This window comes from Pleurodeles waltl, chromosome 1_1 (genome assembly GCF_031143425.1).
Source record: "Pleurodeles waltl isolate 20211129_DDA chromosome 1_1, aPleWal1.hap1.20221129, whole genome shotgun sequence".
NCBI lineage: Eukaryota > Metazoa > Chordata > Amphibia > Caudata > Salamandridae > Pleurodeles > Pleurodeles waltl.
In genome coordinates, this window is record NC_090436.1 from 481,674,519 (window position 1) to 481,746,607 (window position 72,089).

Sequence of the window (72,089 nt, forward strand, 5' to 3'; positions counted from 1 at the left end):
TAAATGGTTAGGAGAGGAGGAAATGCAAACTTTTTAAACGCTGCATTTTCAAAAACCTAATTTAAAATTCTACATTTCCATAGGAGTGAATTTTTCATTACAAGTCCAAAGACACCAAACATGAACTGGTTACCTGTTCCTTTTTGGAGGTTATAGCTTATTAAATGTAATAAGGTAACTTCAATGTTATGCTACAGTAGACGTAGGCCTTGCAATCGTGGAAAACAAATTTAAGAACTTTTCACGACCAGGACATGTAAAACTTAAAAGTACATGTCAAACTTTTTAGTTACACTGCATCCTACCCCCTGGGCTTCCTAAGTCGTACCCTAGGGTGATACATGCATTAAAAAGGGTGGTTTGGGCCTAGCAAAAGCTGTTTTTGCCAGGTCAAATTAGCAGTTTAAAACTGCACACACAGGTGGCAGTGGCAGGCCTCAGGCATGCTTAAAGGGCTACTTAATTGGGTGGCACAATCAGTGCTGCAGACGCACTAGTAGCATTTATTTACAAACCTTGGGTACATGTAGTACCACCTTACTAGGGACTTATACATACATTAAAATGCCAATTGGGAATAAGCCAATGTAGCCATGCTTTAAAGGAGTGAGGCCATGCCCTTTAGCACTGGTTAGCAGTGGTAAAGTGCACAGAGTCCTAAAGCCAGCAAAAAAAGAGATCAGCAAAAACAGCACAGGAAGGCAAGAAATGTAGGGGAAGGCCATTCTAAGGCTGACAGGTTGAACAGTCACCCTTATTTTTCAGTAGTACTTTGAATCAAGGAGTCCATTTGGTATGTAACCAAGATCGGATGTTTAAAGGGCACACATATGCAGTAAGAATGGAAGTGCGTGTAATGTGTGATTGTTTGATTGCTTACAGACAAACCTGACATGTTTTAACATTGAACAAACCTGGAGGATATCATGATCTTCTTAGTCCCCTTAAGTGGGAAAACAAACGATGGCAATGGAGTGGAGTACTTTTATCTTATTCCTTGACTGAATAGAATAAAACTATGTACTAGATTCAAGGAACCACCCAGAGACAACATTATGTATTAGACTAAATGTGTTGGCTCCAGAGGTCTGGCCATCCTACCTTGTTTCTGTAGGGCTAGGCTGTTGCAGTCCAAGTGCAGTGTGACACGCTAATTAAAAGATGTGTATTTCGGACCCCAGCTCCTCCTCTCTTAGGAACTGGGTCAAGCACTGTTATTGGCTTTATTGTGTTGGGAGGCCTTTAATCCTTCTAATGGGGATAAGAATAATTAACTTGGACCAGTAGGGGGGGGGGGGGAACAAAGTTCTTTATTCGGATTATGAGTTGAGCCACAGTGATATGGCAATTATTAAAGTGTCATAAGGAGTGTATCTATTATGTTAGGGGATATACATGTAAACTATGCATGTGTGTTTAACCCTCGATTGGTACCTTGCTGAACCCTGTAGTCCTATGGAGCACAAAACTGTACTTGAGTGCAGATTTCTCTTATAACATGTAAAATAATGTAATCACAGAGACTTTCGGTAAGCACTACAGACCTACATCATGAATGTCTACTCACATTATAAGGCTTACCCCGGGTCAATATCAATTCTTAAAGAGTCCCTTTTGTAACAGCTATTTGTGTGGAGATACCGGACTGCTAAAGATGCTAGTCTTACACATGTGCAGCTCACATAAGCATGTGCAAAGGTGTTCATATGTAATCAGTCAAGAAACTTTTACCCTATCTGTGCAGCAGCGGCCTTACCTTAAAACGCTGATACTGGTGGTTAGCATTCGCACTACAATTATTGTGAATTTACTGTGAGTAAGACTAAGGTAGTGAGACCACTCACAGTAAAGTTCCAAAAACAGCTGGTCAAATGCAAAACTTCCTGTAGACTAAATGGGCAGGACCCATTTGCTACAGTTGGCCTTTGCACTTGACTCACTATGACTACGCCCTGATAATCCATACATATGTTTGAAACTATGAAGCATTAGTAATTGATATTTTTTGTTAGCCAATATTTTTGTTACCCTTATGGGTTTAGGGGGTGTTGTCACTCATGCTGTATTGTCACTCATGTTGTACTATTTTTGTATTACTGAAATTAAGTTCTCTTCAACAGCAGTAGTGAAGCTACGGAATATAGTTGCAGCATTAAAATTATCTGTAAGTATACAATGTGACAAATTTAATGAGAAAGAAATTAAGTTGTGGTTTATCGAACAGTTTGCATATGCCTAGTATACAAGCAGAAACATTTACCCGGAATTCAGGATATGTCTGTTTGGCCTGACTCGTACAGCTTATTAAAGCAGCCACCCCCTCTGAGCAGTGACACTAATGGCCCTTAGTGTTGCCAGCCTTACCTTCTGACTGCTAATAGGATAAGGCATTGTGGTGTTGTTTTTACAAATGGGCCAAGAGGTTTTTGGTAACTCCCAGTATCATTCCATTTGCAAAGGTGAACAACTGCCCTTTTTGGGCTTTGGTAGGCTGCCACCTGGAAAAACCTACTAGAGAGAGACAGTTCGGAAACCTAGACATATGAGGAAGTCCAAGGAGGAGTGCTATGCATGCATCTCACACCATTGTCTTACCCACAATGCCATGCAAACCTCAAACTTTGCCTGAAATCAAGCAGTTTCCCTACATTTCTGTGATGGAAACTTTCCAAATGTGCAGAAATCCACACAATTCCTACCACCAGCATTGCCTACTTGTGCCAATAAAAATGCTGCACCACTTGTGTGGTTGGGCCTAGGGCCAGCTACAGGAACGGATCCAACTGAGGTTAATAGGAGTCCCCACGCATGGGCTCCTATTGTGCTTGGTTTGATCAGTTCCTGCAATGGGCACTAGGCTTAGCCACACAAGTGGAGCAGGTTTTTTTGTTGTGGATTTCTGAAGTTTACATCACAGAAATGTAAGGAAAATACATGATTTCAGGCAAAGTTTGAGCTTTGCAAAGCATTGTGAGTAAAAAAGCCTCAAGGGATCCATGTGTTACCCCATTCTGGGTTCCCCTAGGTATCCAGTTTTCAAAAATATACAGGTTTGCTGTTCTCTATGTGCTGGCTATGCCAGGGCCCGAAATCCACAGCTACACACTTAGCAAAAAAACAAGTGATTTTGGAGAGGAAAAATGTGATGTATCAATGTTGTGTTCTGGGCACGTATCTGCTGCTGCACCCGTACGAGTGAGGTACCATTTTTATCAGGAGGCACGTGGGAGCACAGAATAGTAGGACATTTGTTACTACCAATTGGATTTCACTGCATCTGTGCCTTCCAATGGTAAGACAGAGTGTAAGAAAATGAATACTCTCTAAATCATATGCTAGTATGGGTACCCACAACTTCAGTTTTACTGCTCCTACACTCTGTATCCTGTTGGCCATTTCAGAACTACATAGGTTTACTCGATACCCATTTTTGACTCTACATATTTCACCATATGAACTGCTCTATACTCTGTACTCAATGAAAAACCATTTTACAGTGCACCTCAGTTTCTGGCTCTGGCTTTCTTGGGTTTTTGGACAACCTACCAACCCTATATATGAACACAACCAGAACGGCCTAGTAAACGTAATGGTATATTGCTTTTGAAATTGGCTTTTGTGACAAAAGGTTATAGATGAAAAAGTTGTCACAAATGACCTTTTTCCCTACTCGTTTTCAGTATTTCATTTCCAACGTTAGTTTCTTTGAGAAAACTTTGAAGGATCGACAAATATGACCCCTTGCTGAATGTGGATTTGTGTCTACTTTTCAGAAATCTATAGCTTTCCTGGGTCACCCATGGGTTTCACACTGGTTTCCACCACCAACTGAAAGTAGAGTGAGGGAACAAAAAACAAGAAAAACTGGATATCTCTTTGAAAAATGACAAAACTGTGGTAAAATTTAGGTTTTTGATTCAGCTCTGCATGTTCCTGAAAGTTTAGAAGATGGTGACTTTAGCACAACAAATCGTTGGTTGGTGTTATTTTTTTTTTTTTTTAAAGTGAAATTTTATCCAGAGCACTTTTTTTCATATTTTTCCCCCAAAACTCAAAATTTAGCAATATTTTTGCTATTTTCTCTGTCCCCTCAGGGGAATCCGCAGACCCTGGGTACCTTTAGAATCCTCAGGAAGGTAGAAAAAAAGAGGATGTAAATTTGGTGTTTATAGCTTATGTGGACAAAAACGTATGGAGGCTTAATTGCGAATCACTCCCAAAATAGCAGTGGGGAGGAAAAGCCCTAGCAGCGGAAGGTTAATGGGTCATCCTGGGAGGGAGGAGCTTGGCACAGCCTCACTTACACCTGAATAGACTGCGTCCTGTCCACAAGCAAATCTTAACAACCCTGTATTGTCACCCCATCCCTCTTGGAGGCAGAACAGGAGAGAGAGGGGTTCCTTTCACTGCAAAGCCACTATCTAGAAGCTTCTCCCACCTCCAGGAACCAGGGAACCAAATTATAAATACTGTGTTTCAGACGCCACCTCCTTAGTACAATTCTGGACCTGTGGCTACTCTGCCATGAAACTACTGCTGTGCTGCTGAAGGCCTGACACTCTGCTGGACTGCTGTTTTGCTGGACTCCTGATTTAATCTACTCACCTGTACCTGGGGGTGAGAAGGACTGGACCTATATCTCTTTAACCTAGAGTGACTCCAAGGGCTCACTGACTGGCCCCCTGATCTAAAGAGTCAGGGACATACAAGAGTTCCAGCACCTAGACCTGCCATCTGTGATTCTGGCTTGCCAAGTGGTGGCTCCCCTTGTCGTGGACCATTGGAGGTGGGCCTAAGGTACTTGCTCCAATGGAACTGACACATCCTCTACTACGGGTGCAGAACCAAGGCATATCCACTGTTGTTGCCTCACCATTACTGTTTGGGTCGTAACCAATACAACAGACTGTCAACGCTGCATCTTGGGACCAGCACATTGCCTTTGGAACCGCCACTACACAATGCTTTCCCCAGTGAAAGCTCCTCGCATTCCTCATCAATGGCAGCCTCGAGAACAAATTTGAACCTCTGTATCAGTGCTATTGCGTGGATTGGAATCAATGCATCAGCTTGACTGCACCATGAATCCTCGAAACCAGTCTTCACATTGTAAGCCCCGTCAACAGGATCCTCGACAGCAACACATCTGGATCTCACACTGCAGCCCCCCAGATCTCGGATACAATGCATCACCCCCGCTACACAACACATCTTTGTCTCAGACCCACGAAATGCTCCGCAGCCAGAATTTAAGGTACTTTGGTTCAGTGAGCCTACTTGGATCCCTGAAGCCATCCCATGCTCCATCAGCCTAAACATTTGACTTTGTCCTACTGCAATGCGACCAGATATCCCCAGCTGGCACTTCTTGCTTCTAAGCGGTTTTACACTTTATTCTTTAAAAATTAATGTCAAGTTCTACTTAATAGACTTTTGTTGTTTTTGTTGTGTTTTATTTAGCAAATCAAGTTATATTTTTCTAACTTGGTGTGGTGTCCTTTTTGTGAGGTACTTTCACTGTTTTACAAATACTTTGAACACTGCCTCTAGGTTAAGCCTTACTGCTCTGTGCCAAGCTAGAAGGGGACTGAGCACAGGTTAACTGGGAGTTTGCTTGTGCCTTACTCTGACTAGGGTTGTGGTTGCTGCTTGACTAGGGCCTACACTCCAGCCAACTAGTAACCCAGTTTCTAACGCTGACTACCTCTAACAGACTATTAGTGGTCACTGATTTCTAGTACTGGGTCAATGATTTGGCAGCAGACACTAAAGCTTCTGAATTGTGCAAGCTGCTCTTCTCCTTACATTTAGTGCAAAATATTCAGGCTCCAACTCATGTGAAAGGTTACACTTTAGAGCCACTGTGGACATCTTATATTATACTGCAGATCTTCTAACAGAGGTCCCTGTGGCCTTATCATTTTGTACTAAAACAGACTAGCTTTCATTGTTATTTCACCAATGTCAAATAAGAATGATTCAATTCAAGACTATGGAAAGCTGTTAAAACAGAATATCCAGCTGAAGGACTCAATGCATCTCTATTTTTCACCATAATCAAACTGAGGTAGATTGTGCAAATGTGTTTTAGCTCTGCGTGTAATCAGGCAGTAATCATCACACTCTGTTGCTTAGTCAGTCTTCTCCTTCATGTTCCAAATCTGTCCTTTGGTATTCTCTGGAACTAAAAGATGCTATAATTCAATTGTGTTGGGATGAAAACAAATGGCAATCTCATCCTACTAAGGAATTGGAAAGTCACAATTAAACTTACACAAACAATTAAGACTAAGCTAATTTTTTTTGTAATAAAATAGCCTCTTCCATGTATGTCCAGATATCGGTTTTCCAGATTTTGAACAAGCTTGATGCATCCAAAATTCAGCCAGGGTGACACCTTCCAAAGAACTTTATAACTGCCTCAATAACTTTTTTTATTGAGTAAATATTGTCTGAGAAACAAAAGTGAGCAAGGTCCTTTTCCATCAGTTTCAACTGGCATTAAACCTTGACTGCCATAACTTGACCATCTATTTTGACTTCAGAGGCTGAATTAATTCAGGAAGTTTTTGTATATGATATTGGTACCCCTTTGAACTACATGCCCCTTCTATTTTTAATCCATTGCTTCAAATGATTAATTCTCTACTTGGGACTCTATTAAACCCCTCCTTATTGATAGATAAGGAAAATGCCTTTTTTTTTTTTTTTTTTTACAAAATAGCATGTTTACTCCCATCTTGAAGAAATTGGTACATATCCATATAAGCTTAAGAATGTTTTGCCCAATCTGGCTTCTACCTTTTGCAGCCGCAATTCTGAGGAACCATGTCACATAACTACTATGTAGCAAATTACAGGCCAATGATTGATTTGTAACCCAGCAGGCTGGCTATAGGTCAGTCCATTGAACAGAATCTGTTATCTTCGCTATTGTTTATCATCTGGGACATAATGTGGCTACTTCTCAGGAAAATGTCTTAGTCATGTTGGACCTGTTGGCAGTGGTTGATCATTCCATCTTGTTAGTCTGGGTCACTGTGACAGGAATAAGAGGCTCTGCAGTTGAATATTGTCAACCCTTTGGAGGTAAAACTAGATTTCTTTACTCGCCAGCAACAACCAGTTAGCTGAAGGTTTCAGAGGGTTCATCTCTCTCTCCTCATTTATTCAACACATATTCCTCTCTTCTGTGTTGGCAAATAAAGGTATTAAAGCACATATATATATAAGTGGATGATACACAATTGGTAGCACACCTTGGAAATATTCCCTCCTCCTTTTATGAGTGCCAACAGACCTTGAGAACAATTGGATGGGGACCAATGAGCTCAAATTTAATGCAGAGAAACATTTATCATCATTGTCAATGGCCGCATGGATTTCTGGCTGTTTGCCTCTAGGCTGTCTGAAATGGGCACCTTACCAATTCCTAATACTCTAAAGAGTTTATGAGTACATTTTGATTCTTAATTGACGTTGACTGCACAAATAGCTTCTGTTGTGTCGTCTTGCACTTACCATCTTATTATTAATAAGCTATTGGAAACTGTTACCTGCACTTCACAGGTTTCAGTTATGCAGCTCAGAAGATTAAGTACCTGTTGCAGTGATCTGTGCAAACATTTTGAGGTTATAGGTTCTAATGCCAGGAAGATATCTTGGTGGCCAAATTAGGGGAGGCGGGGTGTTTTGAACATTTCTTCTCTTAGTGAGGAAGTGCAGTTTTATACCTTTAAACACTGCTCTACATCAGATCATGTGAGAGGCATCTGGTTGCCGCATAACTAAATAATTACCCTTGTTTATCTTGGACATGTAGTCTGTGCAACGGAGAGGGACTGCTTTAAATTATGGTTCTTAGGTTCATGGGCCTTTGCTGTGGTAAGCCCAAGGGAAACACAACACAAATGCTGCCAACTGGACCCAACTTTTCAACTGAAGATGCATTTATTAGGAGGGAGTGAGACCCCATACATTTCCTCCCCTAAATTGTCTCCCTGCCTCCAGGTCCCACAGCTTCCTTTGTCCACTAGTAGAACGCCTGTGGCAGAGGAAGACAGGGGCCTCTTCCTTCTGGAGATCACACTCCTGCAGGATCAGTCCATAAAATATCTAGGGGAGCACTTGAGAGTCCACTTCAATAGGTCCATCCATCTACTGTTCCCCATAGGGTGTAGGGAGCCAGTGCCACAGATCCCAGAAACACAAACCCTAGTACTAGGTCTCATGGTGGTGAAACTACTGTTTAGTGCAGATTTCGCTCAAGGTGTATAATACAGTGAAGCACACATACTTTTCGGTAATTTTAACAGCTGTACCTACTAACATTATTAATGCACACTCATAAGGCCTGCCCAGGACAGCAGTGCTCCCTGCAGGGTCCCTTCTACAACTGACTAGCTGTTAGCAGATCCTGGGCTGAGCTACTCTATTGTCTCACATGGTCAGACTGCCCACCTGTGCATGTGTGTTTACATGGAACCAGTCCAGAGCCTGTTACCCTAACTGTGCAGCAGCAGATCTTATCTTAAAAGGCAGACACTGATGGTTAGCCCATTTTAGCAGAGCTTATAGCGGGTGATACTCACAGCTCAAGTCTATAGATCAGGTAGTTGAAAAAAAACTAAATATCCAGGGGCATTAATGGGCAGAACCCATTACTCGTGTGTATATCTTGCATGCTAAACAAAAAACAAACAATGTTATCAACTTTTAAATAATGTGTGCAGTAAAATTGAAAAACCAAGTTGGACAGGCACACTTTAATGTGGAAGGAAAAACCCAGTATTGAAAAAAAGAGATGTCACTATCACTGCTGTGACATAGTATAACTTTAGGTGCATGGTGTGTTAGGTTTACAGCAGGAACTGCGTAAACATCGGAAGCCATGAGCAAACAGAAATTTGGAAATTAAATGCCAAACTCCAATTCATATGACAGGGATGCTTTACTCAACAGATCTCCCAGCACAATAGATATCACTGATATAAAGACCAAGCCAAATAGTTAGCTCTGTGCTCCCTGATTTGGCAGATAAAGAAAGGGAGGCACAGAAACAAAGTCATACACTCAGGATCACACAAAGTGGCCAAGACAGGAAGCCAACATTAGAACACCAGCTCCCTGGTTTTGTAGAAACGAAACCAAAACTGTGCACCAGTTTTTAAAAGTGTATTTTATAATTTGTAGTTCTGAACTGTTTATGCTAGCTCCTGCATACCAAGCAACGTGGATTAGGAGTTTGTTGTAGGGATGTGTGTGAGAGACAGAAAGTGACTGTATAAGTGTATTTAGAGACTGCGTCATAAAGAAAAAGAGAGAGTGTGTATGTACTAACAGACATTTCCACAATACGTGTGAGAATAGTGTTCTAAATGCAGATTTTGGTGTATTGTTCTTTTAAACAATGGCTAAGAAAACTAATAGACCAGCAATGGAATATCACTCAACTCATACTTGCTTTGTATATAATTTAGTAAGCAGCATGGAAAACCATCCTCTCACCAAATGTTCACCACCTTTCAAAAAAGTATTTATTTTGCCTCATTTTCGATGGGATCACCTTATAAAAATATCCAACTTCATAAAAAATTTGGATGTCACAAAACAAGTATGATAGAGAATAAGTGTTCCTGCACCAATACGGGTAGATTTTGTGCCATATTTAACATTTCAAAAAGAACCTTCAAAGACCCACTGTGTGCACAACTTAATGTTGCAGAAACAGCCACCATTAGCAACTGTGTAGTCAAATATAGTCACAAAGGGTGTTAACCCATAAGTACACTTTCACTACTGATCCATATTTGCCGAGACAGTGTCTAGAGCAAAGGCCTTATTATTTATATACTAAACAGATATTATGTAAGTAAATTACAACCACCAACTCTTCAACTTGGGATCTGAATGACTAACAAAACTGTAATACAGCTCTTTTTGGTCAGAATATTGCCTCAATACTGTTGTTTGTCACAAAACTACACACTGAATAAGTTACTACATTCATCACATTTGCTTGGTTACTTTTAATCATGGTGTAGTTAATGTAAATAAGCAACTATCATTTTTTTTAGTTTGGTACATTTCTGGGAAATAACATTAATGATTGTAATTCAACATTTACTTTAAGGCTCAACTTATTTAATTCAACTTATTTCATTCACTGGCAATTAATGCAGCACGGAGAGTGATAATACTGTGCCTTTATCTTTCATATTCAAATACCATCCACCGTTAATTAAAGAAAGAAGAATTAGTAACACGTTTTCATTCAACTAACAAAGTGCAACGACAGAAGCTGGGCTGACTTTTCAGTGCCAAATATATTTTCTTAACTATTGGAGAGCACTTGAAGCAAAAGTTACAGAGTTTTTCACATGTACCTGTTTCTAATATACTCGCGATACATCAGGACATCCTCTTTTGCCATTGTCTGCATATGTCCACTGCCAGCCTGGATATGAGCAGTGAAAATCTCAATTGACTTTTTATCAACTTTAGGAGGCTGGACCTCATATATGCTGTCCTGGGAGAATGATGAGATGTGTGTTACATTTATCACATTCTCCAAGTTCACTGATCTTAGTTGCTGAATATTCTTCTCTTGTTTCTGTTGACTATGTCCGAGCTGAACAAACTTAGTATACACTTGAAGGTCATCTTCTGAAGGAGGGTCTGAGAGGTTAATCCCATAAATGTCCTTCATTGGCTGGAATAAGCTGTCATTAGTTTTTGTGCTATCACCAGTCTCAGTAATTTTTACTGGTGTTGAACGCTGTGAAACTGCCCCTTCATCTTCTCTATCTGTTCCAGAATCATCCTCAGAACTGCTGGAAACAGCTTCCTCACTTGGTGGGGGAGGGGCACTTGCAGCTGTTTTACGCTGTAGCACGGTTTCATCCTTGTTAGTTTTGTTTCCCGGCACAGATTTTTCAGTCTCATCTGGCTTACGCACAGTAAAAGGACTTGGATCAATGCCGACATTTTTTGGCGTGAAGTCTCTTGCAGAATTTGTCATTGCCAAGCAAAAAGTGTCATCCAGGCTGCTAAGTTCATAAGGCCGAAAGAACTCATTATGGATATCTGTCTCTTCATCATACTTGTTAAACTTCTTTATTGTCAGCTTTCTTCTGTTTTCAGCACAAGGTACTTCATCGAAAGGCAATGGCAAATGCTCTAGAACCTCTGGTGTCCACCAAAACGTGTAGCTTCTCTTTGTTTGTGAAAGCTTCATAGTATTTGTGTGGTGCAAATAAAAATCAGTAGGAAGTTCCCAGAGGTGAGGCTTTCCTTCAGCTGGCTGAAACACCTTTAGGAACAAATTGATTGAGTCTTGCCTGTCAGCATCTGAGAAGGCATTGCTGTAGTATCTAGAAAGAGTCTGCATAATATCCTTGGAATGCTGGGTCCATGGTGCAATCTTCCTGTAGGTTTTTACTCGATGAACCAGCTGGGAACCGCCATACTGGAGGGAAAGAGTGTCACCGTGGTCTTCATACAGCTCCTCAAAAAGCCTAACAGCATCTGTGTCAAACTGAAGATTTGGCTTATCAATTAGTCCCAATGAATAAAGCTGATAGGCCAGCGCACATTTCCCTACCATAAACTGGGCAGTGTTTGTACGGTCCAGACAGTCAACACAATTAGTTCGAAGAACACCTGTCTGTAAGTGACCTGTTGGAAGAACTACTCCACCAAGTTGATTCCATTTCTCATCTGGTCGCAGTGTGCTACAGTAGAAATCTGGCCGATTGACAAAAAACCCTGTTTTTTTCACAACACTGTCAGCAATTACATTAAGTCGATCAAGAACATTACATAGTTTGCTTTTTGTAAATTTAGCCATGTCCCAAGCAATATACTCAATACAGTGCTCTGGGGGCAAAAATTGATTAAGATAAGTCACAGCAGAAACAAGTTCTTCACTAAGAATTCTTTCATGCTTCCTTTTTTCTCGCTCCTTGACGAGATTCAAAATAATAATAGGTGAGCCAAACCTCTGTAACATTTGATCGAAGTGTAATGCAGCTACATGTGCAAATGGGTCTGCCTGATCCAATGTTATTGGTGGTTTTGGAATCATAGTTGAAATATCCTGAGACCAGTATAATGGCACTGACCCTCGAACTTGCACATAAGACGAGTAGCTTCCAGCAGTGAATGACATGACCGAAGCATCATAGACAATCTGCTCAGTCTCAACTTCATTGGCAACATCGCCCTCACAATTGGCTCCTCTCTTAAGGAAACGTGTTCCAGCAAATTTGCTGGATCGTCTAGCCATCAGAGTGACGTATACCGGATGACCATAGATTAACAGCTTTGACTGCCCGCAGAAGCCGTGAATGATGTACAGTAACCAGTCATAATGCACTGTGTCTTTCACAATCTCCAGCAGCTCACCATTCCATACGTACTTCATATACGGCTCACTACGGATTCCGAACACCCCACTCCCACCCTGGATAAGCCCTTCATCTTCAAATATATCAAAACTTTCCTGCCGACTTTGTGGAGTACTTTCTTTTTTCAGTAGATCAATGGGCATCCTTAAGATGGATAGGTTGTACTGAAGGGAGTGGGTCAAATCATAGCTGTAGCTAAAATAAAAATTACTTGAGAGATCCACATTTTGAAATATTCTAACGTACCTAGCTTCATCGGGGTGAGTAACTCTAACAGAATCGTTTGGAATGTAGATCATGGTAGTATCTTCAATTTTGTATACTGCATGCCCCCCAATATCAGCCATCTTTCGCCTTTTCGTTATTAGGACTATATAATAACCTTCTAAAAAGCGAACAAATCCCACGACTCCAAAAGCGGAGACAGCTCGTGACAATCCGGAGGCCCCCTTCTGGCCCATTTTTGTTCTGTTGCCAAGGTCCAAGCGTCCAAGAAGCTCCCTAACTTCTTGCTGTGTATACACATGCTTATCATCAATGACCACCAAATCCTTGGGCTCAGTGCGATCAATTTTCAAAACTCGGTACTTGGTCTCTGCATGATTGCTGCCAACCAAGAAATAGCGAGCTCTGGTCTCATACAGTACAAGTTTCTGTACTGAGCTGATTATGGGGGCAGCTGTCGGCATGATGCTCCTGTTTCTCGGAATGCAGTCCTCATCTGTAGGTCAGACACCTACACAGTTCCCGTCCTGCACGGTACAGATCAACTAATACCACGGAAAGCCTTGCTTCAGTGCTAGTCAGGTGCTTGCCATGATGGACACCAAAAACGGACTAGCTAGTTGAGCCTAAGGTCACACGTCGTAACATAATAGCCATCATTCGGTAGTATCGCGGCGGTTGTAGACAACAGTGGCTAGCTTAATCAGTGCAGGTTTCCGTATTTAATTCGTTAGTGAACACAATTTTTTCACATTTCACGAAAGAATATGTAGGATAGTTACCTTAAAAAAGTTAAAATTATGTTACTTCGAGTTAGTAATCCGTTTCATATTATTGAACTGAAGAGAAAATAACAGTGATATTTAAAAAAAATTAACATTAGGATTTGATTTTTAAAGGTCTCCATGTAATGAAAACTAAAACGACAAATAGCCGAAGCCTGTCTTCGACAAGCTGCACAGCTCACAGCCGTTGTTCCCGAAAGAAAGACGAATCCTAGCCCAAGCTAATATGACGTACCGAATGGCACGTCGTAAAAAAATACACTTTACGTTATAAAGCTTTATCTTTTCTGGGTGCTGTAGTTCTTTAGTGTTACCATGGCCGTGCACTTATCATAGCCATGTAATTCCCTGGACTATATTTCCCAATGTCCCTTGCGCTTCAAACATTACCGCCCCGCCCCTAGCGTCCCATAGTCCTGTCCTTCAGCGTTCATGCTTCCGCTAGCTCTCTGGGAAGGTCGAGTCTTAGCGAGGCGAAGGTATTTTCGTCGCGAGCAACGAAGCTGCATTTGGTAGAATATCTCTGCTGGTTCCCGCCGCTATAATGTTGGGACAGAGCGTCCGAAGGTTCGCCACCTCCGTCATCCGCAGGTCCCATTATGAAGAGGGGCCTGGGAAGGTAACCTAATAGTGTGCGGGTATAGGGTGATTAAGAGAAGGCCTGTTTCTTCCTTTCACGGGTCGAGACTTAAGTCCCACTCGCGCCTAAATGGCCGTATTGCTATTTTACAAGGAGTTGTGGTAGCCGGGTCTATCTTTGTGGCAATGGTCGACCAATTTGCCATTTTTTGGGTCTAGAATTTTATCTTTGTTTTGTTCTGAAGAAAAGCGCAACGCCGGCTTGTTGCTTCGGCCCAGCGAATGCTGCCGAGCAAGTGCACTTGATGAGAGCATATATCAATATGAGGACATCTATGATCCTGTAAACGCTTTCTGATGCACCAGCTTCGCTGCTCTTGACCTTCAGCTGCAACCATTCTCTTAATCTAGATAGGAATGTAAAGCTTTAGGTTCATCTTGTATGTGCTTCACCCCATTTTTAGTTAGTTTCACGCATTAGATTTGTGTGTTCTTGGTAGTCCTCAATTGTTATCGCAGCGGGTTTTTGGTGCTTTGGTGCGTGGAGCACTGCTTGCAGTTTTTTTGGGGGTAAGGTTTTTTGGTGTCTTTGGTTTGAGATTAGTAGGCAAGCAAACAGCAGGTCGTAGTGCCTGTGGGCTCCGTGTGGGTAGTAGTGTTTTGAATTTAGGCCCATGTTTCATGAACATTTGCAATGTCCTTGCGTCGCGAGAGGACAACTTAAAGGCTTCGGTAATATTCACAAATTGTGCCGCCTTGAGTGGCTTCGTAAAGAAATGTAACAGCCTGTGCTGCAGTGTTATATGTTCAGCTTGGAGGCGTCTTATGAATGGAGCATGGGCGTTTCGGTGCTTCCACTCACAGATTTAACGCAATTCTAGGTTTACAAAAGTTAGTAAACCTGAGATTGTATCAAGTCGTTATGCCTCACAAACAATGGCATAACGAGGACAAAAAAATAGTTTTTTTTTAACCCTTCCCTATATTCTCTTTCAATACGTGACGCATTCTGCATCATGCATAATAAGAACAAAATGCCTCATTGTTTTTTTTTTGTTTTTTTTTTGCAGAAGTATGTTCCTTCCTGCACAAAAACAACTATGCCCCTAACTCAGGCACCCTTAAACAAGGGTGCCTGCATTAGTGCTAGGCAACACTTAGTGCGGCAGTGTAAGGAGATAGCAAAATGGCCTGTATCTTTGTACATGTGGAGCGCTTGTGCTCTCACATTTTCACAGAACACAGCAAGTCTCTTGTGCTGCATTGCGTGAAATAATAGTAAATGTTCCCCTCATCCAAATCTCCTTTATACTTTACCCACTTATGAGTGAAGGCCCAGAGGTGTATTCCCACTTGTGTTGCGGTAAATCGTATGTTGGAATGACACTATTTTGAAAAGCAGAATCCTGGACAAGCCATACAGAAGTAGGACTAAAGGATAAAAATTGAATGGGCATATAAGGTATGCATTATGCACATACAGTGTGTAGTGAACTTCAAACGTTGAAAGGTGTTCTGCAGTAGACAATCATTTTAGAGGCTGAATCGCTGCTACTTTTACATGTGTACCTGGACCAAAAGAGTTTAGCTATTTTTACCTAGATAGTACACTTGCTACATTGATAGGTAGTAGTACATTGTCAATCTGTTTATTATTCATAATGGTGCCCAGCACCATTAACACTCTTGTTCATTTAAACTCTTCATTTGCAATGCTTAATTTACAAAACATTAGTTAGAGTTGAATAGTACCCCATCTCCCCCCAAATCACTTCACCCCGTCCTTTGGTGGCTTGAACTGAGGCCTAAACCTACCTCCTGCACGGCGCCCGTAGTAGTGAAAGCATATTCAGCATTTCACTTCTGCTATACTGAAACACTTTGTTCTCATAGCCGTAGACCTTCATCTCTGTAGGAAGTGATTGAGAGGTTGGTGAATGTTTTCTAGATAACAAACACACCCCAGAATTAATGTATTTTGTAATTGTGCATTTATCTTCTGCATGCTATAAATGTACTCCATAAGCTTGCACCCTACATATCGTTAAACCCCCACATCTGCAAACGACTTGGCGCCATTATGTGGCAGAAGTATTGGACACAAAGTAAAATAACAGAGTAACTTGGTTAATTTTCAGCAAAAAATAAAATAATGCATGTTGATGTCTTATAGGTTGCATCTTGGTGCTCCAAATGATTTTCAATTTAAAATCGTTATTGCTATTGGCTTAAATTAAGTTGAACATTATTATCTAACGCATTAGAAGAGGTGTGGTTAAACTGTTGCCTAGTATTTATTTAATACCAACGTTTCAGTGTGCCTAATGTGATGGGCACGATAGTTGAGGATTACTTTGAGATCTTGCCCAATTGTCCATAGGCCTTTTATATTTCCATATCTCCTAAGAACGTTGTGCTTAGCTGATTCATTTTAGAAATGTTTAAAGGTTGCTCAAATTAATTTTGAGCGTGAGAAATAGTTCAGACACCCTCCTACCCCCCACCCACACCCCGAAAATAAAAGACGACGTATTGATGCCTTTAACAGCATTCACTAATAATGAAATATCATTTTTGTTTTATGAACAGAACATTCCGTTTTCTGTGGAAAACAAATGGAGACTTCTAGCGATGATGACTGCGTTCTTTGGAAGTGGCTTTGCCTTTCCTTTTATAATTGTCAGACACCAACTGCTGAAGAAGTGAAGAGGCAAGTAAACTACTTTTTTCTGCCCTGCAGACTTGTGATTTTTTTAAAACGTTTTCTTGAAAGTAAAACACAAACGCCTTTTACCCAAGCTACACTATTGGAATTAACCTTTAACACAACATTTATTTCAGATTTTAGGAGGAGTGCAAATTTATTAATTTGGCTGGCGTTTTTCATGTAAGCCACTAAGAGGTTTCATGTACAGTGAAGTGTGGGCGGAGTACCGTAATATCACTGCTTCGTGACGTTCTGTGCTAAGCATTCCTCTGGGTAATTGACTGAGGCCCAATTTGCTGTTGTGGAAAAAAATAATTTTACACACTGTTAGGGACTTTATGGGTTAGTCAGCTGTTATACCGGAAACCACTCACAGTCGAGAAAGAAGTAAATCATAAAACCATATACTTGCATTTTCTTTTTCCTGTATTTGATGCGCAGGCATGTTCTGATAGATAAAGGGCTGGTGCAAATGATGTGAACATAACAGTATGAAAAACCGTGATACTGTAAACGCTTTCTGATGCACCATGTCCAGTTACAGTGCTAATGCATATAATTGTGTACACAAATCCTTCCCATCTCAAATGTACCTTCCACGGGGAGGCCTATATAGAAAAAGCCATTTACCTTGTGTAACTATTTTTATAGTGATTAAAATGCTCATTTGATGTTACACCGCCCCCCCTCCCCATTTGAAAAAAACTGCCTTCCTGACCCGCGTTAACATGTAACTTTATCAGGTCAAGTTCTTTAAAAAATTCATGCACGTTGGCCAAAGTGGCACGATTTCTTTCTACATAATGCTCCTTTTCTATGAAAACTTAATGACCACAATTATCCTGCTTTGCAACTGCAGGTCCCTTCCCAGCAAAGGCCGTTGTTCCTTGGCGCTCTTGCCCCATGCAAATATATAAAGTATGTGTACATTTCTATGCCCTGCCCCCTTCCAGTTAAACATTCATTTTAAGTCGCATGTCTTTTTTTTTCCCTTCAGATTTCTGGCGTGGAGTATTACAGAGAAGCCTGATGTAACGCTGAATGGACTTTATTGAAACTATTTCCATTGTTATTGTAAATAAACTTAATAATATATAACTCTGTCGTCAAGTGTTTTACTTTGTGTTTTAAATTACTCGCAAGCTTTTCAACACTATCAATCGTCAAAATGTGTTCAGTGCTCCGACTAGGAAGATTCACTAGTTCTTATGCTTGTAGTTCACTATGCTACATTTTTTTGCTCACAAAGTTAAAAGGAAAAACAATTAGGGGGATTTGGCATGCAGTCGAATACATATCGGTTGCCCTAGAAGTTAGACTGACCTTGTCTTGGGACACTGTAATCTATATAAATGCACCCAAGACTGAATGTCTGCTCTTAAACACATCAAGGGGATTTGGTGCACAATTTGTGTGACCTGGTGAACGCTGCATTTGGAGTCCTTCTGTCAACCATACCTTGGCAAGTACACCTTGCTTCTCAAAGCCACAACAGGCACATTCTTTTTCTGGGCGTTCCTGTTCATCGGAACAACCTAGCCTTTCTTGGTAATGTAATATTGAAGTGGTGGCCGTGACAAGTAAACATTCTCATTTTACGTGGCATAAGACCCTGATTTAAGACTTAATTTCAAGATGTGACCTATCCAGCCCAAGGCTTTTATCCCACTTAAAGCAGTTTTATAGGGTTCTCTATTAGACTTCCTTACAAAGTTGGTAACTCTTAATACGCATTATCAGAATAAGGATTGTATTTTAAATGTTAATGTATGAATCCTGATTCCTAAGTAATTTGTTTTTAAGTTCCCAACAGAAAAGTAAACAGTCGGCCACATCAAAGATTCCACAGCCCATTTCAGCGGGGTCAAATATATCATTTATATGTGGCAATAATCAGGCACCGTTTGTGAATTCATAGTTCGTATCGGGGTACCTATTGTCGTATATACACACACACATGCGGGATATAAGAAGTTGTGGGCTAGTGCTGTAGATCATTTGACTAAAGAGAGATGTGCGGGTTCAGCGGTAAAGTCTGGAAGTTTTGCTTCCATAGCGCCACAGATTCTGGAATATGGAAACCTGCTTAATCCTGTTGGGTGTTAATTGCGGATCCTGGTTTGATCAACTGGGAAGAGTTCATTGATATGAAACATCTCTCTTAACGTTGCTGTTTGCCTTTATGGTTGAGCGCATACTTCCTTCTCATGTCAGGCAGGTAACTATGGGCACCACTCCACCTTTCCTCCTGGAGAGTAAATCCTGTTGTATCCACTTTTATGCAACAACCGATGCCATGTGTATATTGTACTACCAACTAAATGTATACAATTGTGTTTTCCAAGGAGGTTTTCAAATAGTTTTTCTGCAAGTTAAGTGGGGTCAGCTTTGGCAGGGAGACATTTATCCAGTTATGCACATATTGATTCTGGGCCACATAATAATATTACCCAAAGTCTAGGGCTGCTATGCCACCATGTGTGTACGGGAATTTAAAAGGTTACCAGACTATACAAGGTTGCACACCTGTCCAGGCTAGTCGGTTCATTAGTTTGAACGCTTTGACAATGACCGTAGGCGTGTTCAAAGATGTGTTCACTGTGGCAGGACTATCCCCTTCATTATGGGAATTCTACCTGTCCGTGGTAGTGGGAGCCAAACACCTGGTTATGTTGTCTTCGAGTCTTCTGAGTAGTCTCATAATTGTTATAACCCAATTGGGTCTTTGTGCACTTCGATGGCTGAGCCTGTCGGCTGTTTAGATATCAATTACAGTGGAAACTCTAGGGGAATTCCCTAGTAACCATCGTCAAAGGGGAGATTATGGGTTTACCCTAATTTATTTTCAACTCTTGATAGGTTACCAAATTGAATGATTTCTTGTAAAAAAGATGAGTTTTGTGGCATGGTCTCTGATATAAAGTTATAGATCATCTTCATAGGCTCATACCACCAGTTGGGATCCCAGGAATTTTAATATTCTGTGCCTCTGCCTCTTTGTAAACACACACCAGCGGCCCTGGCACCAGAGCATACAATAGGTAAGGCACGTTCCTACCTGGAGTGTAATCTTATACTGATGCATGTAGAAGGCAAAGTGTAAATGAGCCATACTAAATTTAATAATATATCTCCCATGCCTAATTTTCAAAATGGTATACTTTTAAGGGAACAGAGGTCCCTAACTGATAATTGAATGGAATATAAATGAATTGCAGTTGGTACCTACTTATCCTTGGGCTCCTAATGTTTTGTAATAATTTTCTCAAGACAGCAAACCTAAACTACAATTTGGTGGCATCCAAAAATGCAGCTGCAGCCTGGGTATTGGGGTCTACTTGCGCAACAGCATGAAAGCATGTCCTTAAACTGTTCGCAGTTTTACACCCAATACGAACCCAGATTGTTCAGACAAAAACAGCCCTGGCATAAAAGCACTAAAGTGATTGGCCAAAATGTTTCCCATTATTTTAGTGTCCCTATTTAAAAGTGAAAATGAATGGATCCCAAAGACTGTCCAGACTGCAAGCTTCCCCTTCGTGTGATAGCCTTTTTAGGGTCGAACCTGCGTCGCTTGCACAAGCGTATCGCTTGCGAGACGCTTTAGTAGTTAAAAAAGGGCTCAGAGCCCCGACCATGTCACGTCAGTGTCTCATTGGTTCGTGGGCTTGCCTTTTAAAATCTGCTTGCTTTCATTAGTGGAAGGCATGCATATGTCATGCCTTTTCCGGTGGTGAGCCCCCCTGGAGTTCAGCAACAAATTACTGAAAACATGAGGCTACGTTTTACAACAGGAAACTCTCAGGTGTGGGAAACCACACACAACTGTGACATGATGAAAATGGACAACAATGGTTAGCCACCAGGGGAGCCAGAAGGAACAGTTTGTGAACCACTCCTGCTCAGGGGCACCTCCCTCTTCATACAGTCTGTGCAATGCATGAATGGCAAGTGCTAACGTCCCATTGGCCATATTATGGATGGATGGGTGTAAAGGTACAGAATGATATGACGATCTTGGCACACACACTACCCTCCATTGCACTCATTGGGTCCTAAGCATACAGATGCATCACCATGAGGCAAATCGCTCTTAGTTCTTTAATGGCATTAAGGCTGAGCACAGTACTGTTCATTATTTTGAGCATTTCCCACCATGTTATTTGCAACGCACAGGAATGTGCTTTGGCTTGCAAGGTGAAGAAGGGTATAGACTCTCGCACCAATACTTGAACAGTCTAAAATCTTCACAAAGTCCTTGAACTGAGCCCAACCAAAATAATCAGCAGCTCTTCTCCTTCGTGCCAGGTGCAACAGTGTTGTGTTAAACAGGTGCTGGTACAGTTCACACCGATCTTCTCCGGGGATGAGCAGAGTTTGTGTGTGTATGGTGATAATGGTGCACAGGCCACGCCACCCAGAGACAAGCTGGGTAAAAGTGAACTCGCCACACTGCCAGTAGATGTCCATCAGTGTGGAGTTGCCCCATTGCAGATCCAGAATGTGCAATATTGTGCCACAATTCTTGTTCATGCCCAGTGGAATGGTTCTTTAGCTTCTGAAATACAACGTGAGCTTCCGTCCAATTAGTGGTTGCCCTTTCCCTTCTATCCACTTGTACCTTGCACTGACATGGTGTGTCTTCGCTGTCATTCAACCCTCCCCTGGGACCACAGACGGAACCTGGCGGGGACAAGTTTGTGCACTGGTTCAGTAGTTTAGCTACATCCAATAATCTTTTCTTGTGAAAATCCCGGGGCCACACGGTGTCCCCTGCCCCCCGTAGCTCCCTTTCTGTGCATTCTGTCCAGTTCAGTTCAGTTTGCTAGGCTCAGTGAGAAGGTACAGTTCTGTAGGATTGGTCTTATTTACTATAATCCTATGGGACTCCACTCTAGTAGGTTGCATTGTAGCCCTAATTCTACACCGGTAGAGATGGAGAAGGCATTTCGCTTTTTCAGGGCTATCTCTTCGGGTAAGTATAATCTGTCTGTGCCTACTGCATGTAGTATCAGCAAGCAGACAACATCTTAGTTCCCACGGCGGTTGTGCACTGATACTACATGTTGTGTAAAAGGGTGCAGTATGTTACATGTGGGATGCTAGTGTTGGGTGCAGTGTAATTAAAGGTAATGTGAGTGAAGTCCCTGCGGAGGAGCGACCACTCCCGAATAAACTCCATTAGAGCAGACTGTTCTTTAGAAATGTATGGATGCAGTAGCATCGCTAGCAACCATAGAATGTATAAACACAATATTACACCTAACTTAGAGATCATTGCTGTTTTTGAGGTGTTTCTGGCTGAGATGTCTTATGGTTTTCTCAATGATGGGGGCAAACTGTTGAGAAACCAGTTTGAAAAGGGTCCTTGAGGCAAGGTGTGGTACAGGATCCCATTGGGGAGTATGGTGTGAAAAAAGTCCTTGAAGTGTGTTGTGGCTCTTGATCCTGCTGGGTGTTTTGTTGTGGCCGCTGAGAAGGTGATGGTCCACTGTAGCGGTGGTGCACTTAATGGCTCAACTGCAGACCTTTTGGACGAGAGCTATGTTTGGTTGTTATAAGAAAAATTGCATACCAGTATGTTGCCAATTACTCCTTAAGAATTTCCGGCTCTCAATGTTTTTTGGTGTGGTATTGGGGGTAGCCTTGATAAAGATACCTGGTTCTGGACGAAATAGGTTATTTGTAAACATTAAATTTTTACAGTGTCAGGCCTCCCACCCTCCCTGCTTAACTAAGTATGCGTTTGGATGGTGTGTTTTGTGGGGTTATTCTCATGTAATAGGTGTTTTTTTAACCTTCTAACTGGTGCTATATTGATGTGGCCAGCCCTGCGGTGCCCGGGTGTGTGCACAGGGCAGTGTCAGCGGCACGAGGCGGTGTTTCTGTTCTACATGTGTGTGGAGGTGGGGGGGGGGGGGTGCAAAAGGGGAGGCGTCCCTGCATACTGAACATTGTTTGATGAACACAACATGCTCTGAGGTCACGTGTCCACCCTTCAGGTCTCAGCACATGGCGCGCCTAGTAATCCTACCAAGTGGTGGCAGGTGTCCTAACTACGCCCCTTTTCTCAAGGCTTCCTTTGGGCTAGTTTTGGGCTTCTTTGTTTTGTTCTTGGACATTTCCCTAGACCTCTGAACTTTGTCGTGTACTGGTGGGGGTCGGAGTGTGGCTCTATGGCCCCCATTTCTCTGATTTGCAGATCGTGATATTGGAATCATTGCACCCTTCAAGCAGTATGTGGCCTTGCCTGTCACCCTATTGCGAAACCCGTTGTGGGGATGAGCTTACTCCTGCGTTCTGCTTTGCTCGGGGGTGGGATGATGCTTATACTCCCTCCCTAGCACCCCCTCTCCCTCAGTGTAGGAAGTTGGCTCTGTATATACTATTTCAAAGTAAGAAATAGCATTCACAGAGTCCAAGGGTTCCCCTTAGAGGTAAAATAGTGCCAAAATTAGATCATTCTAATGCTCTATTTTTTGGTAGTGTGGTCGAACATTAGGCTTATCAGAGGGTTGTGTTAAGCATGTGTTGTGTACACACAGGCAATAAATGAGGAAAAAACACTCAAAGACTTAACTCCAGGCCAGTAGTTTTTATATAGAAAAATATATTTTCTTTATTTTTTAGAAACACAAGTTCAAGATTTGAAGTAAATACATAAAATGCAAGATACTCCACACAGGTAAGTTAGGAACTTTGAATTAGAGCAATAACCTATACAGTTTTTGTTAAAATGGCAAACTATTTTAAAAGTAGACACTGCAAAAATAAACAGTTCCTGGGGGAGGTAAGTATTGGTTAGGTTGTGAGGTAAGTAAGACACTTGCAAGACTCAGTTCCTGGGCATAGGCAACCCCAAAGTTAACACACCAGCAGCTCAGGGTCAGTCAGGTGCAGGGGTCAAAGGAGGGCCCAAAACACATAGGCACTTTTGAAGAACACTGGTGCTCCGGTTTCAGTCTGCCTACAGGTAAGTACCTGCATCTTCGGAGGGCAGACCAGGGGGGTTTAGCAGAGCACTGGAGGGGACACATGTATGCACACAAAACACACCCTCAGCAGCACAGGTGCAGCCGTGTGCAGTGTGCAAAGCAGGCGTCTGGTTTTGTATTGGAATCAATGGGAGGACCCGGGGGGTCACTCTAGCGGTGCAGGCAGGGCACAGGGGGTCTTCTCGGGCCAGCCTCCGACTGGGCTAGGTGGAGGGTCACTCCTGCACTGCAGTTCGGTTCCTTCTGGTCCTGGGGGTTGCGGGTGCAGTTCTTGGTCCAGGCATCGGGTTACTTGTTACAGGCAGTCGGAGTCAGGGGGAGCCTCTGGATTCTTTCTGCATGCCTCGCTGTGAGGGTCCAGGGGGGATGTTTCGGACTACTCACGAGGTCTCAGTCTCATGGGAGTCCTCCCTGTAGTGTTGGTTCTCTTGAGCTTGAGCCGGGGGCGTCGCGTGCAGAGGGTGAAGTCTCATGCTTCCGGCGGGAAGAGTGAAGTCTTTAAAAGTTGCAAGAAAGTTGGAAAGTTGTTGCTGTTGTTGAACAGTGCGGCTGCTCACAGGAGTTTCTTTGTCCTTTGGTTCAGGACAGTCCTCTGAGGTTTCAGAGGTCACTTGTCCCTGTCGAATGTGTCACTGTTGCAGTTTTCTTCGAGGCAGGAGACAAGCCGGTAGGGCTGGGGCCAAAGCAGTTGTCGTCTCAGTCGTCTCTGCAGGGCTTTCAGGTCAGCAGTCCTTCTTGTTTCAGGTTGCAGGAATCTGATTTCCTGGGTATTAGGGTGCCCCTAAATACTAAATGTAGGGGTGTGTTTAGGTCTGGGAGGGCAGTAGCCAATGGCTACTGTCCTGGAGGGTGGGTACACCCTCTTTGTGCCTCCTCCCTGTGGGGAGGGGGGCACAACCCTAATCCTATTGGGGGTAATCCTCCAAAACTAAGATGGAGGATTTCTAAAGGCAGGGGTCATCTCAGCTCAGGGCACCTTAGGGGCTGTCCTGACTGGTGGGTGACGACTCCTTGTTTTCCTAATTATCTCCTCCAGCCTTGCCCCCAAAAGAGGGGGCAGTGGCCAGAGGGGAAGGCATCTCCACTAGCTGGGATGCCCTGGGGCGCTGTAACAAAGGGGGTGAGCCTTTGAGACTCACCGCCAGGTGTTACAGTTCCTGCAGGGGGAGGTGTGAAGCACCTCCACCCAGTGCAGGCTTTGTCCCTAGCCACAGAGTGACAAAGGCACTCTCCCCATGTGGCCAGCAACTCGTCTGGTTGTGGCAGGCTGGCAGAAACTTCGTGTTTGACAAACTCCCAGACCATATACTCTTATGGCTACCCTGCACTTACAATTTCTAAGGTTTTGCTTAGACACTGCAGGGGCATAGCGCTCATGCACATATGCCCTCACCTGTGGTATAGTGCACCCTGCCTTAGGGCTGTAAGGCCTGCTAAAGGGGTGACTTACCCATGCCACAGGCAGTGTGAGGTTGGCATGGTACTCTGAGGGAGTGCCATGTCGACTTAGTCTTTTTCTCCCCAGCAGCACACACAAGCTGTGAGGCAGTGTGCATGTGCTGAGTGAGGGGTCCCCAGGGTGGCATAAGAAATGCTGCATCCCTTAGGGACCTTCCCTGGCATCATTGCCCTTCGTACGAGGGGTACCAGTTACAAGGGACTTATCTGAGTGCCAGGGCTGTGCCAATTGTGGAAGCAAAGGTACAGTTTAGGGAAAGAACACTGGTGCTGGGGCCTGGTTAGTAGGGTCCCAGCACAGTTTCAATAAAAACTTAGAATCAGCAAAGGCAAAAAAAGTCAGGGGATAACCATGCCTAGGAGGCAGTTCCTTACACTCAGACTATATCCTTTCGGTTCTGCTGCTATTAGGAAGCCCTGGGGGTAAGGTGTAGGCAGAAGACATCGCAGTCTGAGGAGTCTGGAGCAAGGGCGGAACTGGTCGGCGTTCTACCCACATTTTGGGGATGTACTGGGGAGACTGGATGTCCTATTGAGGCCCCTTCCTACATACTCAATGACTTGTGGTGCTTTGTTTAAACTCATGCATGTGCTGTGAGCGTTATGTGGTCATGCTACGGTGAGTGCACGGAAGATCTGGTTCCGGACACTGGAGGGCAGCTTCGTTTTGGGACAAAAATGTCTATTTGGCTAGGGGCCATTGGAGGCGCTATTGCTGTTGGGACCACGCAGCAAAGTCTATTCTGGGGGCCCAAAAATGTGAACCATCAGACTTGGCAATAGGAACACATCCCACTTAGCCTATGGGTTTGAGGATCTGGAGTGCCCGCCTTTTCAGTGGCAGTTGGAGAGCTGCCATGCCCCTCTCAGACAGCCCTTCCCCTGGGGTGTGGCCTGCTTACCCCCTCCCATCCCCTGGGGGACCAGCAGCAGAGGGGGGCCCAGGCTGTGCCGGTCACCCTAAATAATAAACTCCAGTGAGGATTCCTTTTCAACAGCCACAAGGCAGCATGGGATGGTGGACTCCAGCGAGGACACCCAGTCAAAAGTCACACAACAACCCTGAATGTCCCAAGTACAAGCAAAAGGTTGAAATCCCTAATGTTATTCTAATTTTTTTTTTTTTTTTTTTTTTAATCCTACTGCATTGAATTTTAAGGTGTGCTCAAAGTGTATACTTATACCAAGGCTACTAAGGTTTACTGCACATTTGGATTCTGTATCTGCGCAAAAGCATTGCTTCCCCAAATGGCTATCCCTCCTTGTTGTGGCCCGATCCATGATGGGCCTGGTTCTTCAGTTGCAGCTGCTGATGACATGTGCTGGTCCAATTACCTGATCCCTGCTGCAGTGGTGTGGTAGTGGACTCATTTTCATGCAGCTGAGTATAAGGTGCTGCTACATTTCCCTGAGTCTGATTTTGTGAGTGGGAGTTCTGCAGGGCCTCGGCTCATTGACTTCTGCAAATGGTGTGGCCTTAACCGGCATCTGTCGGCCATGTGGCCCATTCTATGGCAATCGTAGCAGTGTATGGGGTTTGGCTGCTGCCAGCCACGCTGGTTTCCAGCGTTGTAGCCATTTAGGAACCCTCAGAGATCCCGCAGTTGAGTTCCCTTTATAGCTGGTGCCATTTCCATGCTTGCGGCCAATGTGGCCCCCTTGAGGATGGTTTTTCTTAGCTTGTGTTGGATCAACTTAGTGTTGTCCCTCTGGGCCTGTTCCTGCTTCTCTTTACCTTTCTCTTGTTTCCTCTTATGGAAGTATTGTATGTGTGCTTGCATTTCTCACCAGGGTTTAGTTTCTAGCCCTACTATGCTGTCGAAACAACTTTGTATTTCAGAGGGCAGCCCCTTCTTGAGAATGTTATAGAAAAAAATGCCTTGAGGACCCATATCTGTCCACAGCTGTCCTGTCTCCTGTCCCCACCGTTCTCTCATCCGACCTAGGAAGTCCATTATGTTCTCCCCAGGTTTCATGGTTCAGCCATCAACCAACCTCAGAGAATACTTCCCTCATGACCATCCATCTGCTTGACAGACTCCTAACATCGCCTATCGCTAGAGTGATCCCTGCTGTGTTTTTCTCAAAGCATGAGATCCATTTCCAAGCCCCATCCAACAACGGTGGCAGCTTTGCTCTTAATCCCTCCTTATCCATCTGGGATCATGGCACATAGATGGTCCATGCGGTGCCCCTCTCTAGTAGCGGGCATAGTCTCACTTCGGACATCTCTACTTGTTTTCCTTCTACATAGCGTTACCATCTCCTCGGACCCTTCTGCATGTTAGGTAAGTTCTACTTGGGATCTCCCCCTCTATGACAGTTGCAGTCTTTGGCATTCGCTATGTCCTCTGGTTTGAAGGATCCCTCCTCCGGCCAGGGCCTATCATACTGATCACTTCTCTTGGTCCAGGGGGCTATCAGGTGGCAAAAGGGTTGGTTTAATGTATCTAAGCTGAGTCCACACCAGGCTGCCTTGGTCCCTAATCTCCTGTTCAACCCCCCCCCCCCTTCGCTGGCATTCTGGTGAGGTAAGGACCCCCATCAAAAGCTTTCCTTGTGACTCTATCACGGATTCTTCCATGACCGGTGCTCTATACCTACTCCTGCTCTCCTCAGGTGGAGGATGCGCTACGCTGCACTCATGCTGGGCTTCCAGGGTGCTCTCTCTCTCTCCTCTATTCACGCCATTTCTCTAACTCCCATCTAGATTGTTTCCTTTGCTCTGAGCTACATGCTGCCCTTCTAAGTCTGGATCTGCCCTCATGGTCACTCTCCCTCGTTTTTTTGGCTACCTGAGAGTACCCTGTGGTTCCCTCATCTCTGCTAGATCTTGGAGGGCTGGGTACTTTTCCCTTGCTAGCTAGCTCACTGTTCAAGATGGCTATAAATCTTCCCTTCACTTGCATTTGTTCCCCAGAATAAGCTGGGGTGCATGCTCCCTGTGTCACTGAGGCTCGGTCTGTGGACCACGACGGACAGTGGGCCAAGCTTCGGGGTGCTCTAACACTGGACTGGGGTGTCGCAGGGAGTGTAGGGGCCTGTGGGCCTGATGATTCACCATGCCTAGATCTAACATCCTGTTGTTCTGTAGGTCCCCCTTGAGCTCTCTCAACTGGTAGGTTAGTGTATCCCAACACAGGGATAGAATGCATCAGGAAGAGCACCGCCATACCTACATATATTGGGGGCGGTGTGGGCATCTTGCTTACTGGTGATGGATGGGTCAAGGTTATCAGCTTAGACTTACTCAAAAAATGGCCCAGAGCTCTATCAGGGTGTCCTTTTTCTCCTTGTTTTGCCCTGAATACTTTGTTTTTACGTATAACCTTGTGTGTGCGATTATATTAGTGTGGAAGGTTCCCCCTTTTGGCCAGGGGAACGTGTGAGTCTTGGTATGTGCATGTAATTCATGGCAGAGTTTACTAAGCTTTTTGGCCTGAGTAGGAAACTTACTCTGCATGTGTTCTAAAGGTGATCCCATGGTGGGATTTGGGTAGGCTTTTCAGGGGGCAGTTACTCTACTAAGTGTACGGTCGTTAGTGGCTTTTTAAGTTACACAAGTTCTAGCTTTCTCTATATTTATATGGTTTTCTCTCTTAAGTTGCTAACTTTTCAGTTTTTATAGATTTTTCTAATTTTTACTGTGGTAAGAGGAAGTATGTACAAAGGAACTGCTGGATCACTCCAGTAATGGGAACTGTATACACAAGGGTTTTGCCAAACCTAATCTTATTGGGGAGGATACACACACGGGGATTCCTCGATCTAATGAGCTCAACGTTATTCACAAATGCATCAGAAATACACATTTATTGATTGATCCGATATTACCATTCTCACTGCTGTTTAAGAATAAATGACCCTCAAGTCTCTTTTTCCGAGATCTTCAAAAATACGGTACTATACTCTGTCTTCTACACCAACTTTCTGCCTAGATCTTTCTACACTTCCACAGCAACACTATTGGATACTAAATATGAGAAAAATATGCCTATGTTCCTGTTCCACACTGCTAAGGCACTAATTAGTTCACTAGTACTAATAAATAGATTCCTGCCATAGCCTGCTCAGACGCCTCCCCCAGTACTCTTCCGGCTAGACAAGTTTCTCATTTTTGCCTCCAGAGCTTTATTTAACATCCATAGGTGCACACCACCGTTCCCTTTTGCAAAAATCCGGTGGCTGACAGCTAAAAGCAGGTACCTCTAAAAATTGATAACAATATGTAAAGTGGTTAACAGTTCATTCCCAGATCACATCAACAACATACTGACCAGCGGCACACTCTCCAGGACTTATATAATCTGTGAATCAGAACTTGCAGAGCACACCCAAGCCACCTTGTGCATCATCTAGATTATGATCTTGCTACCTCATATGTCCCTTTCTCTTGAAATCACTACTCTAAACATCAGAGTTTGCCCCACACTCAATGTAGTTAAACCACTCTGAAATCCCATTGCCTCATTCTACTTTTTTGAGTACGGGAACCAAAAAGCAGAATTAGGCGCATGGTACTGCAATTGTAAATCTACCACATTACCGTGATATACATAATTGTACTATCTGTGGTGGTATGCTGCTGTCTCGCCATCACAAAATTGCCACTTTGTTCAAAACCTAAATCAGCTCCCCAGTTTATGTGTGCCATTATATCTGTCTTACCATGTGCTGCAGTTTAATCTCATGTAAGACATTTATGGTTCAAACTTGTTTTTGATTAATTTTGGTGACAGCACTCATTAATCCGTAAATCCGCTAGTGCCAAACTGAAAGTCTCAGTCTTCCACTGCAGGCACTTCACAGATTTGGTTAATATTGCGGATACTGGAAGTTTCAAAATGGGATCTTTTTACTGCTGGAAAAATTTGTTACCTTTTTAAAAGAGTAAAGTGCAAATGTTATTTTTTTGTGATTTCAGAATTGGAGTCCACATGTTCATTCACCATAGGGTCCCTGTAAAAAAATGCCTCTTTTTGCGTGATCAACCCTATTTGTCTTCACTGAAGCTCTTGGTTTTTAAACTCTCTACACTGGGACCCTGCTAACCAGGCCCTGGTGATGTGCTCTGACCTCTGTTGAATAAGTTAAAATCCATAATTGGCACCTTTCATTTAACTATAAATCCTTAGTATATTGCTCCCTGTATGCCTGGGGTCTATAGGTTAAATAGCACTAATGGACGAGAGCTTGTATTGTGCCACCACTAAAGTGACAACGAAAGCGTGACTAGTCCTGCCGCAGCAGCATAGCTGAGCAGTTTTAAAACTGCCACTTCGGCCTGTCAAAATCACTCTTTTGTCAGGCTTAAACCTTCCTTTTAAATGTCAGTAAGTCACCCCTAAAGTAGGCCATACCAGCCGTAAGGCAGAGTGCACAGTATTTAAAAGTAGGACATATGTATTTAATGTTTCGATACATCATCTTTGAAGTGAAAAAAGCTGCAACCCTCTTTTTCACTGTAGCAATGCTGTGCCATAAAAGATACCTGATTACTTTATTACATTTAATAAAGCTAACTTCAAATTGGCATTAATTAGAAAAATACATTAAGCACTCATTTTCATAGTTAAGCGAATTCCAGCACAAATGTTGTTTAACAGTTGCAGAAATAATGGCTTTAGAAAGCGACTGCTTTTCTGCCTAGAGCCTCAAGTAGCCTTTTTAGAGTTAATCCCCAACTGTCAAAGAGGCGTATCCTATTCCTGACAGAATGGCCTGCACATATGTTTCCACCAACTGTAAGCTTCAATGGGGTATCCCCTATCACAGGCAGATGTAACTCACAAAGAGGCCTGCCATTTCCTTTGTCATGGTAATCCAAATGGTACCAATCTCAGTCAGGGGAATGGGGAAACCTGTTTCAGAACTGTTTCTAATTTCCCTAGACACACTAAATGGTCTGCCATGTTGGATATTCGCAGACCAGTGCACTGTGGGATTGTTTGACACATAACCAGGAAATTATGTCAAAGTGTGTAAGGTTTCCCCTGTGAACTTTTTCCCTATTGGTCAGGGAGTCTCTCCCACCCAGTCACAAGTGGCAGGCATAAATGTGGCACTCCTGGGTACCTTCTTCAGAACACAATTTGACTTGTGGAAGACAAAACATAGACTGCACCTGCTGCTGAACCTGTGGAGAAAGACTGCAAGGGCTGGAACTGCCCGATGCTGACCCCATAGCTGCCAACGTTGAATCATCAGTCAGACTCAGCTTGCGTGTTTCCCCCACTGAAAAGATGTTAACTTCCAGAAAAGATTCTAAGTCCAAACGTACAGGGACTCACTGAGCCCAGTATCGAACAGAATCTGGCTCCCATCAATACCTTCATGAGCACAAATTCTTGACTTCCTCCCCTCAGAGCTTTCTGCCATTAATAGCAAATGCTCCAAGTTTCTCGCCCAGGCTCAAATGAGGCTACCAACATAGAGCCCTTCATGGGATCCAGCCTACCATGACCTGCTGACGATCAATCAATGAGGACTTTTCTCCAGAAACTCTTCTAAGTCAGAAAATAAACTTTCCACTGGGACAACATCTGGTCCCTGTATCTGACCAGCAGTGGATCGCAGCTGGCCTTAACATTTGATTTGAGTATAGTTTACCACGAATCTGATAACTATCACCGGTGCTTTGCACTTTTAGGTTCTAAGTTGGCTTAAAACCTTTAAGAATCATATCTTCAGTTGCCTATTGTTGAGGTTTGTTGTTTTGCTGTCTATTTGTTCATTACATTTGACTCCATTTTTATGAATTGGAATAGGATTTTTATTATGTTGCCAACAACTGCCATTGGTGAGTTCAGCTTTAAATTGCTGAGACTTAACTGGACACTGTACAGAATTGTGACATTATTACTTGGTGAATACTCACATCCCCTCCAACTAATAATCCTCATTCTGACACTCCCATAATGTTAGAGCTAAATGTGAAGAAGCAAGATGTATACATGTTTTTTTGTAGGGGAGGTATTGCATGATCCTGCTCCACCAGAGTATGTTCTCTGGAAATGTACACAAATACCCCCGAAACAAAAACAATAAGTAAATTCTAATGAAATCAGTTGAAATATATTAGAGGAGACTATAAGCCAGGGGACAGGTGATATTTTCAGTGGTAGGAAACATAATGAATTCATGTAAGAACTGAAAAAACCCACATGTCTCTGAAGCTGAAGTGGGCATGGCGGTGTAGCTAGACGTTTTGCAAGATGAATCCATTCTACACTAACCTGCAGTGCATTTCCCACCATAACATTACTTTGGGTGTTGCCTATAGGTAGAGTTTCTTTGCCTTTGACTCGTGATATGACTGTATGACGCATAATGACATTGACAGTAAGCCCGTAATTCCCCACTGCACGATTACAAACTTCAGATTTGTATTTCGTTATTGAGTTTGGAAGTATGCTTAAGATCGGACATTAGAAGTGCAATTGTTTTACAATTTTCAGATGGAAACAGGAGTGTCGAAAGGTCACTGAGAGGAAGGCTATCATCACAGAACACTACCGGGGATGGCATTACATTGGATGTGTGAACGTCTGCACTAGAAAACTTTTTTTTCCCTGAGAATCTATATTGACTTCAGCCAGGAGTGAGACCAGGTAGTTTGGAAGGGATTGTTTCATCTGTGTTTTCCACACGTTCTATTGTTCAGGTTCTGCCTTCAGTGCCAATGTCAACACCCATGTGTATCATGACAGTACTCGGTGAAGGAATTATGCTATTTCCAATAGACCAAACACTTTACTTTGAAAACAGGTGTCTTTGCTGACCTAATAGAAATGTACCTTCATTTCTGACGATGATGTCTCTGAAGTAGAATTAATGGACAGGCACAGGTAGAACCATTTCTTAATTCCGGTCAAGACTAGAAGAAGGAGCCAGAGATTAATGATCTTCCACTTTCAGTTCCAATAGTATTTTTTTTTTTATAATGGACTTGTTAAACAACAACTTGTTGTAAAAACAACAAAAAATATTTATATATATTTATATATATATGCACTGCTGCAGATGGTCAGTCAATTTCCCCCTACAAAAAAAATGCTGCAAAATGCAGAAAAAACACATTTAGGCTCTATTACATTTACAAATACATACATAAATATATTACATACAACAGCAAACCAAAAAGAAACATTCATCTTTAGAAAGGGGTTTTGACGCAACGGGATCAGTGTTAAAACACCATTTCACTGCAAACATGGTCTATGTCAAAAACATGCATCCTCATTTAGATTTTAACGGAACAGGAACACTGCTGTAAATTGGCTGTACCTTCTTTGTGGTAAGAAAAGCACTCTGTTTAAACGTGTTGTTCCTCCACCTGCTCGGCAACCAGCACTGGTTTTCCGTACCCGGGACCGCTATGCGCGGCACAGGTGATACCAGCTAGGGTAAATGCGTAATGGCCCCATACCTTACACAGGGAAAAGTTTCCTGCGCCCAAGGGCCTTTGTGTTTTTTCAAGAATAAAAGTCCACCTTGGCAATGGAGTTTGTTTCCTTGGTGGAAAACAAATAAATCTGGCTCCCACTTGGAAAAATGTATTGCCTGTGCTGCACAAGTGGCTCCACTGAAGACACGGAGATCCCCACCAGCCTGCTGGGGTCTCTAAATTTGGCAGTCGATACTCAACCATTAAGTGGGAAGCCATAGCCTCCACTGACCTAATGGGAAATTGAGCCGTCCACCAGTCTGTAAATGATCCTATCAGCTTGCAAAATATTTCGAAAACGATACAAGAAAAACACTGCCTTTGGGATAAAATGTAACAAATGATTCAGTACTCAAAACACACAAGAGGAATGCCCAGTTTGACTTTTAGAAATACATTTCCAAAACACGCATACAGGACATCATCTAGGTTCATTATCATTATCTCAATCAAGATTTTCCATGTCTATCTTAATTTCAAGCTGCTAGACGTGTAAAAATGATTTTGATGCAAAAGAAAAACTTTTTGATGAGGCTTTTAAGTCAAATGTAATATCCCAAAAAACAAGTCAGCAGTGATCAAAGGAAACAAAGCAAGTCAACTCAGCACACATTCTGTAAATTAATTCTTCATACTATGCACAGTAATACGGAACTCCTGAAAGTGTCTAACAACATGAGGACATAGAGAGAGGAATTAGGTGAAGTGGATATGGGAGGAGTTACCCACTAAATCTCCAGCGCATTACCAGAACACACATCCTATCAGTGCAACTCCCTGTACGTCATTTCAGTGCATCATGGTGTGTTGAAAAGGACAACTAATACATACCTGGTGAAGATGGAAGATGAGTTGTGTTTCTTTCTTGAGGCATAGAGTTCACTTAGGGAGAAGAATCCATTTCTTACAGTGTAATACACAATGGGAAAGAGAACTTCAAGACCCTTTTGGTTCTTTGAGCACTTGCTTATCTCTAATACAACATGATGATATATTCAATAAAATAATGAAACAATGTAATTTGAATGAATTTGCATACTCTAGTGTGCATTGACAGGTGAGTCCCACCGATCACTAGGCTTCTTTAATTCCAACACGAACATTTTCCCATGTCATGCTGATGTAATCCCTTCAATTCCACTTCTTTGGATGTGCCAGTTGACTTCATATGTTTATCACTTATACGTTTAATCACACTGAATCATCTATCACTAATCCAAACATTATGATTTTTTTTTGTTGATATTCTTTGTCAGTCTTTACAAAACCGTCTTTTGAAATGTTGATGGAATTCCAAAAACGAGAGTTATTTCATTTTGCCAATCCCCATTAAGGAAGGCAAAATAGGAGATCCAAGGGACATTTAAACTTTAGAGTTACCTCCAGGCACCAGTGAAACCTTAAACATGATTGACATGTTCCTACAAACACAATGCAAACCATGTACATATACAGTGTTATCATGGGACGTTTCTACTACAGTTACTTTGACTGGAATGAGAATTTTTTCCTCCAACTAAATGAGACATCAATGGGAAACTGTGCAGTTTCGAAGCTATATGCATTTTTTCATGATAAGATTTGCAGAAGATTATATACTCAACAATAATACTTGGACAAAAACATTGATGGGATGTCTTAGGTTTGTAGATTATATATTGTTAATCTGACAAAGAGACATTTGGTGTGTGAGTTCAAAGCACTGAGCACAATAAATGAAATCTCTATTGTCAACTATGAAATCAACCAAGAGAGAATAATCTGTTTGAATGTCACTGTTAACAATAAAGTAAGGCACCATACACACAGACATTTACAGTAAGCCAACACATTACATTTTTGAACTTCATTACAAGGGTATCCTTCAGAATGTGCTTAAACTGCCAAACTTTAAAAGGCAAAGCATATTGAGTCCCACCCTGAGAGGTAAAAAAAAAAGATGATGTGCCAGAAATGCAGCAGGAGGGCATGTTCCTCAGAGGCTGTGGAAGGGCCAAGACAAGAGCAGAGATGCAAACAAGTTCGGATTTACTAATTGTTAGACCTGACAGACTTAGGGTGGTCATCCCCCATCTTGTTGCCTGTCTCCCTTTACTTTTCTGACACTGTTTTCGCTGGTTTTAGGACTCTGCACACTTCAGCACTGCTGACCAGTGCTAAAGTGAATGTGCTGTCTTCCCTAAACGTGGTACATTGGTTCCTCCCCAATTGGCATATTTAATCTACTTGTAAGTTCGTAGTAAAGTGCACTGTGTGCACCCATGGCCTGTAAATCAAATGCTACTAGTGGGCCTGCAGCACTGATTGTGCCACCCACATAAGTAGCCCTGTAAACATGTCTAAGTCCTGCCACTGCAGTGTCTGTGTGTGCAGTCTTGCGTTGCCATTTGACCTTGCAAGTGTACCCACTTGCAAGGCCCAAACCTTCCCTTTTTGACCATGTAAGGCACCCCTGAGGTAGGCCCTGGGTAGCCCCATGGGCAGAGTGCAAGGTGCAGTGTATGTTAAAAGTAGGACATGTACTAGTGTGTTTTACTAGTGAAATACTGCCAAATTGCAGTCCCTCTAGACAGTGACACAAAGAAAGCTAGGGTGTAGCCTACATATCTTGATGGGCCAACTGTGCTAGAGTGGAGGGAGGAGTGGTCACTTACAACTGAGTAGGCTGTGCCTGCCCTCACACAATGCAGTCTCTGACCCCCTGGTGTGTGTCTTGGCCTGCCCTGGGCAAGGCAATATCTTGTCAACAACAGAGACTTTCCTTTGAAGTATTCCTACTTCAAAGACAGAACTGGGTATAAGTAGTGGACCCAAAACCCCAGATTTTCAGAAAACTTCTGGATCAAGAGAAACCTCTGCCAAGGAGAAGAGCTTAAGAGCTGGAGGAGGAGTACTGCCCCTTTGCTGTGTGTGCTTTGCTGGGTTGGCCTGCAGTTGCTGATTCTGCCTTAAAGAAGGCAAAAACTAGACTTTGCTGTGTATCCTGCTTGTGAGGCTTCTCCAAGGGCTTTGAGTAGAGCTTGCCTCCTGTTTGAAGTCTCAGGTATATCAAAGACTTCAGCTCCATCTACCTACAGCACTGGGAACTGTGTGTTTTGTGCTGCAACAGAAGAAAAACCACTGTGACGCTGTCAACAACGCTGCTGACTGCACCGTGACCTGACAGCACCACATGGAGCCGTGCCCCACATTACACCGGAACCCTGGTCTCACTGACTACGCCACCTGATGCCGTTACCGAGCCCCTGCTTGCACCGTGACCTGTGGGCCCCGCACTTCACATCACCTTGCTTACACCGCAGCCTTTGCATCCCCGACGCTTCACGCTGACACCAACAGTGCTGTCTGCACTGTGGCCTGAGGACACCGCTAGTGAGGTATACAAAGAACAGTGGGGTACACCGCAGCCCCGGTCCACCATCATCAGCGTCATTGACTCCAGTGTCATCAACAGACACCCCTGTCTGCACCGTGACCCGTGAGCGCCACACGGAACCCAACCCACACTGCTGCCTTGGACCTACCGATGACAACGCTTCAGCAATGACAATGCCTCTGCCTGCACCATGACCGGGAGGCACTGCAAGTCGCACCGCCGCTTCACGCTGCAGCCCTGGTCCCACCGATGCTGCAATTTGCCATCACTGAGCAGCTGCCTGCACTGTGACATGGGGCACAGCAGGTCGCATCGTCCCGCTTCGCACCGCAGCCCGACACCATCACTCCAGCGCTCCGGGCTTTGTCATCATCCCGGAGTGTGATCTGCCATGTGTGTGACTTCAAGGACCTGATGACCCCCCCCCTGCACCGACCTCCAGAACTGACGCCTGTGACACCAGCAATGGCACACTCTGGATCTCATCACGAGGATCACGACACCCTGCATTTCAAAGATACTATTTGCGGGCCTTCCCGACACTGTAGTTGGCCTGTGATGCCGCGTCTGGCCTGAACTGTTGGATTTGTTGTATACAACACCGTGATAGCTCCAGATGGAGCTATAAACTTCAAGGAACAATATTTCTAAGTTAATTCTTTCAAATTTCATATCTTTATTACGGTATATTGGATTTTTCTCATTTTGGTCTACGTAGATAAATCTTGGCAATTTTTTCTAAAACTGGCGTGGTCTCCTTTTGTAGTGTTTTCACTGTATTACTGTGTGTTTTGTGCAAATGCTTTACACATTGCTTCTGAGATAAGCTTGACTATTCTTGCCAAGCTACCAAGGGGTTATCTGAGCTGGGTATCTCCCTTATTCTGACTAGAGTGAGGGTCTCTTCTTGGACAGTGTGCAAACTGACTGCCAACTAGAGACCCCATTTCTAACACCTGGTACCAGCCTTTGAACTGGTGGACTCTCTATAGTATTTCACACATTCACCTAAGCCCAGACAATGCAGGACCTCCAATCCCAGCTGGGACTGCTTAGTGAAACACATAACAACTGTCTGGTTCCAAAAATTGCCCCCGGAGGTGAAAGGGGAATGGGATAAAATAAGAAAAGATGAACTTGTATCCTTGAAGAAACTGCTCTATTGTCTTGTGCACTGCCTAGTAGGATCAGGACTCCCTTGACCTTATATACTCAATGCAGATGGCATACACAAAAAGCAGCAATAGGCACTGTTACCCATAGGTTCCTAACTTAAAATGATCTATCAATTATTTACACTATATGTACACTTATAGACATCATTATAATTATTGCATGAAAGACAGCAGAAACTATTTCAAGAATAGACTGGAGATTTTCTGGGACTCCGGAACATACAGGGTTCAGTTTCAGACTGGAATAAAACTTGTAGCTCTAGAAGTTTCTCCCAAAAATACCAGCTACAACTTGTCAAGAAACAAAGTGGCAAACTTGAAATTCGGGTACAATAGAGTTCAGGGCGCTGCAATGAAAAAATCCATAGCTCTGGTCTTAATACTCAAACAATGTCCAGTGTCCAAAAACGTACTCATGCCTTCATAGGAATCTGCCTTGGAATTAGACAAATTTACTAACCTGTGCATTAGTGCATACTAACCTGAGGGGAAAGTACTCAGCCAGGTCTAGTACTTTAACAGGAGTCTGAAGATGATAGGAGACTCAGTGTAAGAAAATTAAGAGTAGGCAGAATCGTAGCTCAGGAATGAAGACACTGGAAGCGTTGAAGATGCCAGGATCACAGGCTCATCAGGAAGGGTTGGAAGATCAGAGTGCTGGAAGTTCTGGAGGATTCAAAAAGTGAGTGCAGGGACGATGCTTATTCAGGACTGGAAATGAGGCCAAGCCCTGACGCAGGTTTAGAGGAGGTAGCAAGGAGTAATCTAGAAGGTATGTGTCCCATGTGGAAGCATGAAATATTCCAAAGAACTTTGGGAAAATCACGTGTTACATACAACAGATATAAGGCTTTGGAAATGGCAGGTACAAAAGGTAATTCATAATATTAATAAACAATTACACGCGGACACCGAGTTCATGATGGTACAATTCAGTGGATCACAGTGAAAGGGTAACTATCCTCACTAGACATGTGACATCTGCAGGTGCAAAACAGACTAAACTTGCATAGCAACAGAACAAGAGGATCAATGGTTCAGGCTTCCTGGGAGGGAAATCATGGCGTGCTTGAGACTGGAAGGCACTACAAGGGAAGCATGACTGGGAGTACTCGGGCAAGAAGACACCACAAGGGAAGGGTGTCATGAGCCCGGCAAGTAAAACTCAATGCACGTAGGGCAGAAGATGGAGTTATGATGTAGAACCTCCACATCTGGTTCTAGAAAGTTCTTCCCTTCCTCTGTAAAGGCTCCAAGACGTCTGGGGTGACAAAGGACCAGTGCTAGGGACATTTGTGTGTGCTGGAGTTAAACCTTATGAAGTGTAAGTGGGCCAAGGAACTGCTCTGCCTCTTCCTAGCTGGATGGCCAATCCTGCCCACACTTAGGTGGTCATTATGAACATGGCAGTAAACATCGCCCCGCTGGCAGTGGCGGTAACTACCGCCAACATGCTGATGGTCCGGATCGCCAAATAATGAAGCCAGTGAGAAACACTAGTGGTCCATCCACACACCACCATCTTTGTAAGTCCCGACGAGGACGGAGGAGGCCGCCCACAGGCCGGCGGAAAGTCCTTCCCGCCCACCAAACAATGAAACACAAGACCGCCATCAGTTCTGGTGCGGGACCCACCGCCAGGCAAAGCGTGGCAGAAACGAACTATATAAAAGGAGGCATGAAGAGAGAGTTGGAAATAATGGCAGTGCTGCTCCTTGCCATATACCTCCAGGACCGTGACCGCCGTCGAAGACGGCAAAGGTAAGTACCGCAACCTAGTACACATGTGAAGAAAGGGCACAGTTACACACCCACCCCACCCACCCTGCAACGCAACCCCAACCCCTCCGACATCCCAAGCCAAACATAACATTACAAAATGTACTTACCAGACACAAGCCAACAAAGACCTGCACCAAAGTACACAGATGTGCACGTCACCCCTCCATAGTGAAACGCTGTATAAAGTCACCAGATTGTGCCACCAGCACTACTGGGCACTGAAACTTTATTTACGAAGACATTACGTCATGTCCAAATAAGGCCATTGGCCAGTCCATTACAACTAACCTGAAGGGTCACTACAGGCCAAACTTGACTCCCACATGTGCAAAGGGTACTCCACTTGAAAGGGGCATCAATGGGGCAGCCAGGCACCTCAGGGAATAGGGGAAGGGGATGGGGACTTACGTCTGGATGGGGGGGGGGGTTGAGCTTAGGTTTGGGAGGTGGAGGGAGTTTGGGCTTGCCCTTGGAAGTATGGGGAGTGGGCTTGGACCGGGGGTGAGAGAGGGACCTGGGGCAACAAAGGGCTTCTTCCACCCTGGGGTAGGGGTAGGGGAATGGGAAGGGCGGACTGGGGCGATCTTGGACGTGGAAGGAGTGGACTGGGCAAGGAGATGGGCACATTTATGGATGAGACGAGGTGGGCCACCGGGTTCGAACAGGTCAATACAGGAGAGGAAAAGCTCTTTAGGGGCAGTTGGAGGGGATTTGGAGGTAGGTCTGGAGTGGAGGTTGAGGAAGTGCTTGTTTCAGGTGTAGATGTGCCGGGCATGGATGCAGGTACCTGTAAGGTATGCTGATGTGTGGTGGATGTGTGTGGTATGGATGTCTGTGAATGTTTGAGTGTTTTGGGAGGGTGGCTGGACACTGTGGGAGAAGACAGGCTGCCAGTGTACATGGATGCTGTCTGGGTGTCTGCAGGTCTGGTGAGTGTGCTGCAAGTGTCTGTCAATGTAGTTGTGGTAAGTGCAGGTGTGGTGTCCGGGGTGCATGTCTGGATGTCAGATGTTGTGGTGACTGCATGAAAGGGGGTAGCAGCAGTGACTAAGGGTGCAATGCGTGTGGGTGTGCATGGTGAGGTGACAGACCAGGTGGCGGGGGAGGTTCACACACTGGGGGAAGTGTATGTTGTTGTGTGTGCTTTGGTATGTTGGGTGTGTGCCTGCCTGTGGTGGGAAGTGTGGTGCTTGTGTTTGTCTGTGTGCTTCTTGTGTGTTGATCTGTGTGCATGGCTGTCTGTATGTGTGCTTGGGATGGGTGAAGGGAATGGGGTGCTGGAAGGGGTGGAGGTGGTGGGAGGGGGGACGGAAAGACCAGGGAAACTGGCTGCCGTCAAAGAGAGGGCCAGAGCCTGAAAAGATCACTGTAGGCAAAGACATGGCACCGTGAATGCCTTCTAGGTATGCATTGCATTGCTGCATCTGGGATGCTAGCCCCTGGATGGCATTCACGATGGTTGACCGCCCTACAGAGATGGTTCTCAGAAGGTCAATAACCTCCTCCGTGAGGGTAGCAGGGCTGACTGGGGCAGGGGATGAGATGCCTGGAGCGAAGGAGATGCCCACCCTCCTGGGTGAGCAGGCACAAGCAACTGGGTGGGGAGCAACTGGGAGGGCGGTGATGGCATGGGGGTGGCGGAAGATGGCATAGAATGGGTGTGCCCATTATGGTTCACCACCATCAGGGAGCTCCCATTGGAGGAGGTATCAGTCACTACCTCCAGTGGTAGTTGCCTCCCCAGTGGTACTCCCCTCGCCCTCCAACCCACTGGACCCCTGGGCGTTGCTCGACTCTGTCTCCTTGGAACTATGGACTGCTGCATCCCCAGTCGCCGGTGCCACTGCTCCCTTGCCAGATGATGCTGATGTACACAAAGGACACAAGAGCACAGGGGTAGAGTGACAAAACAAGGGAGAACTTTGTCAAAAACTGAATATATATACATCTCCCGCCCACACACACTCCCATCCAGGTCACACACCTACACGCAGCACCTACAACATACGTCGTGACGGTGCCCTTGACTAGTGCCCATTACCCCAGAATACACCACATAACCCACATAAAACACAGACCTGATTCACTGTGTGGACTACACCCATGAGAGACCATGCCCAGCCAATGCACTTACAAGTCCATGAGGCCACAAAGCATACCAGATTACAGAGAGGGGACCTCTCCCCATGTGCCTTTTGAGACTGCCCAAACTAGCCCTCATACCATTCCAGGGACTTTGACGGGGCAAGACTGCAGGAACACACCTGTCCAAGTGCCTGGCGCTAGAATGTATACATACCACAGCACCAACATACATCCATCTCAGCAGTATTCGAACAGAGTAGGTACTCACCCCCTTGTGACTGCTGTGCTGCCTTCAAGCGCCTATCCAAATCCAGAATGCAGGCCATTAGGGGGGGTCAGGGTCCGATGGGCACCCCTTCCTCGTTGGGAGGCCTTCCTCAGCTGGGCCTTTCTAGTCTTCCTGGCTCATCGCCTCAGGTCCTCCCACCGCTTCCTGCAGTGGGTGTTGGCTTGCCACAGGCCTTTCTCTTGATGGGCGCTGACCCGCATGGGACACACAGAGCAAACAAAACAGACGTCAGTATGTGTGCACCGAATACAGATAACATGTTGTTCCCTATGGAACGGCCATTGTTGAAAGGCAAGTTATGAACTCACATACAGTACATGCCAGACAGTCTACGGATGGGCAGTCACACATGAACCTACATGCAAACAGGCATTTGCCACAATCACACACATCTAAGGATAACAGATGCCAACTCACCTGCTCCTCTGGTCGCCCATACAGCTTGGCATACAGGGATAGGGCCCCGTCCACCACCTTCTCCAGCTCCTCTCTGTTGAAGGCTGGGGCCCGTTCCCCTGTGACCCGCGCCATCTCAGTAACCAGAGTCAGGACACAGCAGCACACGCAGTGGAGTACTAGCCTGCACAGGAATCAGGAGCCAAGTGTCAAGGGTCTGACGAAATGGCGTAGGTACCACTGCGGTGTGCTCCGTCACCACCGGCGGTGATCATGATTGGCCCAGGTTCCCCATTGACAACAGTGTAACCAATGATCGGGTGCACAGCGGTGAACACCGCCTTCTGCCATAACGACTAACGCCAGCGGAAAGAAGTCACTTCCACTCTCTCATACCTGGATGGCAGGAGGCTGCCATTTTGCTACAACCACATCAACATAGCCTGGCCAGGGGCCTCATCCTGGGCTTCAAAATCTCTGACCTTAGTCGCTCGCTGATATGAGTCTAGGATCCTCACATGTACCCATCTTTGGAATTGTGTCCAGACTGGGATGCCATTACGACAGAGTTAACTCAGCACACATCGCACTTACAAAGATACAGTGACATCATGTGATGCAAGTGTATGTTTGCACTCAATATGTGTTCTTTCCTCCCCCATAGGTACAGACCTATGTGGCGAGGGAGGGCCCCATCTGTTTACAGACCTCTGGTTGATTTGGAAACTATTGAGGAACGTCACATCATTGTCACCTACAGACTCAATAGAGCTACTGTCCATGACCTCTGTACATTAATGGATCCTGTACTGAAACCAGCTAATCGAAATCAGCATGCCATCCCTACAACTGTGCAAGTGCTATCTGTACTCCATTTTTTGGCTACAGGCTCATGTCAGGTGGCAGTGGGCATGGATGCAGGGGTCTCACAGCCAATGTTCAGTTCAGCCTCATCCTGTCAAAATGCCTGGATGCATTCGTCCAACATGTGCAAACAAACGTCCAGTTTCCCCAAAGGGCTGAACCTCCTGCCATCAAATCTGGATTTTATGCCTTTGCTAACATCCCTCATGTAATAGGTGCAATTGATGGAACCCACATAGCTCTCATACTCCCAAGAGTGAATTAACAGGTGCACATAAGTCGGAAGAACTATCACTCCATGAATGTACAATTGGTGTGTACTGCTGACCAGTACACATCACATGTCAATGCCAGGTTCTCAGGCTCAGTTCATGATTCCTTTGTCCTGAGAAACAGCAGTGTACCACACTTGATGGAACAACTACACGGGGAAAGAGGATGGCTCATAAGTGAGTGTGTATTGCACTGGATCTGTACATAGCTGATAGCCAGGATATGTGCAAGTAAAGTCAGTTTCTTAAGGTCCTGTTTCGCCCACTTTTGCAGGTGATTCTGGCTACCCCAACTTGCAATGGCTCCTGACACCTGTGAGGAAAGCCAGAACAGATGCAAAGAGGAATTATAATGAGTCCCAGGGACGCACTAGGAGGGTGATTGAGCGCACTATAGGTTTCCTGAAGGCTAGATTTAATTGCCTCCATCTCTCTGGGGGATCCATGTGCTATGTCCCTGACGAGGTTTGTAAGATAGTGGTGGCCTGCTGCATGCTGCACAACTTGGCTGTGAGGAAAGCTATCCCCTTCTGGAAGAGGAGGGTGCTGTCCAACCAGCCCAGCAGCCTCAGAGAGGGGATGAGAGTGATGGTGAGGAAGAAGAGGGGAAAGATATCAACTTCACGAACCAGCTGATCCGCCTATACTTCCAGTGACTATAAGGCACTGTTCAATGATGCTGATGTCTTCACTGCATAGATGCAGTCTGACTCATGTAATTGGTAATGTGGTGTCTATAGTCAGTGAAACTGTTAACTGATGACAGGCATGTTCCAGGTAACCCAATATTATGTACAGTGTGACATACTACATATATTACAGTGTGCTGGATCCCCTCCTGCAATAAAAGTATAATTATGAAATTGACTGGCTAATGCATACACACTCACAATTGATATCTCATATTGACAAGGGACATACGATTTGTGCATAGGTTTATTTATTAAATGACAAAATATACATATTTCGTGGGACAGTGATACGCAGGGGGCACATAGTGCGTACCCATACTCAGGTACATATGCTCAGCTGTTGGTAGCACTGGGCTTTGGTCCATGTGGCAATTGGTAGATGGTGTGATGGCAGTGGCATGTCAACAAGGGAGCACAGTGGCACACAACGGAGACAGTTCAGGACAGAGTCACTTCCGAGGTGTGGGCTTGGTCTTGACTGGTGTTTCAGTGGCATGTCTGGGTCTGAGGGTGTGTTTGCGTGCCTAGAGCTGGGCTGCAGGGGTAGGGCTGCTGGTTTCCTGTGTGTCCTCAGGCAGTGCCACCAGTCCAGTAGCTGCTGCAGATGTAGAGGGCAGGGCATTGTCCAGGCTAGTGGTAAGGGCTTACAGGTGGGTGGAGGACTCAGGCTAGCTGCGGTACTGCTGCTGAAGCACCCCTGTAATGGAGGACATGGTGGCATTAAGCTGTTTCCATTGCTCCATGGCCTCCTGGTGGTGTGCTACCTGCAGCCTCTGATTGTGCTCCAACATGGCAAGGATCTGGCCCATCCCGTCCTGGGTATGGTGGTATGCTCCTACGACCTCAGATATCACCACCTGGGCTGCTGCATCCATCCTTTGGCCACCTCCATGGGCCACTGATGCCCTCCCACTGGCCCTAGCCCCCTGTGCCCAGGTCTGGCAGTCCCCTTGCACTGGCCCCTTCATCATCCTGCCTGTTGGTGGGTGGAGACTCTGGCCTCTGTGCATGTGGGCCACCAGTCTGTGGCCGGGAGACATTGATGCGGGGTTGTTTGGCCAGAGCTGATGATGGTGGCTGGGTGGTAGGGCTGTCAGTGGTGTCCTGGGTGGGGCTGCTGGGGTCCAGTACTCTGTGATGGGCCAGAGTATTCCTTAATTTCCATATATCCCTCTGCACTCTCCTGAGTGGGGCCTCTGTCTTCATGTGGGGCGCTGGCACTCCTTGGCATTTCCGTCCGGGTGGCATGGGTGGTGGTGCCGGTGGGGGGGGGGGGATGTTTAATTGATGCGTTGCTCTGCCCTATTTTGGGCTTATATTCCCCTGTTGTGGCGTGCAAGGCCCCTTTGTGCATATTTCTTTGCATTTTATGTGGGGGTGGAGGTGCATTGTGGGTGCTGTAGTGCCACTGGGAATCCATGCATGGGTGGGTGACTGTGCACAGGGGGCAGGATGGAGGTCTGTTTCTGGGATAGTGGACATGCAGGCTAGTTGGATGTGGGTGTTGTGGACTGGCTGGGGATGGGTCCTGGTGGGAGTGAGAGGGATGGGGTGATACATGCATTATAGGTGGGGTGAATGTTAGGTATAGTGGTTGACTTACCCGAGTCCAGTCCTCCAGTGAGTCCAGTGACGCCCTCTGGGTGCAGGATAGCCAGAACCTTCTCCTCCTAGTCGGTGTATTAGGGGGGTGTAGGTGGGGGACCACCACCAGTCTTTTGTACGGTGATGTTGTGCCTGGATGCCAGTGACCAAACCTTCCAGCGCAGGTCGTTCCATCTCTTCCGGATGCCATCCCTTGTGCATGGATGGTTTCCCACTGCGTTGACCTTGACTATTGTCTGCCATAGCTCCATCTTCCTGGCCACAGGTGTCTGCTGCACCTGTGCCCCGAATAGCTGTGGCTCGACCCTGAGTTTTTCGTCCACCATGGTCCTTAGCTCCCTATCCGTGAAGCAGGGGTGCATAGGGGGTGCCATGGTGTGTGTTGTGGGTGGTGTGTTGTGGGTCTGTTGGTGAGGGTGTTGTGTGGTTGTGTGTGTGGCTTATAAAGGTGTTTGGGTGTTGTATGTGTTTTGGTGGTGTATTTGTGCGTGTGACTTGTGTTATGTTGTGTTCAGTGTATGTGTGTTTTGTTGTCAATCTCAGTCGTGCTATTGGTGATGCAAAGGATTGTGGGTTATGTGTGTGGGAGTTTTATAGTGTTGTGGATGTGTGTCAGGTGTGTGGGTTTCAAAGTTGCCAATGTGTGTATTTGATGTCAGTGCATCCCACTGCTGGCCGTGGCGGTCCGTACTGCGAATGGTCGTTCAGCATCCATTATCCACCACGCTGATTTGTGCTTCATTATTTGGTGGGCGGACGATTTGTCTGTATGGTGGTGGCGGTGTGGGGTGTACTGCCTTTCCGCCATTGTAGGTCCTGGCAGTGGGTGGAGGTTGCAGGATTTTTCGAGGTATGGCATCATTATTCGGTGGTGTCCAGTCTACCACCACTGGCGGTCTTCTGTTCACCGTCGCCACAGTGGTAGGCAGTGATTACCGCCAAGTTTATAATGATTGCCTTAGTCTCCTTTGTCTCACTGTCTGGGGAGAATACACAACGCCCAGCAGCAGAGTCATTCACAGTCTGGTGACCCAGGACACTGGCAGAAGGCACAAATGCATAGGACAGGAAAATGCCAACATTCTAAAAGTGCCATTTCCAGCATTGTGAATTAAACTCCGTCTTCATCATTAAAGAGAATGTAAAATTACAATTCATTTAAGTGTAAACTCCATATCTCTATCTGCTCCCAATCAAAAGTTATTACACTTTAAATGTAATAAGGTAAGCCTGTATTAGTCAGTGGGGGAGATAGGCCTTAAAACACCAAAAGCTACTTTAGAAGTTTTTCACTGCTAGGACATGTAAAACATAAATCCAGGTGTCCTATGTTTTAAATACAATGCATCCTGCCCTATGAGCCTTTAGGGTCTACTGTAGGGTTGACTTGCATGTATTAAAAATGAAGGTTTAGACCTAACCAAAGATTATTCTGCCAGGTCAAAATGGCAGTTTAAAACTGCACAGTCTGTAGGGGCAGGTCTGATATAAGTTTTAAAATGCTACTTTACTGAGCGGCATAATACTGCCACAGGCCCAGTGGTAATTTGCACATAGTCCTAAAACCAACTAAAACTAATTCTGCAGTGAAGACAAAAATCTGGGGGAGACTCTGATAAAAACAATTAGTTTAACCATAGAGGTCTTAACAAACGTTTAGAATTATCATGCTTTTGTTAATGGTTTAAATGTAAATATGTTGTTAAAACTTGGTAGTCTGGTGGTGACAATCACAATTCCCATTTACAAATAGTGGTGCTTTTTGTGTTCCAAGCAGTTCATTATGATAGAGCAATGTACTAAGTTCTAATTTTATGGTGCTCATGTGTTGACATCTATACTGAGTATATATATATTCACAATATTTCATATAGATCCACATACACATTGGAAAACAAGCAGCAGAAATCAATACCCCCAATTACATTTGATAGGTGAGATAGTTATAGCAAAATTATTTGAACAAGAATTTGCATTTTTTCTATTGTTAATAGTTCTTTTTAGGTCAAGAGTAAGCGTGCAACCTCTTCTATACTTTTAGTATAATTCTGTTGGCTTGAAGCCATTTCATTTGTTCGTTTCAGTGTCAATTAAAAATCCTTGTTTGCTAGTGGTCAGTCATGCCTCTTTGTCCCTCCTTTTTTCTCTGTGGTAGCAGGAACTAACTCCTGTGTAATTACACTTTGTCGTGTTTAACTGTTCTTTGGGTCACTTTTTTTTTCTTGCTTTCCTGTTCATGTTCGGTGAAGCTTCCCTTTTCATTTGGAGAGCATTTTTGCTTTCAGTGAACATAACTTTGGCCCTCATTACGACCTCTGCGGTCTTATTCAAAGACCGCTGAGGAACCGCCGTGCTGAAGACCGCCAGTGCAGGCGGTTTTCCACGTGGCGTATTATGACTGCTGGCAGCCCTCCGTCCTTTTTCGGACGGAGAGCCGCCAGCAGCCATACTGGCGGTCGGTGGGGAAGTGGAGGTTGCTCCACCTCCACCGCCCCGTCATCAGAACACCGCCCACCGAATCACGTCCCATGATTCGGTGTGGCGGTGTTCTGGTGACAGGGTTCTGGCGGTGGAGCAGCCCCCACGGATCCCATCCCCTCCCGGAGGATCAACGGACAATGTAAGTTGATCGTCCGTTAGGGGAGGGGAGTGTTGTGTGTTGTGTGTGTGCATGGGGGTGTGCGTGTAAGTATGTAGAGGGGGTGTGTGATTGCGTGTCTGCATGCGGGGGTGTTTGGTGTTTATGGGAAATGTGTGCGTATATGTCTGAGTGCATGTGTGCGTGTATGTGTGCTGGTATGTCTTGTAGTGTATGTGTGCGTGTAGGGGTGTGTGTATGTGCATGTTGGGGGTCCTGCCAACTTTAGGGGGTGGCAGGGATGTGGGGGAGGACTCGGGGGTGGGGGAGACCCCTACCAGTGCCAGGGAAGGACTGATAGTTCCAAACCACCCGAGATCCATGGCAGTATGCAGGGTCGTGATGCCGCCGGTGTTCTGGTGACGGCCGCCAGGCAGGAGACCGAAGTCTCCAGCCCAGCGGTCGGAGTGGAGAAGTGGCGGATGACCATGGCGGTAACCCCATGATCATAATTCAATTTTTTTCCGCAGGCCTGTTGGCGGTATTACTGCCACTTCTCCCCCGTCCACCGGGGTTGTAATGAGGGCCTATATGTCATACTCAATAAATGCCCCTAGCTCATCTAGATAACAAATATCTATATTCGCAAAAACACAACGCATCACCTAACACATTAATTTTCTCCATTTCAGTTCAACAAAACGTCCTGTTTTACGACATTGTGCCTTCCTAAACTACATTTAAACAATCAGCACTTTTCTGAATTGACGAGCATCCATTTATTTGTACATTTTACACAACGTAGAGAAATTGACTCTCTTGAGCCCAAGCAAATCGAAAACCTCCTGGAATAAAAGTACAAATAAAGTCCGTGCACTCGAGCAAAAGCTTGACTGAAACAGTAAAACAGCCCCTTCATAGTTGGCCACCAGTATTGGGAGGTTTGAAAGCCTATGCCACAGTACTCTATTTTCAGTGTCTATGCCATAAAATGAAACCCTATAGTTATACACTATTTAATTATACGACTGATAAAACATCGTCCTTCTTGTGGCCATGCTTTGGTCAGGCATGACATAATTGCAGCACTTAATTCAGTGTGCCATATTTTGCCAAGAGAGGATTGTGGAAATGGTAGGTTTTTTCAAGTTTTCAAATGAGATCTTGTGTTTAGAGCTTTGCCCGCAGGTATAGCATGTTTCTACCCACCGTAACTGGAAAGATAGGCTGGAGATACTTCAGTACGCCTGCTGACTCCCCTCCCTTAATACCTATTTCCCATTTTCTGGTTCTCCAGCGCCACAAGGTCATACGAATGGCAATAGCGCTATGCAAATATCATCACTCCACTGCATACAAACAAAAAGTTAAAACAATGCAATTTTCAACGCCAAGACCTCTAACTTTACATTACAGGCTTGTTTTGCATTGTCAGCAGGGTTACCATACCATTCCAGCATAGCGTCTTTTACATTCAAAGCAACTTCCATTTCAATAGTTTCAGTCACATAGACGACAGTACCAAAATACACTGTAACATATATTGGCTACAACACTACAGTACAGCATGGTGCTCCATTTAGAGGAGTGCTTTCTAAAAATAAGAAGACAGGATAGCTGTACATAGTCTGCTTATGTAAGCCACCCATACGTTCCTGCATTCGGGTGATGTCCAGCACCAGAGAGGGAGATATAAATGACAACAAATTAAAAAAGTATGGTATTTGCACCACGCTAACATTTTGCAAACTCAGAACTCCATTATCTCCACAAGGATGTAGCTTTTTCTTGAACTGAAACTGAATTAATATATTCATTAACACTTCATTGACAGTGAACATCAATGACAGAGAGGAGTAAGTTGCATACCATAAAGGTTTATTAGTAAATTTGTAAGGTTACACTCTCCAATCAAATCTAGTAGACATAAGTCAAAATTCCACCTAAATACAGCTAACATAAAGATAATCCGAATGATTCAATTAGTAATGTGATCATTGCATTATTAAAAGCACCATATGTAAATCAAAGCAAACACTTGTTTCCGTGAATTAAGCTCTCTAATGCTGAACTAAGGTTACCGGCAGGTTAGGGAAGTTCAGACGCAGCGAGTGTTAGCAAATATAACATTGAAAGAAGTCCAAATAAATGTTCCAATTAGAATGAGAAGAAATGTACGTGTTCTTGAGCGGATCTGCATGAGCAGAAAAATAAGGAGCATTGGTCTCAAGAGAAGGAAGAAGACGTCCACCTGCAAAGGTGGACATGAGTAAGTGATCTAACTAACAAGCTTCAAACAGTTAAAACTTAAGCTCAAACCCAATGTTCTCTCCATAGTTAGTGTCAGCCTCTTTTTCACAGATAATAAAATGACCACTTCTTCGTTCATTGCGACCTTCATGATATCTCACAAAGGAGTATTCACCCCCTCAGTTTCCCAACCTGTGCAGGTACCAAGGTCATTGTCCACATGTAAACTAACGAAGATTAACATTTCTAAATGAGCACGCGGTGAGTGCGGTGTCTGAAATAGGAAAAGTATTATGCAAAACAAGCGAAAATGCAACCTTTATTTTAGACACAAAGTAAGACACTTAGGGCCTGATGACAGCTTTGGCGGAAGGGGTTAATCTGTCCCAAATGTGACGGATATCCTACCCGCCGTATTACGAGTCCATTATATCCTATGGAACTCGTAATACGGTGGGCGGGATATCCGTCACATTTGGGACGGATTAACCCCCTCCGCCAAAATTGTAATCAGGCACTTAGGCCTACTCATGACACTCTTAAACTCCACATATGCTAACTAAAGTTAATCAAAATATAGATCCATTCAGTTTACTGAACCTCAATATAAAACAACATGCAAAATATTTTGTTCAGTATTATGGGAAAGTTAGGAATATATAATGTGTGAATCATGTGTGGTAATGCTACTACAGGATAGCATATTAATAAGCACAAAAAAGTGATGATGGCACTGCATCATCATTTATGCCCATTTACAGGATAGGCATGTTTTGATATAATGTTAGAGTAAATAAACAGTATCCAAACATGGTATGATCATAGCGATCCATGTAGGAGGCTGGCCTGGCTTATAGTGGGTACCTGATGGTACTTACACCTTGTGCCATGTCCAGTTATCCCTTATTAGTAGATTAGTAGTGTTCTAGCAGCTTAGGCTGATAGAGGTAGCTATAGCAGAGTATCTTAGGCTAATCTAGGAGACATGCAAAGCTCCTACTATACCACTTATATCATATAGCACTATATCATAAGAATCATAATACTCAGTTACTAAAAATAAAGGTACTTTATTTAGTGACAATGTGCCAAGAAAATATCTCAGAGGATATACTCCCTTAGGAGGTAACTAAAATACACAAAATATACACACAAACCAAAATCAGGTAAGTAAACAGTTAGAAAAGTAGTACAAACACTGTAGAATACAATAGGATGCAATAGGCCTAGGGGGCAACACAAACCATATACTAAAAAAGTGGAATGCAAACCACTTAGGGACCCCAGGCCTAGTGTAGTGTGTAGAGGGTCGCTGGGAGTGTTAGAAAACATGAAAGGTGTCCAAGATACACCACCCCAAGACCCTGAAAAGTAGGAGTAAAGTTACCCTACTTCCCCAGAAACACATTAAAGTTGTGATAGGAGATTCTGCAAAGACCACAACAGAGTGAAAAACACTGAAGATGGATTCCTGGACCTGAGGACCTGCAAAGGACGGGGACCAAGTCCAAGAGTCACAAAAGTGTCAGGGGGGGCAGGAGCCCACTATACCCCTGATGAAAGTACAAAATGGCTGCCTCCCGGTGGAAAAAACTTAACATTCGGCAACAACGGAAGATGCCAGGAACTTCTCCTTTGCACAGAAGATGTCCCACGGCGTGGTGGAGGATGCACAGTTGTTTCCACACAGAAAGACCTTAAACAAGCCTTGCTAACTGCAAAGGTCATGGTTGAAGAAAAAGGGTGCTGCCCGGGCCCAGGCAGGACCAGGAGGTCGCCACTTGGAAGAGGAGACAGAGGGGGCACCCAGCAACACAGAGAGCCCACGCAGAAGCAGGCAGCACCCGTAGAAGTACTTGAACACAGGTTCAAGAAAACTGAGCATGGCAGTCATTTCAACACTACAAAGGAGGGTCCCACGAAGCCGGTGGCCAACTCAGCAAGTTGAGCAATGCAGGACGGAGTACTAGGGACCTGGGCTGTACTGTGCACAAAGGATTCCTTACAAAAGTGCACAGAAGTTCTAGCAGCTGCAGTTCACGCAATACACAGGATTACTGTCTGGCGTGGGGAGGCAAGGACTTACCTCCACCAAATTTGGACAGATGGACCACTGGACTGTCGGGGTCACTTGGATCCAGATCCTGTGTTCCAGGGACCATGCTCGTCACGATGAGAGGGAACCCAGAGGCCCGGTGACGCAGAAGTTTGGTGCCTGCGTTAGCAGGGGGAAGATTCAGTCGACCCATAGGAGATTTCTTCTTGGCTTCCAGTACAGGGTGAAGGCAGACAGCCCCCAGAGCATGCACCACCAGGAAACAGTCGAGAAAGCCGTCAGGATGAGGCACTACAATTTCGCTGGTAGTCTTCTTGCTACTTTGTTGCAGTTTTGCAAGCGACCTGGAGCAGTCAGCGGTCGATCCTTGGCAGAAGTCGAAGAGGGAGATGCAGAGGAACTCTGGTGAGCCCTTGCATTCGTTATCTGAAGAGAAGCCCACAAGAGAGACCCTAAATAGCCCTCAGAGGAGGACTGACCACCTAGTCAGGAAAGCACCTATTAGGAGGGGTCTCTGACTTCACCTGCTGGCACTGGCCACTCAGAGGCCTCCATTGTGCCCTCACACCTCTGCATTCAAGATGGCAGAGTTCTGGGACACACTGGAGGAGCTCTGGGCATCACCCCTGGGGTGGTGATGGACAGGGGAGTGGTCACTCCCCTTTCCTTTGTCCAGTTACGCGCCAGAGCAGGGGCTGGGGAATCCCTGAACCGGTGTAGACTGGTTTATGCAAGGAGGGCACCATCTGTGCCCTTCAAAGCATTCCCAGAGGCCAGGAGAGGCTACTCCTCTCAGGCCCTTAACACCTATTTCCAAAGGGAGAGCGTGTAACACCCTCTCTCAGAGGAAATCCTTTGTTCTGCCTTCCTGGGACTGGGCTGACCAGACCCCAGGAGGGCAGAAGCCTGTCTGTGGGTTGGCAGCAGCGGTAGCTGCAGTGAAAACCCCAGAGAGCTGGTTTGGCAGTACCCGGGTTCCATGCTGGAGTCCCGGTGATGCATGGGATTGGCACCCTAATACCACATTTGGCATGGGGGGAGAATTCCATGATCTTAGACATGTTACATGGCCATATTCGGAGTTACCATTGTGAAGCTACATATAGGTGTTTACCTATATGTAGTGCATGCGAGTAATGGTGTCCCCGCCCTCACAAAGTCCAGGGAAATTGCCCTGAACTACATGGGGGCACCTTGACCAGTGCCAGGGTGCCCTCACACTTAGTAACTTTGCACCTAACCTTCACTAAGGGAGGGTTAGATATATAGGTGACTTATGAGTTACTTAAGTGCAGATTAAAATAGCTGTGAAATAACGTGGACGTTATTTCACTCAGGCTTCAGTGGCAGTCCTGTGTAAGAATTGTCTAGGTTCCCTATGGGTGGCAAAAGAAATGCTGCAGCCCATAGGGATCTCCTGGAACCCCAATACCCTGGGTACCTAGGTACCATATACTAGGGAATTATAAGGGTGTTCCAGTGTGCCAATTAGAATTTGTAAAAATGGTCACTAGCCTGCAGTGACACTTTTAAAGGCAGAGAGAGCATAAGCACTGAGGTTCTGATTAGCAGAGCCTCAGTGACACAGTTAGGCACCACACAGGAAACACACATTCAGGCCACACTACGAGCACTGGGGTCCTGGCTAGCAGTATCCCAGTGAGACAGGCAAAAACAAACTGACACACAATAAAAAATGGGGGTGACATGCAAGGCAAGATGGTACATTTCTACACAACCCCCCCAAACGAGGGACAATAAGGCTAACCTTGCCCAGATGAGTCTTCATTGTCTAAGTGGAAATATCTGGAGAGTCCATCTGCATTGGAGTGGGTACTCCCAGGTCTATGTTCCACTGTATAGCCCATTACCTGTAGGGAGATGGACCACCTCAACAAATTAGGGTTTTACCCTTTCATTTGTTTAAGCCATAATAGAGGTTTGTGGTCTGTCTGAACAATAAAGTGAGTACCAAACAGGTATGGTCTCAACTTTTTCAGTGCCCAGACCACAGCAAAGGCCTCCCTCTCTATGGCAGACCAACGCTTTTCTCTAGGGGTCAACCTCCTGCTGATAAAGGCAACAGGTTGATCCTGGCCCTCAGTGGTAAGCTGTGATAGTACTGCCCCTCCCCCTAATTCGGAAGCATCAGTCTGGACTATGAATTTCTTGGAGTAACAAGGGGTTTTTAGGACAGGTGCAGAGCACATGACCTGTTTTAGCTCATCAAAAGCCTTTTGACAGCTAGCTGTCTACAATACCTGTTTCGGCATCTTCTTACTAGTGAGATCATTAAGAGTAGCTCCAATGGAGCCATAGTTCTTAATGAACCTCTTATAGTACCCTGTGAGGCCTAAGAAGGCTCTCACATGGGCTTGAGTTGTAGGGGGAGCCCATTCCATAATGGTCTGGATCTTCCCCTGCAGTGGTGCAATTTGTTCCCCACCTACCAGGTGGCCCAGATAAACCACTTTCCCCTGCCCTATCTGGCACTTTGAAGCCTTGATAGTGAGGCCTGCTTTTTGCAGGGTCTCCAAAACATTCCATAGGTGGACCAGGTGCTCATCCCAGGTGGATCTAAAGACAGCTATATCATCTAGATATGCTGCACTAAAAGCTTCCAAACCTTGCAAGACTATGTTCACTAACCTCTGAAAAGTGGCAGGTGCATTCTTCAAACCAAAGGGCATATCAGTGAACTGATAGCGCCCTCCAATGGTCGAAAATGCAGTTTTAGGTTTGGCATATTCTGATAATTTAATCTGCCAATACCCTGCGGTTAAATCAAAGGTGCTTAGATACTTGGGAGAAGCCAGTATATCTATTAGCTCATCTGCCCTGGGTATAGGGTGAGCATCAGTTTTGGTTACTTGATTGAGACCTCTGTAGTCAACACAAAACCTAATTTCTCTTTTACCTTCCTTACTGTGAGGTTTTGGGACAAGCACCACTGGACTAGACCACAGCCTTTCTGAAGGCTCAATCAATCCTAAGTCCAATATTCTCTGTACCTCTTGTTTTATGCAGTCCCTGACATGGTCCTGTCAGGGTCCAGACATTGGTCCAGGGGACTGCCAAGAAGAGGAAGGGCAGGGGGCACGGGAAACTGGCCCCAGAAGTTCCCACAGTCCGGGAGGAGGCAGAGCCTGAGGGTGATGCCCCGGAGCCTACAGGAGAACCGGTGGCTGAACTGGGGGACGTCCCTGAGCTGTCGCAGTGGCAACAGGAAGGGGGGGCCCACCAGGGAAGCATTCTTTGCAGCACTGAAGACATGCCCTACTTTGGAGGGTTTGCGGCAGCAGGCTGCAGACCAGGCAGCTGGCAAGGTGCCAGGATCACACTTGATATATTGGGAGGATGACCTCCTGTATAACGAGCCTAAAGTTCCTGACTCTGGATCATCCCGTGTGCTGGTGGTACCCCAGTGCTTCAGGACCTTCCTTCTGGGGTTGGCTCATGATGTGCCTTCAGATGGATATTTGGGGCAGGACAAGACCTTTGAGAGGCTTATCACCCACTTTTATTGGCCTCTAATGTGCAAGCACTCAGATGCACATTGCAGGTCTTGTCAGACTTGTCAGGCAAGTGGCAAGAGTGGTAGTAAATGTAAGGCTCCCCTCCAGCCTTTGCCTGTTGTCAGTAGTCCCTTTGAGAGGGTAGGCATTGACATCGTGGGGCCTCTGGATCCTAAGACAGCCATGGGCAACAGGTTTATCCTGGTCTTGGTGGACCATGCCAACAGGTAACCAGAATTCATTCCTTTGAGATCAATCACTTCCCCTGCGGTGGGTTGTGCTTTGATGGCGGTTTTTACCCACATGGGGTTCCCCAAGGAAATGGTATCTGATAGGGGTACCAACTTCATATCCATGTGGAAGGAGTGTGGGGTAACCCACAAGTTCACCACCCCTTACCACCCCCAAAGTAATGGTCTGGTTGAGAGATTCAACTGCACCTTGAAAGGCATGATCATGGGCCTGTCAGAGCCCTTGAGGCGGAAGTGGGACGTCCTCTTGCCATGCCTTTTGTTCGCCTACAGGGAGGTGCCTCAAAAGGGACTTGGGTTTAGTCCCTTTGAGCTGATTTATGGCCACCCTGTGAGGGGACCTTTGAGTCTGGTCAAGGAAGCTTTGGAGAAAGCTCCTAGTAACCCCCCCAGGATGTATTCAGTTACATGCTAGCTCTGAGAACCCATGCTGCCCGTTTCAGGCGTCTCGCTCAGGAGAACCTGGAAGCAAGCCAGGAGGACATGAAACACTGGTATGACCAGAATGCCACTCTGGTCGAGTTTCAACCTTGACAAAAAGTGTGGGTGATGACACCAGTGGAGCCTAGGGCGCTCTAAGATAAGTGGACTGGGCCATTTGAGGTGGTGGATCGCAAGAGTGAAGTCACCTACCTGGTAGACTTGCGGTCTCCAAGGAACCCTTTAAGGGTCCTGCATGTCAACCGCCTCAAACCTCACTTTGAGTGGACTGAACTGTCCATGCTCCTTGCGACAGATGATGGGGTAGAGGAGGAGAGTGAGCCTCTTACTGACCTCCTGTCTGCAGGAGAAAAAGATGGGTCAGTGGACGGAGTGATCCTCTCCCTCTCCCTGACTGAGGATCAGCAAGGTGACTGTTGCCACGTGTTGGGACAACTTTCCTCACTGTTTTCCCTGATCCCAGGAGTCACACACTTGTGCACACATGATGGTGACACAGGGGACAGTACACCCATTAAACAGAAGGTTTACAGGCTGACTGACAGGGTCAGGGCATGCATTAAGGATGAGGTATCCAAATTGCTTGCCCTAGGGGTTATTGAGCACTCCTTGGGCAAGCCCAGTGGTATTGGTACCAAAGGCTGCTGCACCTGGTGCCACTCCAGAACTCAGGTTCTGTGTGGACTACCGGAGACTCAATGCGGTCAGCAAGACTGATGCACACCCCATCTCCCGAGCTGATGAGCTCATTGAGCAGTTGGGAGCTGCCAAGTACCTCAGTACGTTTGATTTAACATCTGGGTACTGACAGTTTGCCTTAACTGAGGGGGCCAAGGAGAGGTCAGCATTCTCTACCCCAAATGGACACTTTCAATTTAAAGTGATGCCATTTGAGATGAAGAATGCCCCTGCCACCTTTCAGAGGTTGGTCAACCAGGTGTTGGCTGTACTGGATGAGTTCAGTGCCGCCTACCTGGATGACATCGCTGTGTTTAGTTCCACATGGGAGGAAACACCTGCAGCACCTCTGGAGATTGTTAGAGGCCCTGCAGAAGGCAGGCCTCACTATTAAGGTGAGCAAGTGCCAAATAGGGCATGGTTCTGTGGTGTACTTAGGACACTAGGTGGGCCGTGGCCAGGTGGCACCTCTACAGACTAAGATTGATACAATTCTGGCTTGGGAGCCTCCCAAGACCCAGACTGAAGTGAGAGCCTTTTTAGGTCTCACAGGATACTACAGGACGTTTGTGAAGGGATATGGTACCATTGTTACCCCCTTAACTGAGTTGACTTCTAAGAAGCAACCCAGGAAAGTGATCTGGACAGAGGCTTGCCAGAACGCTTTTGATGCCCTGAAGGCTGCCATGTGCACAGCACCTGTGCTGAAGGCACCTGACTACTCTAAGGAGTGTGTTGTGCAAACAGACGCCTCAGAGCATGGTATTGGAGCAGTACTCTCACAGCTTAATGAAGTGGGCCTAGATCAACCCGTAGCCTTCATTAGCAGGAGGTTGCTACCCAGGGAACGTAGGTGAAGTGCCATAGAACATGAAGCATTTGCTGTGGTCTGGGCACTGAAGAAGCTAAGACCCTACTTGTTTGGGACTCACTTCTAAGTTCAGACCGACCACAGGCCCCTCAGATGGTTAATGCAGATGAGGGGTGAGAATCCAAAACTGTTGAAGTGGTCCATTTCCCTACAGGGGATGGACTTTACGGTGGAACATCGTCCTGGTACAGAGCACGCCAATGCTGATGGTCTGTCCAGGTTCTTCTGCCTTAGTGACGAGAACTCCCATGAGGTTGGGTAGTTGCTCCCAACTTTTAGCTGGGGGGGACACGTGTTAGACTTTTCATTCTTGGCGTGGTCTCCCTTAACTTTTTGCCTCTGTTCCCCAGGTTGTTGATGTGTGCTGGACTCTGATATTGCTGTTTTTGTTACTCTGGGCACTTTACCACTGCTAACCAGTGCTAAAGTGCAAGTCCTCCTTTACAAAATGTGTATGTAAATGGCTTATCCATGATTGGCATATTTGGTTTACTAGTAAGTCCCTAGTAAAGTGCACTAGAGGTGCCAGGGTCTGTAAATCAAAGGCTACTAGTGGGCCTGCAGCACTGTTTGTGGCACCCACACAAGTAGCTCTGTAATCATGTCTCAGACCTGCCACTGCAGTGTCTGTGTGTGCAGTTTTAAATGTAGATTCGACTTGGCAAGTGTACCCACTTGCCAGGCCTAAACCTTCGCTTTTCTTACATGTAAGACTTCCCTAAGTTAGGCCCTAGGTAGCCCCAAGGCCAGGGTGCAGTGTATGGTTAAGGTAGGACATATAGGTAGTCATTACAACCCTGGCGGACGGTGTGAAAGCGGCGGTAAGACCGCCAACAGGCCGGCGGAAAAAAAATTGCAATTAGGACCGTGGCGGAAACCGCCAACAAAGACAGCCACTTTAACACTCCGACCCCCACGGCAGTACAAACAAACAACGCGGCGGTCACCGCCAACAGACAGGCGGGAGACAATGTACCGCCCACACTATGACAGACCAATCCGCCACCTTTTCCGGGGCGAATTCACTGCGGATTAAAACACAGCGGAAACAGGAATCCCGAAGGAAAAACGCACACCTCTACACACCCCACGAGGAACGAGGACGCCATGGATCCGGAACTCCAAATTCTACCTGCAATAGTCTTCCTGCTCCTCTACCAGGAGCACGAACGCCGGCGGCGAAGACCACGGTGAGTACTGCACCTACGACACAGGGGAGGGGGTAGGGAAAAAACAGGGACACACACACGCAACACCCCCATCCCCACCTTCACCCACTACAAAACACACACACATGCATGTCAATACATCACAGTTACACCCCGCAACCCCCCCCCCCGGAAGAATGCAAAGACAATAGAAAATGAGTGTAGCCATTGTAATATATTAAAAGCAAGTAGGCAGAAATATATATATATACACCATGTACAAAATATATACCAAGCATAGTAGTCCAGGTAGTGCTCTAATAAAGTATGTGGAAAACTGGGACCACACGGTATGGGCGAGCCCCACACAAGATCCCCGACCATGACGGAGAGAACACTGCATGGGCATCAGAGAGCAACTAAACAAGCACCTCAGGGTGATGGAAGGGGGGGCACCTCAGCCGCTTGAGTGCACGGCGCCAAATCCACGAGGGGGCCACATGCCCACTGTTCAATCCTGGGGAGTGCAAAGCCACAATCTCTCAAGTCTCTACAGTGGGTGGGTTGCCCACTGTTCAATCCTGGGGAGTGCATAGCCGCCCTCTCTCAGGTCTCTACAGTGGGTGGTTTGCCCACTGTTCAATCCTGGGGAGCGCAAAGCCACAGTCTCTCAAGTCTCTACAGTGGGTGGTTTGCCCACTGTTCAATCCTGGGGAGTGCAAAGCCACAGTCTCTCAAGTGGATAACAGTCTCCACTGGTTTCTGGAGGGGACATGGTGCCCAGAGTGCTTCATCCTGATAAGGACAGAGGTAGTGGATGACAGTCTCCACTGGTTCTGGAGGGGGCATGGTGCCCAGAGTGCTTCATCCTGCTAAGGACAGAGGTAGTGGATGACAGTCTCCACTGGTTCTGGAGGGGGCATGGTGCCCAGAGTGCATCATTCACCCCGTGACGGATTCAGTTGCGTCAGTGCCCTTGTCGCTCATGGGCCAGCGGTGCTTGAGATGGCGGCGACCTGTTCAGCGGTGCTTGAGATGGCGGTGCCCTGTTCAGCGGTGCTTGAGATGGCGGTCTCCATTGCAGGGACTCAGCTGCTGGCGGTCCTTCATGGCCCAGCAGGGCTTTTGCTGGTGGTCCTTCATGGCCCAGCGGGGCTTTTGCTGGCGGTCCTTCATGGCCCAGCGGGGCTTGTGCTGGCGGTGGCCTCCTGGGCAGGTGGGCTTCTGCTGGTGGTGGCCTCCTGGGCAGGTGGGCTGGTGCTGGCGGGCCCCTCCTGGGCAGGTGGGCTAGTGCTGGCGGGCCCCTCCTGGGCAGGTGGGCTTGTGCTGGCGGTCCGGTCCTGGGCAGCTGGGCTTGTGCTGGCGGGCCTGTCCTGGGCAGCTGGGCTTGTGCTGGCGGGCCTGTCCTGGGCAGCTGGGCTTGTGCTGGTGGGCCTGTCCTGGGCAGCTGGGCTCGTGCTGGAGGTGGCCTCCTGGGCAGCTGGGCTTGTGCTGGCGGGCCTGTCCTGGGCAGTTGGGCTGGTGCTGGAGGTGGCCTCCTGGGCAGCGGGGATGATGGCTGTCTTCTCCGACGTGCTGCTCTTCCCAGACTTGCCAGGTTTCTTGTGGCCCTCCCCCACCTTGGATGGTGTCACAGTTGACTCCACACTCCCACCGGGACCCCTGGGAGCGACTTTGGTCGCTGGAGTCTTCCCCCTCTCCCGCCGGGCACTGGCCAACTTCTGATGCTTCACAGGTGGGGGACTGTCTGTGCTGTTGCTCCGTGCCTCCGTGGCTGCCCTGGTGGCCGGTGCACTCCAGATTCCGGTGACTACAGACACCACTGGTCCCGGAGATGTTGTGGCTGAGGTGCTAGTTCGGGACCTAGGAGACGGACGGGGTGGGGGAGGTGTAGGAAAGAGGTCAAGGTTGGGCAGGAAAAGTTTTTGGGACACACTGGGACGGGTAGCTGGAGGGGGTTTGGGAGTGGAGGAAGAGGTGGTGGTTGTAGGAGGTGTTCGTTTGGTGACTTTGGGTGAAGGTGCATGCGCTGGAGGCTGTCGTGAGGTGCATGGCTGTTGGGTGGGTGTGTGCCTGCATTTGTGTATCTTGGGAGGGGGCGTCACAGCCACACTGGGAGAGGACACAGGGGATGTGGGAATGGTAGTGGGGGTGGTGACTGCACGTGAGCGGGGTGTTGTGGTGGGTGTGCTGGAGAGGGACGTAGTGTCTGTAGAGGTAGTGCATGCAGGTGTGAGTGTAGACGAGACTTGGAAGGAGGAGGGAGACGAGGACGAGGGGGACACAGTGGAGGCAGTGGATGTTGGTGTGTCTGCATGTGTCTGGTGCTTGCATGAGTGCCTGTGGGATGTGTGGTGCTTATGTTTGCCTGAGCTTCCCTTGTGTGTTGACGTGTGTGCATGCTGGTCTGTAGGTGTGCTTGGGATAGGCTGAGGTACAGGGGATTGGGTCGGGTTGAGGAAGTTGGAGGGGGAGGGGGAGGCTAGACACAGGGACAATGGCTGCCATCAGGGCTGAGGCCAGAGTCTGTAAAGCTCACTGAAGGGCCGCCTGACCAGAATGAATGCCCTCCAGGAATGCATTTGTTTGTTGCAACTGCCTTTTTACACCCTGGATGGCATTCAAAATGGTAGACTGCTCAACAGTGAGGGACCTGAGGAGGTCAATGCCATCCTCACTGAGGGCAGCAGGGGTGACTGGGGCAGGGCCTGAGGTTCCTGGGGCGAAGGTGATGCCCACCCTCCCGGGTGAGCGGGCACAGGGCGAAGGCTGAGGGACTGCTGGGAGGGCGGTGCTGGAAGGGGGGTGGCGGCTTTACCAGTAGATGGGGTGGCACAGATATTGCCACCACCACAAGGGAGCTCCCATCAGAGGACGAGTCCGTGTCACTGGTGTCAGCTCCTGTCCCCACCGTGGAGCTCCCCTCGCCCTCTGTCCCACTGGTGAAGTCCAAGTCCGTAGTGTGTCCCTCCATGGCCATGTGGGATGCAGCCCCCTGGTGCTCCGGTGCCACTGATCCTCCGCCTGATTATGCTAATGCACACAAGAACAGGGGGACCACAAAAAGGGGGGGGGACGACAGAAGAAAGACATGTTGAGTGCATGCATTACCGCTACCGTTGGTGGGCACGACAGACACAGAAGCCCCCTGCACTACGCCGCGCTCTTGGGCTCCACTGCTCAATTCCTGGGAAATGGCCTACAAGGCTATTGATGACATCTGCACACATAGATGACACAGGGGCATGACTAGGTGTACTTGGCACTCTACAGAGATGGGGTGGGGTGCCACATGGCCTGCCTTACGGAGGGACCTTGCCTATGGACCTCGCCCTGGCCTAGGGGAACCCACAGCCCACCTCCCCCACCCAGACCCCTCCACTGCACGCAATGTCAGCAGAATGAGAGTGTACACACCCCCTTGTGGCTGCTGTGATGCCCTCAAGCGCCCATCCAACTCCGGGTCGGCCACCGCCAGGATCCTGAACATCAGGGGGGTCATGGTGCGACGGGCACCCCTCCCACGTTGGGAGGCCATCCCCAGCTGAGCCTCCGCCGTCTTCTTCCTCCATTGGCAAATGTCCTCCCATCTTTTCCGGCAGTGGGTGCTCCATCTGTGGTGACCCCCAGGGTCCGGACGTCCTTGGCGATGGCATGCCAAATATATTTTTTCTGGTGAGCGCTGACGTACATGCACGCAGCACTCTCCCCCCTTCCTTCTTGCATCCAGCCCTCTCCACACAGGCATAGCCCATACAACATGCTTCCTGTGTACTTACCTGTTTGTCTGGAGGACCGTAGAGTAGCGTGTACTAGGGGAGGACCCCATCCACGAGTTTCTCCAACTCCTCCGATGTGAAGGCAGGGGCCCTTTCCACAGACACTCAAGACATTTTCTCTTCCAGACCGAGGTCACAGCAGCACTTGCAGTGTAGGTCCTCTCCTGTCGAAGATCAGGTATCGAGTGATTGAACAGATAGAAAATGGCGGTCACGTCCGCGGCGGTGCGTACCGTCACCGCCGGCGTACATCGTCATTGGCTCCTGGGACCCATAGCGTCCAATGTTAACCAATGCAGCATTGCGCTGCGGTCTTCGACCGCCTACCGCGATGGTGTACAACGCCAGCGCAATTACCTCACATCCCATTGTCCCACTTTAGAGGTCAGGCAGCCACCATTTCAGGGGCCCACATGGCTTCATTTTCAACTGCGTCACACTAGGCCTAGACTCAACACACATACAGGCCACCTTTTGTGTACGAATGGTGTTCTGGGTAAACTGTGGGTACATACCTCTGAGTTGTTTGACTCTGTGCTTGCTGTTGTCCTTCATAGGCACCATCAGCTGGGACATGTGAGGAGATAGCGGCATCCTCCGGTGTACCGACCGTTGGTGGACCTGTCGACAATGGAGGAGCGACATGTGATTATCACATACAGGCTTCACCGTGCCACAATCCAGGAACTGTGTACCCAGATGGAGCCAGACCTGATGTCAGCAATCCGCAATGTCACAGGAATCCCCCCTCAAGTGCAGGTGCTGTCAATGCTCCATTTCCTTGCAAGTGGGTCTTTTCAAACAACAGTGGCCATAGCATCAGGGATGTCCCAGCCCATGTTTTCCAACGCATTGTCCAGAGTGTTGTCTGCCCTCCTGAAACACATGCAGAGCTATATCGTTTCCCTCAGGTGGAGGATTTGCCTACAGTGAAAGGTGATTTCTATGCCCTGGGACACATCCCCAACATCATAGGTGCCATTGATGGGACACATGTGGCTTTGGTCCCCACCGCAGGAGTGAACAGGTGTACAGAAACCGGAAGAGCTATCATTCAATGAATGTACAGATGGTATGTTTGGCAGACCAGTACATCTCCCATGTGAATGCCATCTTCCCTGGCTCAGTGCATGACGCCTACATCCTGCGGAATAGCAGCATCCCTTATGTAATGGGTCAACTCCAGAGGCACTGTGTGTGGCTATTAGGTGAGCACCTGGAAGCATGACAGTGGGAATGGTTGTCTAGGTCTGGGGATATCGCTACAGGTTAGTGTGTGTCTAACAGTTGTCCCTTGCCATTTGCAGGTGACTCTGGTTACCCCAACCTGTCATGGCTACTGACCCCAGTGAGGAATCCCAGGACAAGGGCAGAGGAATGCTACAATGAGGCCCATGGGTGAACTAGGAGGGTGATCGAGCGGACCTTTGGCCTCCTGAAGGCCAGGTTCAGGTGCCTCCATATTACAGATGGATCCCTATTCTACTCACCAAAGAAGGTGTGCCATATCATCGTGGCCTGCTGTATGCTTCACAACTTGGCTTTGCGACAACAGGTGCCTTTTCTGCAGGAGGATGTTCCAGATGGCGGTGTTGTGGCAGCTGTGGAGCCTGTGGACAGTGAAGACGAGGAAGCAGAGGAAGAAGACATGAACAACAGGGACTCAGTGATCCAGCAATATTTCCAGTAAGAGTATAGACCTGCCTACTACATGTACTTTAACACTACTACCTCTCTACTGTCTGTAGTTTTCACCCAGTGTATGGTCACTGAGTTGTCACTTTCCCTTACGATTTCGCAGATGTGGGTCCCACTGTGTGACATCTGCCTAGATTCCTCATGGACTAGAGCTGTGTGACATAGGTATGTTGACATTACAATTGAAAGAGCATTTTGTCACTGTAATTGCTAATACACTATTTCAAAATCACAGACAGACTCCAGATTGTTTTGTGCTTTAAGTGTGTTTATTTAAGTGCTCACTAATGGAGGGGGTAGTGAAATGGTGAGGGGTGATGGCGGAGGAATGTCCATGGCAGAGTCCAGTCTATCAGTCTCACAGGTGCATTGCCCATTTGGGCATAGGAAGTGGAGCTGGGGCAGTTTAAGTATGGACATGGTGACGGGGGTCTTGGCATCATGCTCTGTCTTGTTCCTGGATCTCAGGGACCGTTTGCGTGGTGGTTCTCCCTCTGAGGGCGTGGGGTGCTGGTGTGGTGGTCCTGTGGCGGGGTGTCCTGTCCACTAGCGTCGGCAGAGGTGGTGGGCAGTTCATCGTCCATGCTAGTGTCAGGGGCCCCTTGTAGTGCCACAGTGTCCCTCCTGGTGTTCACAAGTTCCTTCAGCACCCCTACGATGGTGCCCAGGGTGGAGCTGATGGTTCTGAGTTCCTCCCTGAAGCCCACATACTGGTCCTCCTGCAGGCGCTGGGTCTCCTGAAATTTGGCCAGTACCGTTGCCATCGTCTCCTGGGAGTGGTGGTAGGCTCCCATGATGTTGGAGAGGGCCTCGTGGAGAGTGGGTTCCCTTGGCCTGTCCGCCCCCTGTTGCACAGCAGCCCTCCCAGTTCCCCTGTGTTCCTGGGCCTCTGTCCCCTGGACCCTGTGCCCACTGCCACTGCCCCCAGGTCCCTGTTGTTATTGGGGTGGTGGGTTACCCTGGGTTCCCTGTAGTGGTGGACACACAGCTGATTGACGTGTCCTGGGGACGGAGGTATGGGCCCGCTGGGTGGGTGCTGTGCTGGTGTTTCCAGAGGGGGGAAGGTCTGTGGTGGCCTGTGACTGGGTGAGGGGAACCGACTGTCCAGAGGTCCCCGATGGGCCGGGCTGGTCATCTAGATCCAAATGGACAGAGCTGCTGTCATCACTGTGGGCCTCTTCTGTTGGTGGTGTGGACATGTGTGGGCCCTTCTGTCCGGTGACGTAGGGTAGGGGTCCTGCAGGGGTATAAAAGGATGGTTATTACATCTGTGTGTGTCATGGTGTGCAATGGGTGGGTGACCGTGTACCCCAGTGCTTGCATTCTTGTGTGGGACCTTGTGTGATGATGGTTTAGGGGTTGTATGGGTATGTGCAGTGGGCATGCTTCAGTGATGGGTGTCCATGCTTTGTTGTTGCATGCAGGGCTTGGTGTTGGGATGGGTGGTTTGTGATGTTGGGACATATGTGAGGAGTTGGAGTGATGGGGGTGAGGGTGAGGGTGGGGGTATGTGCTGTCATGCAGGTAGGGTGGGGGATGTAATAGTTAAGATTTGACTTACCAGAGTTCATTCCTCCACCTACTCCTGCGAGGCCCTTAGGATGCAGAATCGCCAAGACCTGCTCCTCCCATATTGTTAGTTGTGGGTGAGGAGGTGGGGGTCTGCCACCAGTCCACTGAACCGCCAGGTGGTGTCTTGAGACCACGGAACGCACCTTCCCCGTAGGTCGTTCCACCTCTTCCTGATGTCCTCCCGATTTCTTGGGTGCTGTCCCACTGCGTTGACCCTGTCCACTATTCTTCGCCATAGCTCCATCTTCCTTGCAATGGAGGTGTGCTGCACCTGTGATCCGAATAGCTGTGGCTCTAACCGGACGATTTCCTCCACTATGACCCTGAGCTCCTCCTCCGAGAACCTGGGGTGTCTTTGCCGTGCCATGGGGTGGTGTAGGTAATGTGTGGGGTGGAGTGTGTGGTGATAAGTGTGATAAGTGTGCTGATATGTAGTGGGGTGTTGTGTGAGGTGTGTGGAAGTTCTGCGGGTAATGGTGTTGTGTGCCTGTGGTTGCTGTTGTTCTTGCTGGTGCTGTCTCTCTCTGGCCTTCTTTCGGAATTTTTGGTCGTAAGGGTTTGTGGGTGATGTGGGTGTGTGTTTTATATTGTATTGTGTGTGTGGGAGTGGTGTGTGTATGTGTATCAGGTGTGTGTCTTTTGAATTGTCCAATGTGGCTGTGTTTTGTAAAAGTGTGTGTATTTTGAGCGCAGCGGTGTGTACCACCAATGGAATACCGCAGTTGAAAGACCGACGCGTGGATTCGTGTGTCATGATAGTGTGGGCGTATTCCTGTTGGCGTGACGGTGGAGGTTTTGTTTTCGTCAGTTTATCACTGACCTTTGGTGTGGCAGACTTGTGTGGGTGTCTAGATTTTGGCGGATTCCGAACTGTGGGTCATAATAGCTTTGGCGGAATTCCGCGGCCGCGTCGGTGTGTTGGTGATCTTCTGCACGGCAGTAAGCGGCTTTTACCGCCAATGTTGTAATGAGGTCCATAGTAATGTGTTTTATATGTCCTGACAGTGAAATATTGCTAAATGTGTTTTTCACTGTTGCAAGGCCTGTCCCTCTTATAGGTTAACATGGGAGCTACCTTTAAAATCTGATTAAAGTGTTTATTCCATTTGGGAACAGATGGACATGTGGAGTTTGGGGTCTCTGAGGTCACAATTTAAAAATACATCTTTTAGTAAAGGTGATTTTAAGATTGTGTGTTTGAAAATGCCACTTTTAGAAAGTGAGCATTTTCTTGCTTATACCATTTCTGTGGCTCTGCCTGTTTGTAGATTCCCTGTCTGGGTCAGTTTGACAGTTGGGCTGGTTGCACCTCATACTAGACAGTGACACAAAGAGAGCTGTGGTGTAACCTGCATATCCTGATGAGCCATCTGTGCTAGGAGGGAAGGGAGGAGTGGTCACTCACACCTGAAAGGGCTGTGCCTGCCCTCACACAATGCAGTCTCCAACCCCCTGAGTGTCTGGGGCCTGGCCTGGGCAAGGCAGGATTTCACATTCAAAAGAGACTTTAATTTGAAGTAGGCCTACTTCAAAGGATAAATTGAGTATAAGAAGGGCACCCAAAACCACAGACTTGAGAAATACGTCTGGAAGCAATAGGAACCTCTGCCTGGAGAAGAGCTGAAGAGCTGAGGAAGAAGAGCTGCCCTGCCTGTGACTCTGCTTTGTGGAGCTATCCTGCAGTTGCTGCTTTTGCCAGAGTAAGAGGGCAAAGACTAGACTTTGTGTGCCTTCCATCTTCAGAAGAAATCTCCAACGGCTTGATTTAGAGCTTGCCTCCTGTTGTTTGAATTCTCAGGGACAGCAAAGACGTCTCTCTGCCAGCAACTGGAGTCCTCTGCCCTGTGGTGCTCATCCAATTCCTGGGACCCTGAAAGGAGAACCTGGCAGCCTAAAGACAAGGAAATCAACGGACAGAGCGCTGTGCAGGGAAAAGATCGACGCAGCTCTAATCTGTGGCTGAAGAAATGACACACCACTGGCTCCGCAGCTGAGAATTGACGCTCACAGGAAACTAAACCGAAGAATCGACGCACAGAGCAGGAGAAACGACGTGCAGTATTGCTGACGGAGGCTGGGAGATCACAACCCACGCTGCGGGGTTTTCAGATCATCATGCGGCTGGATTTCTGACTCAAGTACTGCTGGGTGTTGAAAAACAATGCAAGGCCTGCCCGGAACGGAGAGTGCTGACCGGATTGACGCATCGCTGTCCTGCGGAGAGAAGAAACGACCCATGACCCGGCGAAAGGAGAAATGACGCAAGGTCCTGCTCGTGAGTGGAATCAAAGCATCACATGCCCTTTTTGATGCGCACTCACCCGTGAGGCATTACGTATGACGCACCCAAGGTACTTTTTCACACTGACAGCGTAAGTGTGTGTTTGAAACTACTTAAAGACTCTTTTTTGGATTTTGAATTGATAACTTGAATTGTGTATTGTAGATTTTTGTCGTTTTGGTCTTGTTTTGTTTAGATAAATATTTCCTATTTTTCCAAACTGGTGTTGTGTCATTTTGTAGTGTTTTCATTAAGTTACTGCGTGTGTTGGTACAAATACTTTACACCTAGCACTCTGAAGTTAAGCCTACTGCTCTGCTGAGCTATCAAGGGGGTAAGCAGGGGTTAGCTGACAGTGATTCTCTTTTACCCTTACTGGAGTGAGGTTCCTTGCTTGAACGGGGGTAACCTGACTGTCAACCAAAGACCCCATTTCTAACAATATTCAATTAGATTCTTACTGATGGTCTGAGTGAAAGTCAAGTTCAATGTATTGTTGTTCAATTTGTTGATGAACTCAGTGGCTGTGGCCTAAGAACCCATCCTGATAATAAAGAGGTCATGAGTATATCTCAGCCAGAAAATAATACTATCCAGGTCAGATTCCAAAGAAACACTTGCTCATCCCACCAGCCAAGGAATACATTTGTGAAGCTGAGGGCAAAACAAGTACCCATCACTGTGCCAAGGATGTGATGGTAGAGAATACCGTTGAAAGTAAAGATGTTATTGTGGAGACAGTGCCTTATCTCCACAATCATCTTGAAATCCGCCAAATAGTTGATGGGTCTAGCCCATAGAAAATGATCACAAGCAGTGATCCCATTCTCATAGTCAGTGACTGTGTACAAGAAGCTAATGTCGAGTGTCATCAGGAGAAACTCCTCTTCCCATGAACTGCCTGTAATCTTGTCTAAAATATCTTCGGTGACCCTAACATACATATAGCTTCCCGAGCACGGCATCTACATATTTTGACACATTCTCTTGTGGACTATCCTTGGACAACATAATAGGTCTGCCGGAGGGGATTGGTCTCGTTCTTGTGAACCTTGTAAAGAAGATAAAGTGTGGATAGCTTTGAAAACTCCTTCCTCAAAAAGCAATATTCATCCCAGTCTTATAGTCTCTTATCCCTCAGATCACCAATTTGTCCCACAGGGTAGTAATGCTGTTGGTATAAGTGGCCTTGCCAACAACCCAATAGGAGGTGGAATCATTAATTTACCTATGCTTCTCTTTTGAGCACAACTACATTCCCGCCGTTTTCCACTGGACGTAAAAATATACTCTCATCTTTTGTAAAGGAATCTGGGGCCTCCATTTATTTAAGAGAAGTATTGTGTCTTGTTTTGCAAAATTTACCTTTCCTCAGATTTTGAAGATCTTTAATGACTATGGGGGTTATAACGAGTTTGGCGTTCCCATGACCGCCGTGTTGGCAGTGGCGGTCATACCGCCAACAGGCTGGCGGAGAACACCACCAAATTATGACCATGGCGGTATTCACACCAGAATACAGCCACTGCACCGCCACTGTGGTCAGGCCGCCCGAACGACGGTAGCCACCTGCAGGACGGAGGAGACCATGTTTCCGCCGGACAGATTGTGATGCTGCACATCACCGAAGTTTCTGTCACTGTCGCACCACTACGTGAACCTGGTGGAAACCAACTGTATAAAAAGAGACATTAACCTTCAGAAAGCCATGGAACCTGAACTACTTATCTTCCCACTGCGCCTGCTTGCCCAGTGACTTCAGAATCAGTGACAACAACGACGATATCAACCGCGAGTACACACACCTACCTGTCACTGTTGTAAAATGTCAAAGTACCTATGCACACACAACATACCAATTGAGAATGAGTCGTGAGGGCGACACTCACACGTAACCTCACACTGACACGCACACTCACTGACAACCAAATACACACCCGCTCATACACAGTACACATGCTATGGCCATCACACACACAGACACATCAAAAACACACACCTACCCCCAGAAACACAGCACCGTTACAGTCACACACAACAACACGCAACACCACCAAATGACATTACAACACCACAACCACAAAACCAGCAAAGCATTGGCAAGCACCCACAATAGACACTACCTATTAACAAATCACACATACAACACAACGTACCACCAACAGGGAACAAACACACACTATCATACAATGCAGCATTCGACATATCCCTCATACACACATCACAACGTATCTGACATACCATTCACCACACATGCTAATGCACCAGGTCCAAGCACACAAAGGCAAACAACACTGCAACAAACACGTCAACCAACTCAAAACACCACTCAATACCATCACAGCAACATGTCCCCAACATACACATGCCCATCACACAACACACACACATCACTGGGGGCGACATACACTGCACACAACCTCACATGCTGCCCAGACAAAACAGGTAGCACAACCACCACTGACACACAAATACTTTCACACAGAAATAATGTCAGCCAGGAACAAAACTGCGTTAAGAGAAGATATGCAGGACAAAGATGTAACTGCGATAACCCAACAACTGGTTGGTCCAATATTTGTATTAAGTGAATAAATATTACAAAAATGTCCAAGGCCATAGGCCATTCCAAATTATCAATGTACAACATGTACACATTGCACATGTGTGTGCCCCCAAATTGACTTCTGACTGCCATGTAACCTCCGCAGGTAGGGACATCAAGGTGGCCAGCAGGCACCTCTGGGATAAGGGAGGGGTGGGGGGGATTGGGAGAGGGACCTTTGGGATTGGGCTTGGGAGGAGGTGGTTTAGGGCTAGGCTTAGGGGAGGG

At 46.4% G+C, this 72,089-nt stretch overlaps 2 protein-coding genes and 2 non-coding genes across 4 annotated transcripts; 3 read left to right on the forward strand and 1 right to left on the reverse strand.

Annotated features, from left to right (window-relative positions):
• Nucleotides 1-10,008: 10,008 nt before the first annotated feature.
• On the reverse strand, nt 10,009-13,337 carry FIG4 (FIG4 phosphoinositide 5-phosphatase). Its single transcript, XM_069224850.1, has one exon. The coding sequence runs from the start codon at nt 13,094-13,096 to the stop codon at nt 10,376-10,378; it is 2,721 nt and encodes a 906-aa protein (XP_069080951.1). The 5' UTR covers nt 13,097-13,337; the 3' UTR covers nt 10,009-10,375.
• Nucleotides 13,338-13,825: 488 nt separating this feature from the next.
• Nucleotides 13,826-17,801, forward strand: COX7C (cytochrome c oxidase subunit 7C). The gene is made up of 3 exons (XM_069224865.1): nt 13,826-14,036; nt 16,586-16,706; nt 17,701-17,801. Exons 1-2 carry the CDS (start codon nt 13,962-13,964, stop codon nt 16,700-16,702), a joined length of 192 nt encoding a protein of 63 aa, XP_069080966.1. The 5' UTR covers nt 13,826-13,961; the 3' UTR covers nt 16,703-16,706; nt 17,701-17,801.
• Nucleotides 14,293-14,358, forward strand: LOC138292232 (small nucleolar RNA Z39). The gene has a single exon (XR_011202617.1). It is a non-coding gene; the product is annotated as a small nucleolar RNA Z39 (small nucleolar RNA).
• On the forward strand, nt 17,170-17,231 carry LOC138292225 (small nucleolar RNA Z39). The gene has a single exon (XR_011202616.1). It is a non-coding gene; the product is annotated as a small nucleolar RNA Z39 (small nucleolar RNA).
• Nucleotides 17,802-72,089: the final 54,288 nt, after the last annotated feature.

Bases quoted from the DNA above. Each gene is read 5' to 3' on its own strand.
- FIG4 (XM_069224850.1), bottom strand. From the start codon at position 13,096: ATGCCGACAGCTGCCCCCATAATCAGCTCAGTACAGAAACTTGTACTG.
- COX7C (XM_069224865.1), top strand. From the start codon at position 13,962: ATGTTGGGACAGAGCGTCCGAAGGTTCGCCACCTCCGTCATCCGCAGG. The intron at 14,037-16,585 runs GTAACCTAATAG...TTTTATGAACAG, and splicing joins ATGAAGAGGGGCCTGGGAAG to AACATTCCGTTTTCTGTGGA.